Source organism: Varanus komodoensis, unplaced genomic scaffold (genome assembly GCF_004798865.1).
Source record: "Varanus komodoensis strain SLA01 unplaced genomic scaffold, ASM479886v1 scaffold72, whole genome shotgun sequence".
NCBI classification, from domain to species: Eukaryota; Metazoa; Chordata; class Lepidosauria; order Squamata; family Varanidae; genus Varanus; species Varanus komodoensis.
In genome coordinates, this window is record NW_025336374.1 from 2,146,150 (window position 1) to 2,218,238 (window position 72,089).

Sequence of the window (72,089 nt, forward strand, 5' to 3'; positions counted from 1 at the left end):
TTGTTCATTGGAGGGGTAATGTCATCTAAATGTTACATATATTTCACTTTCCCTGTAAAAATAGTGCACAATAATGTCAGAATTTAATATGATAGTAATAAAGACATAAATACCCATTTTGACCAGACTATATCATCAATATTTTAAATAAATGTAATCTAGCCAAATTCTGGCTATTAACTACCCACCTGACTGAAAGTGTGGGATTGGTTCAAGTCAAGGAGAGAAGGCACCCTTACCCCTTTGGCACTAAAATATCTTTGACAGCTTTGACTAACCATTTAGTCTGCAACCCTATATCCACTTGCCTGGAAATTTGTCTCAACCATTACATAACCTATGAACTCCTGTAATGTTAGTACAACATTACACCCTTATAGGTGCTGAATTATATGGACTGGGGGAGTTTTCCTTCCAATAGCTGAGCTATGTAAGAGGTTATATTCATAGCTGTAGAAATCTTGCATGAGTTACACAAGCATAGAATCAACAGTACTCCAACAAAAAATCTCAGATTACAGTATTCCGTTGAGACTAATGGTGGGGGGGGGGGGTCCACTAATGATTCATATGAAAACCAACAATGAAAATACTGAGGCAAAGTCCATATTGATAGAAGAAGAATAAAACAACTTCAGATTTAATGAACTGTATCTCTCTCACACACACTTCTAACATTTCAGCACAAGAAAGTGAATCTTAAAATGATCTACAACTGACTTTTCTGCAGGCTATGCAAAAACAGCATATAACACCAACACATTTGGAATTCTACTAGAATTAAAACAGTCCAGTAAGAATTGCAACTAAGAGGACCTAACACCTCCCTACGTGCATTCAGAAGTAGCAGTAGGGAAGGTAACATATCCATCCAAATCCACAGAAAGGGTAGATCAGGTGGTTGCATTGCCAACTGGGATTCATTCATTCATTGCATCTCTACACTGCCCAAAAAAAAAGCTCTCTGGCTGACCTTCAGTTTAAAACCATAAAAATAAAATAATGTCATAATATAAAACCATTAACATACAGAATTTGAACAGTTACTAGACGTACCAAAACCTTATCATATGCTGTCAAATGCCAGGAAGTAGAGGAAAGTCTTGACCTAGTGCTGAATATATGACCCTGTTGGTCTCAGGAGGACCTCAAGGGAGAATATGTTCCATTATCAGGGAGGAGCCACAACAAAAAAAGCCCTTTGACATGTTACCATTTTGCAAACCACCCTCAGAGGAGATACTTGCAGCAGGACCTCAGATGAGTATCCAAGTCTATGGGAAGGTTCATTTCAAAGCGGGAAGCCAAACTGCTGTACAGAGCTCTTCTGGATGAGGCCTTGGCTGGCCAGACTCCTGCCTTATGTGGTGGAGCTTTGCATGTATAGGCTGGTATATTGTCTGAATGTGCAGATGGCAAGGAAGTGCTTCTGTTGCGGCTGTAGGCAGCTGGTCGTGTGTCTTACCTACATGGTGCTGGATTCCCTGTTTACATCCTTTTGATACATGGCAGGACTTAGTGAACCTCCTTCATGATTGCCACTTCCATGGCGCAAGCCAGGACAAACCACACTGGAGAATTAAAGCACAGCAACCGCCATGGAAGCCTTCCTCTTCTGAGGCAGCAGAGGCCTCTATGCCTCTCCAAGGTCCCGTTTTGAACAACAGCCACAAAAAAGAGCTAATTCCTCAGCCATTCTCATCAAAGCCGCCCTCCAGCGGCCTGCTCTTGCCAAGGCCTCATAGGCCAAAGCAGAAAAAGTCCCCTTTGCAGCTTGGTAGCAGCGTGCTGGGGCCTATCAGGGGAATTGTCTGGATGGTGAGCAGAGACAAACAAGGACTGCAGCCAGCTGGTTTCTAGGCATATTCTTGGAACTGTTTCCAGTCAGGGTTCTGTGCTTCCAGGAATAAACCAGATCAGGGACAACTCTGCCATTAGGCAATGCTCATGCTACTGCAGTTTCATATTACACATTTTGTCTCAGGGGGTGGGAAGTAGGTGGAAAACAAGCAGACCTCATTCCGCAGCAACTGGGTAGTTTACGGACCCCTCCTGGGCTGGAAGTTAACATACAACTCTTGGAGCCAGGCTGATGAGGGATCACCAGTATTATTCAGGATTTGGCAGGCTGGGTTGTGGCCCTGTGACAGCAGAGTAGTCCAGAGACTGACCCTCAGGCATGTCCTTCACAATTAAATGCTATATCCGGGTGACCCAGATTTGTGGCTATTAGCCATGCTGGGCAGGGCTAATGGGAACTGTAGTTCAAAACATCTGGAGGGAACTCTGTTGGGAAATGAGGTACAAGATGATGATGTATGAAGGGAATTAATGCAGAAGCAAAGGAGCATCCAGTTCTGACAAGCCTAAAGCCAGTGACTTACCTCTTTTGTCCATCATGAACTTGGATTTGCTAAGGTTTAAAATATTCACACATTAGTGCAAACACAGGCAAGTTTTTTTTGTCTGGCTAAGCAGTTGTTGACACTTTACTCGAACACATTGCCATTTATTGAGACACATGTAGGGTCTTTGCTTACTCGCCTTGGGCTGCAGATCAAAAATTAAATTAGATTTCACTTTCAGCATTTTGACCCCCAAAATTAATAATCTTCTGGCACAGTTCATCCTTCCCCATGCCAGACTTTGCTGATGCTTTCCTATTTCTTGTCTCCTTGCTAGCTATCAGCTACTCATGACTGCGCCCAGTGTAGTAAGGCTATATTTGGAAGTTGCTTGTCTCCCTGCCACCATGCCTATGTGCCCCAGTTACTAGGAAGTGTGTGTGGCGGGATGCTGTTGCACTCCAAGCTTGGGATTCTTATGTGCAGCTAGTTGGCCACTGTGTGAACAGAATGGTGGACTGGATGGGCCCTGTGCTGATCTAGCTGGGCTCCTCCCATGTTCTTAGACAATCTGCCCAGCCATTCCCTGGAATTGGAGGTCCTTCAGATGTTCTTGCAGAAGGATCGGTTGCTTCTCCTTTGGCATGGGTAAGGATTGTAAGGGTCTACTGCTGTGAGGAAGAGGAAGCTGCCCTAGTGGCTTTGGAGAGGTACAGGCACGTGACATCCTTTCAAGCTGGTGCATTGTGTTATCTTTCTTAATAGCTGGGAGCACTGCAATGTGCCTGACACACTGTGCACCTCTGGTCCAAGGACAGGGGGCAAGCAGATGGGGCACAGAAGAGAAGGTTCCATAATCGCCCATGGGATCAGCTTGCCCCACAACTCACTACAGAGTTGCACTACAGAGTTGGGGAGAGATTTATTTCCATAAAATACTAACATACAAACATGACTTCTGATAGCAAAGCAATTCTAGGTTAAGAACACATGGAAAATCCTTCAGATCATTTCCTTATGTTCTCAGCCAACAAAGTTCCCATTTGAATGGTACACTAACCGGCTATAGATGAAACACTTTGGCACAAGCATGTGCATGTGCAGAGAGAGAGAGAGAGAGAGAGAGAGAGAGAGAGAGAGAGAGAGAGGGAGAGCGCAAACAGAAGGATATGTACTCACATCCCAGTGTATCACACTCTAGCGTTGTGTGCCTAAATGAAAGCCTCTCCCGTGCCTTCCCTAAAGTCCCTGCTCTTTGGCCCTCTGCTGTCAGCTGGATGGATGCATCCGATATGCCTCCTGACAGGTGCAAGAAAACCTTGGTGAATTGTCTCTTGCACATGATACATAAACAAGAGTGATGGGGCAGAGATGCACATCTGTTTCCTATCTAACTGCCTCAAGATTACTGCCATGTAGTAATCTAGAGCACTCTTTCCTCTACAACATCCAACATGACACTTTATCTGCCAGACACAGTGCAGTGCGATACTATGTATGCCTACTCAGAAGTAAGTCCAGTCAGAGTCAACAGAAGTCTTCCCTTAGAAAGTATATATTAGGATTGCAGACTAATAGGTGGAAAGGTTAAGCTAGGGTTGCAGTCTTATATGCACATATCTGGAAGTAAGCAACATGTGGAAGACACTGTAGGTTTTATATCTGTTGTTGCTGTTATGTGCTGTCAAGTCATCTCTGATTTATGATGACCTTGTGGATGAAAGCTCTCCAGAATGTCCTGTTCACAGAAGCCCTACTTAGCTGTTGTAAATTCAAGGCTGTGGCTTCCTTTGAGGAGTCAATCCACTTCTTATTTGCTCTTCTTTCTCTTCTTCTTTCTCTTCTTCTGTCTTTGACTTTTCCCTAACATGATTGTCTTCTTCAGGGAGACTTGCCTTCTCACAATTTATGCAGAGTATGACAGCCTCAGGTGTGTCATTCTTGCTTCTACAGAAAGCTCTGGCTTGATTTGATCTAGGACCTACTTCTTTGTCTTTCTGTCAGTCCACGATATTCACAAAACTCTCCTGCAGCACCATGTTCTGAATGCATCAATTTTCTTCTCGTCATCTTTCTTCACTGTCCAGTTTTCATGCCTAGTGATCACAAATACAGTGATATGAATGATCTTGGCCTTGGTCTCCAATGAAACATCTTTACATTTACCTTTTCTAGTTCCTTCATTGCCCTTCCAAGCCTCAGTCTTCTTTGAAATTGGCTGTAGTCTCCCTTTGACTGAGCCAAAGTATGCAAAACCTTTCACAATTTTGATTTCTTCATTGCTGAAAGTAAAGTTATGTAATTCTTTTATAGTCATGATTTTGGCTTTACTAAATTGTGAGTCCTTCTCCTGCTCTGTTTCTTACTCCTAGGCTAAATTTTCCTACAAATTTTGATTCTGCTTTGTTTTTGATTTTTTGCATTCCAGTCACCGAGGATTATCAGGATGTCTTGTTTTGGTATGCTATTAATTTTCTCTTGGACAACTGCATAAAAGTTTTTTAAAAATATATACATGAAATATACCTTAACAATGTCTTCAGCAGAAACCGCTCACTGTTTCTTAAATAGGAATGGATCCAGACTTGCTTTATAAAAAGTAGATCTACTGAAATCAGTGGGACTTAATTTAGTTATGATTAACTTGAGTCCCACAGATATAATCTCAGTATGACTAAGTCTTGTTCTAACTTATAATCATGAAGGTACATTCATGCTTCAATAAAAATAAAAAGTTAGATTTACATTAATGTAAGGCATAATTACATTCACGTACCTCTTCAAATATTAGAGTTCTCTAAATGTTAGTGCTGAGAAGCACCATGCATTAAGACACAACTATGCAACCATCACTGAATATTTACTGGGATAGAATTTAATATCTTATTACTAGTGTATAAAGTACAAAACAACTTGGGAACAGGATATTTGAGAGGGTGGCTTCTCTCTTACCAGGCTGCCTGGTCACTGAGGTCATAAGATGAGGCACTCCTATTGGGTCTGCATTTGAGCCAGCTCAAAAGAGTTGAACTTTATGGTACTGGCTGACTCTCTGTGGAGCTCCTAGGTGTCTGGCAGGAACCATTTCTTTTCAGCCACTGCTGAAATCATTTTTATTTAAACATCCCTTCCCTGATTGACCAGCAAAAGTTTTATTGACATAGTCAGATTTTTAAGGGCTTTTCTACACAAAGCTTTTGGCATGACATTTTACCAAGACTTCTACTTCCAGATTCTTTGCCGGATTAAGACTGGCTCCTTGAAATGTGTTTTCCTTCCTTGTTGTTCTTTTTCCTTTTCCTTCCTGGTTTTCTAGACATTCCATTATACAACCACAAGATGGTGCTGTGGTTAAGTGGAATTGCAAATATACATGAGATTCTTGTTGCCTGGGTTCACATGTCACGGCAAGCCACCCTAAATGGTTACCATGGTTTGTGGGGTTTCTACTGCTGTGTGTCTGACAGATGTTCAGGCTCATGGTGGTAAGTCTCCTTCCTCCCTCGGCCTCCTTCTCTTTCACTCCTCTAAGAAGTATTCACTCCTCTAAGAAGGCACTGCAGGGAGAATGAGGCTCTGCTCATTCACAACCACAATTGCGAGCCTAGTTTGGCTCACCACAGATCCATTACGGTATGGAGAAACCACAGAATGGAACAGATGGAACAGAAGATGATTTCATGATTTCTAAAGACCAAACGTACCAACTGAAACACCACGATGGTGTTCAGATGACACAATGGATAGACCAACAAACCACCATGGCTTGTCATGTGCAAGCCTTCTCATTGTGCTCATTTTTAGATAACACTGCGTTTTCCTTGCCCTATAAAAATGCTGCCAAAATGCCTGAAACATGAAAGACCCTAGAAGATGGCCACAGCATATAAAACACCCACAAACTACCACGTGTGAGGAATCATGAGCACACAATAAATTCCTCATGCAGAGAAACTCAACATATATTATGCATTTTGATTCTTTTCTCTTTTTATTGTTCTTTGCTTGGGAATCTCATTACATACAGAGCAATACATACATCCTGTATATAAACAAGCAAACACCTCTGCTCAAAGAAGCTGCTGCAACTACTGCTTAGACGTAGTATGTCTCATGTGCATCCTTTGTTATGATTGCCTTTCCCCCTTCCTATGTCCCCTCTCCATTGTTACAACTTAGTCCATAGGCTCCTTTGGGCAGGGAGCTGCTCATCCATTTCCTTCTTTATGCTGGGAAATGTCAGGTGCAGGCCTGATGCAGCAATGATAAAAACACAGGAGGGCGGTAAACACAGAAATGCACACAATGCAATGTTTGCAATGGCACGAGGACCCAGAGCTGTCCCCCTCCAAGTGTGAGCACCTCTCAGAATTTTTCCTAATGGAAAACAATGAAAAGTGAACATTCATATTCCCAACTGCATAAATACTTCATTTCTGCTGCACATTTCTTACAACTTCACAAAATGTATCCAGCTACACAACAGAATGAACCACACAAAGGTGGTTGTCAAGCATCAGACAGCCTAACAAGCGGTACTAAGACACCTCGGTCAGCACTACATCATGAAATGCCTACACAGGGTTTTTCGATGCAATCTATATTTCAATCTATACACCTCCTGTATCAAATCAATTATATGTTAAAATCCGGCATCCTTTGTCCTTTGTGTCAGTCGCTTTGCATTGCTTTCAGCACTTTTGATGGAAAAGATTTTTATTGTTTATTGAAGACTGCCATTCCCTAATAATTTTGAAAAGAACTGGCAAACTTCTCCTGGTGTTCCTTGAGAGGCACCCCCAGGGTGCAGCTCATACTGGCAGCTTGAAAAGAATAATTTTCATCATACAGTAATACAATCAAACTGCACCCAGTTCAGCCACAGCCAGAACCTTTGGAAACATCAGTGGGGGAAAGCTCAAAATGAAATGATGAGCAAGCATGTCATTTCATTTATTGCATTTCTACACACCCCACAACTGAAGCTCTCTTAGCAGTATACAGCAACACATAAAAATGCATAATCAGGGAGCAGAAGTCAAGCTCTCCCACCCCCCAGGTTGGATCAGTGACCTCAGGTGCAGAGCAAAACCCAAAGGGACACCAGTTTATATGCAGGTAAGGTCAAAGGAACACATATAAAACAACAACAAGAAGCAGGGTTTATAGTCTAGAAGTTCCTAAAGCTTTTTCTCCTCATATGCTATTTCTACTCAGTGATGAAAGGTGGTTACTCCCCGTTTTATCTTTAATATCCTTTAATATTCAAGACAAGTTCTGGAGATAAGCCTTGGTGAGCTTTGATTCTTGGGTCATATGGAGGGAGCAATTTTGTTGTAGATTAATGATAATATCTTCCCTCGATTTTCTTCACCACTGTGCAAAGAAAACCAGCCATGGAAGAGATAGATGATCAGGTCTGAAGTTAAACTTACCACTTAAGAATAAAGAAATAAAAGGATAATTATCTTCCAGCTGCACAGCTTTTAAAATGCATGGGCCCAGATCTTTTTCCCTGTGTGGAGAAAAATACACTCAGGGGATTTCTTGGGGGGATAACACTTTGATTTGCATGGTAAAAAAGCTTGGCTACTCATATCTGCCTTTTGCTCAAGACTGCATCCTCTGTGGGAGCATAAAAGGGGTGAATCTCACTCCCCAGCATTGCATGTCATTTGGCCCTATGTGTTCCTCAAGTAGCTGTTTGCAGCTGTCTCACATGGTAGCTGAAACCCCCACATGCAGGAATTCGCATCCATCTCCAAACCTCCAGGCCAACTCAGCTGATGCTCTCTTGTCATCCCCACCTCCTGGTGTCTTAGCCGCCAAGAACGTAAGCTGAGTCTAAGAAGCCCAAACGCACAGAGAGCCCTTCTTTACAGTCTTATGAAATGTGGGATTGATTGCCCTTTAAATATGAGACCAAAGTGTCAATATTTTAATGTCTCGTATACTTTGCAATTTATAACCCTCGTGCCATATCCATTTCAGCTTTGTATATTTTCATTGGCTTCTTTTCAGAGGTATTACCCATTCCACAGCTGCACCCCACAGTGAAATGAGGTTATGATAATAAGATAAGCCAAACAGAGAATGCCAGAAGGGTCCACTTATTATTATTACTGTGTTTCATAAGACTCATATGATGCTAGTGCTCTGCCGATGCTGAGGTCAAAGGGAATATCACATCTATGAGGCCAAATCTGACCAACGCAGTTTTGAGTGAGAGGATTCAAAGCAGCTGCAGGGGGACCCTGCATTACAACGCCACCATTCACTCCCATGGATTGTCCAGTTTGCAGTAGCAATTGCAGGCATTTCAGACACCACACGTGTGAAAACCTGGTGCTGTGACCGAGCGTAATCTTATCAATTGTATACTTTAAAAGTGTACACTCTTATGCCATATCCTGGTTTTCAGCGGGCCAAACTAGCCATACAAATAGTCCTGCAATTGGCCTTGGGATTATTTTGTTGGTACGTAGCATCCATATCTCAGGGCTCTCAACAGAGACCACAATGCAGTCAGAGGATGGACTCCTTCTCCACACAGTCGGCATGACATTCCAATTCAGGGCTGGCCATGAGGCAAGGTGAGCAAAATCAGGGAATTTTCCACCTCAGGAAATAGAGTGCGCTGTCACGATAAGGAAAGAAATATTTACTTCGTTGTTCTTGTACATGTGCTGCCAGCGATAGTCCTGTACTTTTTTCTGTTTCATAAGCCAAAATAACATGAGTGACTTTGGGCTTATGCACCCAGACCTGGGTGTGGGAAGGTGCTCTTTGCTGCTCTGCTCTGAGATCTTTCTATCCCATGGGTTCAGCAACAAAAATGACTAATTCATATAAATGCCAGCTTACATGTTATTGTTGTTATTTCCAAATACATGGCTTTGTTATCTAATTAGATTTGTAGTTTTACACTTCAAAGATCTTTGCTGAATGTGTGAACCAGCCCTAATAGAGAATACTAGGAATTAAAACTTAACATGGGCTATGATACTATCTGTACAGACACAAATGGTAACTTTGCTTTGAAATCCTAACCAGGGGTCAAACTACATGGTCTGTTAATTGCACTAAAGCAAATCACACTAAAGTAAATTACATGTGAGCCAGCTACGCCCACATGTTGATTAATAAATAGGATTAATAAATAGCTTCCATGGGGTGGAAGAAGAATCAGGATCATAGAATGCTAAATGGATGGGTTTAAACCTCCTTCCCCAGTATGGGGCTGCCACAACCACTGTGGTGCAATCCTGCTCTCAGCCCAGGAGCTAGTAGTATCAGAAGATACACTCACCTTTTGGAAAAGCTGAACTGTGATGCAAAATTTGCCACTCTGTATGCCAGGCCAGTAATTATCTTTTATTTTCTCAGTGCTACTTGTAGATATTGCACAAACAAAAGAGAAAGACGGCAGCAATTCCAGAATCTATTCGGAATCTATTCCAGAATCTATTCGGAATATTCAGAATAAAATGAGAATAATATTCAGAATAAAATGAGAGTATCATGAAGATGTGACATACTGCAGGACTTCCAGAGGGTCTGCTTTTAACTCCTGTCTCATGGGCAGCACAGCAAAGAGCCGTGTAAAGCCTCGTTAGACTAGTTAGATTCCCACTTGTTACAGTGACAGTACTATTCCCTCAAACTCTGTGCTTGTGTTCAAATGAACTGCTGGGATGTTTCAGGCCTAAGAGAGCTAAAGAAATCACTTTGGAGCCAGTGCAGGGTCATGGTTAGAGTCTTGGACACAGGCCTGAGAGATCAGGGTTCTAGTTCCCACTTGGCCATGGAGCTCACTGGGTCATTTAGAGCCAGTCACTGACTCTCAGGCTGCCTTACAGGATTGTTGTACAGATAAAATGAAGAGGAAGAGGACCGTGTAAGCTGCTTTGAGTTATTTGCAAGTGTCATGTGTTTGGCTCTTCTCTTCTTACCCTTAGGCTCCAAAACACCATACAGTCTTTTTGCGATGCAGATCTTCATTGGCACTTCACAGCTGCAAGACAAAGTAACTCTAAAAACCCTCTAGTAAGCTGACGGAGAAGCCTATTCTCATGTACAGAAACTGGGTACCCTTCCCTTTCAGTAATGCAAGGGCCCGCCAGCACGACCTACGCAAGCCCTCTACTGAATAGCTTGTCTCTCCCCATGCTTTGTCATGGGGTCAGGGACCAAGCAAAGGCAATGGCTCTCCTTCCTTCCCTTCCTGGAGCCCTCCTATCTCTTCTAAAACTTCTCTGCACTCCTGGTCAGCCTAGGAACCTGTGGGCAGCGACCTTGAGGGGGCTTCAAAGGCCTCTGCTTCTTCCTGAGTTTCCAAAACCAAGAATTTGGTCTAGTTCACTCAAAGCAGCAAGAATAAACAGCAGGACATTAACAGAACAATAACAAGAAAGCAAGAGATATAAGAATGGGACTGAACTAGACCAGGACATTTCAGAGAAGGGAACAATGGGTTCTCTGGAAGGAGGAGGAGGAGGAGAAGACAGAGTGAGGAATGGCCCAAGAAGATGGATTCTCAGGCCAATCTTGAAGGTGCACAGACAATGTCAGCTTTATGAGTGAATCAGCAAGAACTGAGAGCATTGCTCATTGGCGAATGCATATGAACAAGAGGAGAAGCAAAGGAAGGACAGAGATAGAAGTCTGTGAAGAAACTGAGAGTGCTTGTGCCTTTTGTTCTATCTAGTGTGAGGGCACGGCTGTCCCCGGTGGATGTCATCTTTCAGCTCTCTCGTCTTCTGCGCAATGGTTATATCTGAAATATGACCTCCACCATTAATTAGTTAATGAGAGGAGAGAGGGTACAATGACTCATTGAAAGATAGCATGGGAAGTCTGCTGCTGAGACGTGCTCACTGATCGGAGAGCTCCAAGGCATTTCATTAACATGGCAAGTGGACTTTATTCTTTCTTGATTGAAGTGCTTCATTCATTTCCTTTTAGCAATAATATTCTTCTCTGTCCTTTGGTTTCCAGGAAAATGCTTTTCAGTTATATTTGGAAGCTCTGAAATCCCTTTCTGTTTGGCCCATTTTAGAAGCATGGGATGGGTGCTTTTAAGATAAAAGCAGATTAGGATCTTACTGTTCATACTGATTTTTGCTCATTAACTTTGGAATATAGCTAATTTTAAGATGATGTTTTATACTGCTTCAGAATCGCTCATGGTTCACTCAGTTACACCACTGACAAGAAACAGCCCTATCATCAAACAAAATTAAAAGCACAAGGGATTTCTTCAGGGTTTCTACCAGAAGACTATTTTATATGGGTCAACACACTCTTGGACAAAATATGTAGTTTTCTCCCCTTCTACAATACAGTGAACAGGCAGCCCCAACTTTTTGGGAGGGTGGGCACATCTGGAATTTCAAGAAGCTCTTGTGAGTGTTCTTGGGAGTATTCTCACAAGAGGTCGGCCATATTGGCGGCCATGATGGGCACAGCTGTGCACCAAGCAATCCATCCTCAGAAGGCCAACCAGTGAGACTAAAAGAAAAGTAGTTTGCCTCTGGATCTAAGAATTAGGATAGAGGTAGTCTATTTGTAGCATGTCAACACCCCACCAATTTTGAAAAGTTAATTTAAAAAATCCTAGAGGAAGTGAAATAAAAATTTAGAGGGGCAAGCAGCCTGGCAGATGCTGAGAAAGGCAGCTGTGGGCAGCACAGAAACAGGTCCAGGCCTTTCTAGACATAGCTTTTGCATGCAAACTGGGTTAGGGGGTAGGTGTTCAAAGTATGCCATCAATGCACTCCACGGGGGGCTCTAAGATATTCCCTTGTTGTAGCAGCTGATATTCAGGTAGGACACGGGGGTGCAGTTCCCTTAATTCATGCATGTGTTGGCCTGGCATTAATAACTGCTACGGAATGTGCTGGTTTGGTGCTGGGGAACCAAGGGACTAAGCCACCTTCCGCCTTCCGTCCAAGCTTGGGGTGGGGAAGGGGAAAGAGTCATTGCCCAGCTACCAGCTCTGTAGCTCCAGGAAGGGTTGTCCTCCTTAGCCATCTTCTCACATGGCATCCCATAGCTTGGTCCCTAGCAATTTCCCACTATTCTCTGAAAGACTATATCTTATGGTGAGGCATGTTTATGGCCTGAGCTGTATGCTCCCCTTCCTGTTTCCTTTTTCTGGACACTTCCTTCCCTTTCTGTCATGCATTAACGCAGGATGGCAGTGCTTGAATCTGGAGGGGGAACTCCTCTGCTTAGCATTTGTAATAAAATGGTAGCCTGCACTGTTTTTAATGCATTCTTCCACACTAGGTCTCCAATGAGACACACACATACAAGGAATGCAGGCCCCTGAGGAATGCTATTTTTATATGAAGAATCTATATTCAGCAGAGAAGGAGATAACAAGCCATCCTCCTCCCTGGGCTGTGAAGACTGTGCAGGTGACACCAAGAACACTAGTTTAAAACACACCAGTTTAAACGCAAGACAAGCAAAGCTTGTGTATTATAGAAGCTGAGACTATGAGATGTGAACTAAGAACACCCAGATTAAAGTATTGTTTGAGCCCAGGAATAGAGCTTCTCCTGATTTTTCTTAAATAGCTATAGGCAGAGGGAGAGATTTGGGGTTTCATACTGCAGGGAGAGGGAAGGATTATATCTGTGCTTCCCAGCCACACCTGCCACATGCAGCTAGGAGACAGGTGTGGCAACACCAGGAGGCCTGGGGACCGTTTTTGCCCACAAAACCCACCCATGGACACACTGGAGGGCAGCAGCAGCTACTGCGTTTCCCCAAAAATAAGACCTATCCTGAAAATAAGACCTAGTACTATTTTTGGTACTTGCTGAAATATAAGACCTAAACCGAAAATAAGACCTTGCTGTGTTTATTCCCAGGGCCAGTGGGGCACATAAAGACCCTTTTTAAACTTTATTTTTTAATTTAACTTTAACTTAATGCACTTAATGCACTCCACTCCCTGCAGAGGGAGCAGAGCCGCATAAGCCGATGCTTCCTCTATAGCGCCGGCTCCTGTCACAGGCGGAGTGATACCAAAGTACATGTATTCATGCTGTTGTACATGAATAAGTGTGGATTGTTGTACACATTAAAAAAAAGACCTACCCCAAAAATAAGACCTAGTGTGTTTTTGTGAGCCAAAAAAAGAAAAAGACAGTGTCTTATTTTCAGGGAAACATGGTAACAGAATGTGTGTTATGCACCCCTGTTTTAGAATATTATTATTGGTACCAATGTCAATTAAAAACACAAGGCTCCTAGACACATGCTGGGGGGCGGGGTGGCTAAAAAGGATACACCCCTTCATCTTGTGTTCTCCCCCAAAATCATGTCCTCACACTTGTAATTACTTAAACAATAAAAATCAGAAGGAAAAGTGGGATGCTATGCTTTCAGTGTAATGCCCTGAAGGGCAAATTCAAGCATCACTTTAAATATATATCTAGCAGCTTTGCCTTGCCTTGGCCTGGCCTGGCCTGATTGCTTGCTTTTCCTTTTTCTTTCTTTTTTGTTTTTATTTGTTTTTATTCTGGACTGGATGCCAAGAGCACAATCTGCCTCAATCTAGTGTTGGCCAGTTACCATCCGGATTGACCTCCTGGTGTCTATTCCAAGACAGTTAAAGAAAAAAAAAATGTCACTGCTGAATACAGATTTAAAGTATCAGCCCTGAGTTATGAACAGACTAGGCAGAGCAACTCATTCAAGTGCTGAAGGAATTAGCTTTATACAGAGGCTATTTGTCCATCTACCATCTACCGTCAGCAGCTTCTTGAGCCTCACAGTTATCTGCCACCTTCTCTGTCTGCCAGCAATGCCAGGGCTTGTACCTGGGACCTTCTGCAGGTAAATCCCACCACTGAGGAAGGCAATAGACTCTCCCTCATACACCTTCTCAGGCAAACTGTTGGGGAAGTTCAAAGCAAGCTAAAAGAGTTTCAGTGAGGCCAATGAGATTTTTCTGCTGGGAGCGGACCCATTCCCACATATTCCTACCACCAGCCTGACTGGTGGATAGAAATGGGGAGCTCCAGGCTCACATCACAAGCAGACAACTCTGTCAACCCAAAACCCGTGCCAATCACATTTCTGGTTTCCAGACTGGTTTATTAATCCCTTGCAAAGTGCAGACCCTGGGCAGCTTATTTTTTCAGGGCTACTTCATAAATGTAGGTGACTTGGTGCCTTCCACAGGTTACAGGCTGCAGTTCCTATAATTCCTTACCACTGATCTTATTAGTTGGCACTAAGGGCAGTGAGAGTCCAAAACATCTGGAGGGCACCAAGCTGACTACCCTTGCAATTTTTCTGGAAATTGGATAGACTTGTGAGAAGGGAAACATACTGGTATTTAATAGTGGATGATGAAGTGATAGACTTGGATTGAAGAAACCCAGGTTATTTTTGTAGCTGGATTTCAATTCCTTCATCCCTAACCAACATAGGCCAATGATCAGAGAGGATGGGACTTGCACTACAACATCTAGAGGACCACACATTCCTTATCCCAGTTATGGAGGATGGGTGGGATAAAATTTTAATAATAATCATAATAATACCCCAGTTTTATTTATTTATTTATTTATTTTTATTTAAAACTTTTGTATACTGTCCCATCACTGACATCTCGGGATGGTTTACAAGAACACCAATAAAATAGGATACAGAGATAAAAGTAATACAGCATCCAACAATGTTTTCCAGAACATTCCTTTTTGGAAAACAATATTGGACTAAATCAGAAAAGGGGAACTTGTGGCCCTCCAGTATTTTGCCCTTAGGTTCTTCATCAGATGTAGCTGCTACAGCCAGTGGTGATGTAAAATGGGAGTTGTAGTCCAACAATATCTGCAGGGCCAAAAGATGTCCACACCTAAAAGGGCTAGATGGATCCTTATCTTCTCCTGAGCTCCCTTTAAGGAGAAGCTGGGCTAGTAAAATTCCATCCACCCCATCCATCTGTTGCATGCACTTATAAATATTTAAGGCTGCAAACTGATGTAAGTGCAAACACAAGAAAGGCCTACAACTCACCGCATTCCTATTTTCTGTCTAAACTTGCACAGGACCATGCCAATAATTGCTTGAGCTTGCAATCCTATGGCTCCCAACATTGTTTTGAAGGCCATAGGATTCTTCAGAGTCCTATCCTACAATGTCAAAGCTGGGATTCTGAAGGTCAAAGCCCTGCCTAGCACCGTTGCAGCTGGTGTGGGAAGAACCTTATTGGCAGGGCATGCTGGGGCAGTGAGGGGAGGGGGCTGGAGGTATGCCATTACCAGCTGAAGCCCCAGCCTCCCCTCCCCAGCACTAAATCTGGATAGCTGACAATTGGATGTTCAGATAATATGTGGAGCATTTTACAAAGCATGGCGAGGAGAAGATAACCACTGCCACGTGGCATTGGATGTTTTTTAAGGCACCAGGTTAAGAGCCTCATAAGCATTTGTTGTGTGGATGATAAGACTGCATCCTAAACATCATTTTAGTACTTCGGTACATTTCTTTCTCAGGCACAAGGTGGGGACTTTGTAATCTACTGACCATCAAGAGAATTTCCATGCTTAGATTTACAAGTCCAAGAAGACCTAGTCCAAGACTAAGAGGGACTTTCTTGGGAGCAAATTTTGAAATTCATGTTGACCAGGCACACTGTCCATAAAACCCAAGTCATGCCAGAGAATGGTAGTCATAGCAATCTGTTTCATTGGCTGTTGCACAGAACTATCATATTCCCCAACTGCTTACCTGTTTCTTTACACAAAATGTAGTATTTGTTGGAAGTGCCAAAATTAAGCAAGACTCCACTTTGCCATGGTTGTGACAGGAAAGTTATTAGTTTCTTCTGCAGCTGTAGTAGCCTGCCAGTACAAATAATCCATTTCACAGTGCCATTGCTCTCTGCTCTCTGTTGTATGATGCCAGTCACAAAGAATTACCATGATTCTTGGAGAGAATCATAACTCCACTGTATGTCCAAGCCAATGGAACTTTGCAGCTTTCTCCCTGCTCTGATTTATTAACATTTTGCCTTTCCTTAACTCCCTGGGCCTAGAAAATTCCACACCCAGCTTGTGGATGACACAATGGCTCATAAATCACTGCAGGAATCTCATTTTGGATCTATCTTCCAGACACTGGCTCAGAAAATGGAAGTCAGAGTCTCACTAAAGACCCTGCTGGTGATAAATAGGTGTGTTTTTCTCTTATATTCTTGCCTGTGAGGCAGTAGCCTTGTTTCTCCATCTTGTTACACAGACTCAGGCTTAGAATCATCCAGTTGGACCTTAGCATGCTGTCAACTTCTTCTTCCTCCTGTCCATGAATCAACGCAATTGTCTTTGCTCCAATCACATTCACTCCCTTTCTTTTGGCTGATGGTTCACAGATCCTTTGTCTGACGTCGAGATCCTCCCATATACCAGGTTGTCCTATCCTTGATGGGCAGGTTAAGTATTGTATTAGTGTACCTTTCACTTGCCTGGGCAATAGCGTCCTTTCTGTCTGAATGTGCTTTAAACGCTGGTAGCTGGAACTCTTCGGAGACTGGTGAGCAGGACTTTCTGTCACCGCCACTCTCAGCATTTCCCTTTTGTTGCTCCTGCCAGATACCTTGGAGAAAAGCAGGGGGAACCAGCTGAGAAGCATTGATATAGTAAGAATCCCCATTCTCTGAACTGCATTTAGGTAAAATTATTTCAGTCCCTAGCACTAATAGCGAGAGTTGGCCTGTGGACCTAATCTGGGTTGCCCATCTGGTCCATGGAGCCTTGGCCTTCCTCTTTGGCCCATTCCCTTCCCCAGGCCCAGTATTACTAGGGCTTTTGGTGGAGGTGGTGAGGACAACAGGGGACATGAACATCAGGCACTATGTTCTTATCTCTTTAAGAACATTACAGAGTTCTTTGGTGAGATGTATCATGTTACATACTGATAAACTAATTGGTAGAGAATTGCTTGGAACTGTTGCTATGTTTAATTGCACACCACAATGGTGATATAGCAGGATTTATGAGCAAGATTTTATTATGCAAAAGGCGCATACAAATAAACTGATGGTGATTATGATGATGGCGATGGTGACAACAGAGGTAGAGTTCATGGTTGGTGTAGAAAAGGTCCTAGGTTCAGTTCCTGGCCTATCCAGAAAAGAATTCTGCCTAAACTGCTGGAGAGTTTGGAAAGTCAGTGTTGACGAAACGGGACTAGGATGGACCAGTGCACTGGCACAGGATAAGGTAGCGTCCAGTATTGCTGGCCTAAGGTTGGCCAAGGGTAGCACCTTATGCAAGTTTCATCAGAAAAAGACCTATAACTGCCAGCATACCCCAGCCAGATGTCCACATCTGCATAGGATTGTGGCTTAAATCTTGCTCCGACCTGAAGTTAAGAGATGCGTCCTGAATCATTGTTTCTGTCTTATTTGAATTAATATTTTCTTAACTTGGGATGTGTGTGGAACTCATTCTGTGTGGAAAATCCACCGGATTTCCTGGTTTCAGCCTCCTGAGTTCCAGAACACTCTGCAGCAGTGAGAGTTCAGGTTCCTGTTGAATGTGCCCAGTGCTCATGGGACACTCATCAGGAATCAAACCCATGAGCCACATGCGTAGTGCCTTTCTTCTGGGCCTGCCACTGCTGGGAAGTGAGCAAGGAAGAAGGTTGACCACAGGGGATGGTGCTTGTAGCTCCCCGCTTGCCTCCAGCAGCCATCGCATGGCAAGGCAGATGGTTGCACAGTTGCAGGTGTTTGCGGACTTCCTTTGGCTCAGCTCGCTTTGCAGGACCGAGCCAAGCATGAGAGGGAGTCCACCGTTTCTGGAGGGACAGATTCCCAAAGGGTTCATCTCAACCCTATTCTTAGCACATTGTGTGTGTTTTCAAATATGATAGCGTATTTTAATAATGTTGATGCTTATTCCAAGCCACTTTGGGCTGTGGACAAACTGCATATTAAGAAAAGAATAAACTATTGGTTCATGGAGATTTCCATAAAAACATTGAGGGAAGAAGGTCAGATTTCAGTCCACCCCAAAGTGGATGGGGAGTTTTTAAAAATCACTGTGAAAGAAGAGTTTCTGAGAAATTAGAAAATGCTAATTATTAATACACAGTGATATGCAGGGGTGATCTACACGAGGAATTGCAATGCCTGACTCATTGGTGTATCTCATGATGCTCATCCCAGACTGTCCTCTTTGCACTATTTCTGCTATCCCAGATTTCTTTAGGCCATTTTTATTTCAACTTTTTCATATGTTGTGCCCTTTCTCTCTGTGTCACTCTGTCTCTGTCAGTATCCCAGTGAACTGGAGAGCAAATGCAGCGCTACTTCCCCACTCCTTCTGAATCTTTTGGGGAAAAAAATGAAATGTCTTCTCAGTGTCTTTTCATATATTAAAACCTTCTTGCCTAAAGGAACAACTAGCTAGAAACTAAGGTGTATTCAGAAGTAAGTCACTTTATCATAGGTGGCCCTATGGGAAGTAATCTGTATTGACTGTAATGGGGCTTACTCATGGGACAGTCAGCACGGGAGAGAGGCTGCACTTGCTTTTGGGATTGCTTTTGAGTAGAAGGGATAGCGATAGGGATGTGGAGGACTCTGTATGGGGGCTGAGAATCGGATGGATCCCCTGGGCTCAATGCCTTGGGGACTCTGGCCCACTTGCCACCACCCTCAGTTGCATTTGTGGGGTGCCTGCCGAGAATCGAGCTGTACTGCTCACGCAGTGCCCCTCTTCTACAGCCATCGGTGCTGACGCAGCGGACATGGAAGAACGATGCTGCCGGGACAGCGGCTGTGTGGGGCGTGGCAGGAGTGGAGCTCTGTCCTTCCGCTGCCGGACCAGCATCCCTCTGCTGTGCCTAGTGCAGAAGGAGGCTGTTTGCCTGGGATCCACCAGGAATGGAGCCCTGCGTGACTGCTGTGCTTCCACACCACCTGGCGGGGCCATTTGTGGGGATATACCTGATGCAGAGGAAGGTTGCCAGCTGCACAAGCCTTGTCCCATGAGCGTTTGCTACCTTCCTCTTAGCTTGGCTTGCTTTGCAAGACCGAGCCGAGCATGAGAGGAAGCCCATGAATGCTAGGAGGAGAGATCCCCGAGTTTCATCCCTAGTTACTGATCCTGTTGGCTTCTCCCCACGGTAGGTGAGAGGATGGGGGCAACCAGCAGTGGAGCCTCCCTCTCTTTTCTCCCCACACCTTCTCTGTCACTGTTTGTGAGGGGCCAGGGGGAGCTGTCAGCTACTTCTGTTCTTCAAAAAATCTCTGATCGTTTGTTCCAACATAGCTAATGAAGCTTAACAACCAAACCAAGAGAAAAACAAATACACCTTAAAAGGCCATCATCCCCTTTCTTCTTCCTCCCACTTCTCCTGCAATCTCATTGTGCATATATAAGATCTTGTTTTCAGGACAGTGAAAACTGTGCTGTATTTACCAGCATGGGCTCCAGCTGATAATATGTTTTCCATACATACCAGGACAGAGCTCCCTAATTAACAGAAGAGGTACTTGTGTAGATCCAGCCCTGGTTGTGCAAAAACGGCCACAACCAAAAGTTCCCGCTGTGTTTGTATAGACTCATTTCGTCCTCTAGGACATTTAATGGTTAATTTCCTGAGGAGAACCACCATGATGGAAATTCAACATACATTGAGCCAAACAATAATCATACTGTAAATGACAGAAGGAAAAATCCACACGCTGTAAAGTGATGCAACAGAAGCTATATGGGCGTGCTGTCATGGGACAAAGCCCAACACAAATGAAAGTGAAATGATTGTTTCAGAATTACCATAGTAACCAACAGGCAGGGATGGAAAGGAAACCTGGGAACTGAGTATCAATTAGAGTTGGGCAAAAAAAAGAAAAAAAAGTACTTTTAAAAGGCCCACATAAAGTTCTAAGACCAAAATAATAGCATATATTACACTACTTCTACGTTAATTACCTGAGTGCCAGTCTATTTCTTGGCTCAAACTGACATACTGGTGGTAAGCAGGTCCAGGACCAGTCACGGATTTAAAGGCTATCTGAAAAACCACTGGTGCTCTTACGAAACCACGAGAGCCCTAAGAGAGGCAAGAGAGTAGGGTTTTGGAAGCTCATTGACTGTGAAAATGAGGTTGGTTGGTAGCAGAATGGGGCCTTTTTTGTGGTGGCCCAACTCTTTTGGAACACCCCTTTCAAGGACCTGCAACAAACCCCATCTCTTTCCATTTCTAGAGAAATGCTGAAGACCAAAAAAAAGTCTTACAGCTTTTTCAGAATGTTTTATGATGATTTCTCTATCGTTTTACTGATGTGGTTTTAATATTGGTTGTTGAAATTTTATTTTATTGAAGTGGCCCAGGAGTGTCCCTTTAGAGCAGCGGCCCTCAAACTTTTTCAATATGGGGCCAGTTGAAAGGCTGTGATCTCCCAGTAAGTCCAAAACCATCTCAGAGTAAGCAAGCTACCACTTCCCCGCCTGCGCAGCAAGTGCACGTGCGGGCGGTGAACAGCGGCGCGGGCCGGATGGATGGCCATGGTGGGCCGGATCCATCCCGCGGGCCGTAGTTTGAGGACCCATGCTTTAGAGAAAAGGAGAAGAAGAATGAGAAGAAGATGGAAGGAAAGACAAAAGTTCTATCCTCATAAGCTGCAAAATCCTACTGCTTATTAAAATGACATCTGTTGAGCTAAGGGCATGAGCCATGGTGTGACAGGGGGCAATTGCACAACATTTCAAATTTTGATCTGATACAAATTGCCACTATCATTAGCTAAGTATTTATAATGCCATTGATCAGGTAGAGAAACTTGCAAGAAAGCAAACTTAAATAAGCTTGGCTTGCTGACACTCTAACAAGACATTGCCTTTAAAGGAAACAAGGAGCTTAAAGAAAAAAACCTGTTGGCTTAAGACCAAGGTTGAGGCTATTTCATGCTGACTCATGCTCTACAAGGGTAGGAAATGGGAAGCTAAGGCGAATACTTCAGTTGAAATGTCCTGGAATTGTGATGATGTAGTAGAATGCCCAATGGTGGTTTCCCAGCTTTTGTGATCTTCCCCACCCTCCAACATATACATATACACATACATATAAGTAAAGGTAAAGGTTTCCCCTTGACATTAAGTCCAGTCATGCCTGACTCTAGGGGGCGGTGCTCATCTCCATTTCCTGGCCGAAGGAGCCAGAGTTTGTCTGCAGACAGTCTCCGTGGTCATGTGGCCAGCATGACTAAACACCGAAGTGCACGGAATGCTGTTACCTTCCCACTGAAGGGGTACCTTTTCATCTACTTGCATTTGCATGCTTTCGAACTGCAAGGTTGGCAGGAGCTGGGACGGAGCAATGGGAACTCACCCCGTTGTGCAGATTTGAACCGGCGACCTTTCGATCAACCAGCCCAGCAGCACAGCGGTTTAAACCACTGCGCCACCTGCCGTCCCACACATACATATACACATATACATATTTCTAAAAGTTTGAACTTTCTCTGCAAAAGCTTATTTCCTAGTATCTATTTATTTATTTTAAAACTTTCTATGCCATCCATTACTAAAAAAGTCTCTGGGCAGCTTACAGGGAAGGAAACCAAGAACAAAAACATAACGACACACAGTATCTAAAATAGTAATAAAAACAGGATAAAACCAGTTAATTGTTAATATATTGGCAAGAGCTTTAAACTAAAGTACACTGGTATACTGCCACTGCCCCTTTGCCTTTGGTCATGTCTACTGGTGCATTGCAGCTTCAAGTCCATCTTCAAAAAAAATTGACCCTTGGACTTAAAGAAGGTCAACACTCTTTGTTGAGTCCTTTTCTCTGGCGTTGCTCTCCCAGTCTGCAAACATCTCTCTTCACTTACGCGCAGGAGTGCAGGAGTGGTGAGTGAGTTACAGTGGTTGTTTTGCAGAAAAAGGGCCTGAAGTGCCAGTGAAAAGCACTTGAACATGCCCCGAATGTCTCTTTGGCTGAACTGGACAGATGGAGATCACTTGCGCCGTTCCATCAATGTCATCCCCCAGTGCTGAAGCTAACAGCAAGCATGGCTGTCCAATTCAGTAGATGCATGCGCCTAATTTCTAAACCCCCTTTCCCAATACAGTTTATGGCTCTGGGCATCTTCCAAAAGGGAAATGAATATGAAAGCGCACAACATCTCTGAAGGGCAAATATGTTATATCTAAGGAACTCTTTCAATTCTGCAAGCCCTTTCCTTCACCATACTTCGAAAGCCCTTGATACTGGAGATGAATTTATAGCATTTTTATGAACTTGCCAAGCCCTATAAATCACTCTGCATCTGATATCAGGGGAAACCTGCCAAGAGAGAAAATGCATGGCATGCTTCAGTGCTGGACAAGCAAGTCCTCTAATTATTTCTTCAGCCTATTCTCCCCTGCCTTTACTTCTTTTCACACATTTAATTAGTTACCTGTTTCACTCATCTTGTTCACAGTCTGAAGACTTAGTTTCTAATTACTAACTTCCGCATTTCCTCAGCATACTCCTCCATGACCATTCCTGTAAGAGCAAGTATTTTTAGCTGCAGCACTAATTTTTACTGATAATATAGGTACATGACCAACATTTTAGATTTCAGGGCAGGGAAGCAAAGAAACTTTAGCAAGGGAAAGTCCCAAAATCCACTCTGGAGATGTTCAAGGTAAAAATGTCAGAAATAATGCAAGCATATAGTTTATTCCTTTTTATTTCTTTTTAAAGATGCCATTCTATAAACTAGAGCGGTGTTGCCAATACAAATCAAACTGCTGTTTTGTTGCTTTCATTGCTATGAATTAGGGGAGGTCCTTTAGTTCCTAGTGTTCTATATGGGGTTTTGCTCCCCATGAAACAGCAGATTCATAGCTTGGGGGTGCTCTTTGATATATCTTTGCCCCTTGAGGCTCTGGTGGCCTTGGTGACTTGGAGTACCTTCTACTAACTTTGGCTGGTGGCTCAGCTACATCCCTATCTGGACAGGGATAGCCTGGCTTAGGTAATCTATGTTCTGGTCATCTGTGGTTTAGATTACTGCAATGCATCCTTGGCGTGACTGCCTTAAAAAGGGTTCAGAAGCTGCAGCTGGTGCAGAATCTGGAAGCCAGATTAATAAATGGGACCCATGGATCTGAACACAGAAGACCAGTTCTGGCCCACTTGCATTGGCCACCTGTATGGCTCCAGTCCCAATTCAAGTTGCTGGTTTTAACCTGCAAAACTTTACAAGGTTTAGAACCGCAATATGTGTTGAGGTGCCTCTCCCAGCCATGATCTACTTGAGCAGTGTGCTTAACCCCAGGGGGCTTCCTCTGAGGGCCAACTCTGAGGCAAACATGGAGAGTGGCAACAAGAGGGAGGGCTTTCTCTGTGGTGCCCTACCGTATGTGGAACAATCTCTCCACTGTGACTTGGCAGGCACCAAATTTGTCATCCTGTCTGTTTTTGTGGACTGTTATAAACCACCCAGAGAGCTTGAGTTGTGGGGCGGTATAAAAAGGAAACAAATAAATACAAAGAACATTAAAAGTAACTGACTGAGCATAAAGCTTTTTATTTCCAACAGCAGCTGAAGGACCCTTGCCATCAAACAGGACCTTCATTCCCATTGTTGGTCCTTACCATCTTGGGGACCCCAACCAAAGATACCCTAACGAGTCTTTTACTCTAAATTGAACTCCTTTACTTGAAAGCATAGGTGCAGAAATTTGGGCTCAGGAGCTCAATCCAGTTCTCTTGGATTCTGCAGATGCCCACAACAATCCTTTCTATTCCCCCCACCCATTGCTTTCCATGACCTCTTTTGTGCCCCTTCATTCCCCCATGCTCAAAATTCCAGAAAGTCAAAATATCACTCCCAAGGCTAATTTACTTGCAGTAAAAACTTTAAACTCTGGTATGCTAGCATTTTGTTCCTGCCCCTTCTGTTTTTGTCCGGCACACTACTGGAATGCAACCCGTTTTTCAAAATAGAATTTGTCCTTCACCCTGAAATATATTTAACACTCCACCTATAAAGGAATTTCCCCTTTGCAAAACTTTGTAAGGCTATTTCAAATGCTTGCAGAACACCACCAGGGGTTGTATCCAATCTGAGTCTACCAATACGTGGCTCACTTATTTGAATAGGTCTGCTTTTAAATAGGACTAAAATTAGACTAACAGGTGCACATATACTCTGCAGAGAAGTTGCAGCCCATTCTGACTCATTGATAAAATGTGTGGAAAAACCCTTATTAAGGTATTTGGCTGGGCAGTAGTTTGAGAAGAAAGAAATATTACTATGATAAATCTGACAAGAATTCTCTTTATTCATGAGGAACAGATTGTAATCCCTTTCTCCTTCTGAAATAGATCAAAGGAGAATAACTCTCATTCAGAAACTTCTGTTTGGAATATTTTCATATAAATTGTGTTTTCACATATATATATATATTTCTCTGATGTGCCAGGTGCCCCAAAAATGTGTAGGGAAATAGCATCACATATAATTGGACAGTGCTAACATAGCCTGTGACAGGAAATTTTTGATAAGCAATAGTTCTTATGGTTTAATTTCTTTAAAGTGGAGTTGGTAAGCCAGGCTTTCAAAGAGAGGACTGTCTTCTGTGAAAGAGGACATCTGGCCATGCAATGAGTTCCATCAGCCCTGGCTAGCATAGCCAAGTGGTGAAGATTGATGGGACTTGTAGTCCAAATCTTTTGGAATGACCACGAATGCCCCTCCTGCAAAGTAAGCACTGAGTGAGAAGTATAATGGGGGGAAGAGTCCAAGAAAAAGTCTGTCAAGTGATGTTCAGCATGCGTGATTTCTAGAGACTAATAATTAGTCCGAGACACAGTGCAAAAGGACGCACAGCAAGTTGCTTGCTCCGATGCCGCAGGAGTTATGCCATGTGTTGCTTTGAAGTGCTGTTTGAAAGTCCCGTTTGTGAGATTCTGCAGACCCCACTTGGCATCTGGAGGAAAGGAAACGGCATCCAGCGTGCTATTTAGGAAAGGCCCACCGCCGTTTCCTGCCTGTTTCTCATTCTCTTTTTAGAACAGAAGTATCAGTAGTATTTCACTCATGTTCCACTTAAGAATTTTTACTCCCCTTTTTAGTTTTTGGCTGTGCTGGCCTTCCACTCCCACCCCATGTTCAAATATCCCCACCAGTTCTGGAACCATCGTCATGCAGAAGGCTGGCAAGATGAGCCTAATCATCAGCACCACAGTGTATCCCTTTCCATCATGCAGCCTTTTGGGAAATGAAGCACAATGGTTTTACGTGTTGTTGAGCAGAGTTGCCCAACTCTAGATGGCAGCCTTCCCCTTGAAGCACCTCCCGGCCCCAGGCTGACTCCACCTGGCTGGTCTTTGGGTCATTCTGGCAGGAAGGAGTCTCAAGGGCTTCCTGGGCCAACCAAGGCTTGCTCAAGAAACATTGCGGTGTGCCTGAACTGAGGCACACTCTGGTATCCTGGGTTGTTTTTCTGGTCCTGGCCTGGTTTGCTCTTCAGTCCTGTAGTTACTCTCCCAATTCTGATTTGCCATTTAGTCATGACTTTGGCCTCATCTTCAGTTTCCTGTCATCCCTTTGGTTCTGGCTACTGGCTTGTTCCACAGCTCCTGTTTCCTGCCTCCCCTCTTTGGCTCCTGCTTTTCGGCTGTCTACAGCCCACCTCCAACCATGCTAGCAGCGTTCACACTGGAAACACTAATTTTGGCTCTTTTGGTGGCAGCCCTTTCTCCATTTCTGCCTGTCTGGACTGATCCTTCATGTTAGGAAATTCAGCAGGCAAAGTTCTTCTTACCATTGGATCTGTAGGCTGGAAAAAATCAGCGTTCACCAAATTGCTCCTTGCCATGTGTTTGTCAGAGCCATATGATTTCTACTACATACAAGCTTGTCTTTTCTTTTTAAGAATGGGGTTATGTGTACCCCCCACAGTCGCTGACATTCAGGCGATAGCATTGCCAGTAAAGTACCTTCTGTCCCTGCAGTGCCTCCATTCACCCAGGCTGATCACTGGATCCTTTGAGACTTTGTTCCATCGAGTTTCTTGCCTCCAGCAATGGTTGGATTAAGTTTGGATTTTCAGACTTAAATGCACGGATGGTGTGAACACTGGAAACATTTGCTAGTGTAGAAACAGCCCCAAGGTGCTTGGACAAGCTTGTGCAACCAATTTCATATTGGATCCTTAATCTTCTTGGCTTGTAAGTAAGGAAGAAAACCCAACTGGGGCAAGAAGGTGATTAATGATGTAAGTAATGATTGTAAGCCGTCCTGAGATGCCATGCATAAGGGACGGAATCTAAAAGTTTTAAATAAATGAATAAATATGGGGCACCATCGTTATTTGTTTTTCGGCGCCAGGCAAAGACCTTTTTATTTAAGCAGTATTTTAAATGTTAATATTATTGAATTTTATTTGGCCAGGGCGGCTTGTTTTATAGTGTATGTTTTATATTATATATTTGTATTTTATTGTATATATTTTAAAATGTTATTTTAATTTTTTGTTGTAAGCCGCCCCGAGGCTTCGGCGAATGGGGCGGCATAAAAATTATTATTATTATTATTTTTATTATTATTATTATTATTATTATTATAACATTTCTATGCCGCCCCTTGCCGAAACCTCGGGGCGGCTTACAACATGATAAAATACATTGAAATACAATAGTACATAATAAATTACCATTAAATATAACAATAAAAAAAATACATTGATTTACAAATACAAAATTAAAATTATCAGTATAAAATAAAAATATAGGAGGAGAAAGAGAAGGAAGAAGAAGTTGCCCAGGCCAGATCATATGTTTTAACAATTGAAATGATGTTTAAATAAAAAGGTCTTTACCTGGCGCCGAAAAACCAGTAACGACGGTGCCAGGCGGACCTCTTTGGGGAGTGAATTCCATAGGTTGGGCGCCACCGCAGAGAAAGCCCTCCTCCGGGTACTTACTCTCCTAATTTCTTTCATGGAGGGTTCCCGGAGAAGGGACTCTCCCGCAGATCTCAAAGGGCGGTCGGGCATATACGGACGTAAGCGCTCGTTCAGGTAGCCAGGACCCAAGCCGTTTAGGGCTTTGTAGGTCATAATCAACACCTTGAATTGGGTCCGGGCTTCAATGGGAAGCCAGTGAAGCTGATGGAGGACTGGAGTCATGTGAGCATAACGCCCCGTCCCCGTCAGCAACCTGGCAGCTCTATTTTGCACCAATTGAAGTGTTCGGACTGTCTTCAGGGGAAGCCCCACGTAAAGCGCGTTACAGAAGTCTAGGCAGGAAGTCACCAGCGCGTGTGTCACCGTCGCCAGGCAGTCGTATTCCAGGTAGGGGCGCAGCTGATTAATCAGCCGAAGCTGAAGGAAGGCGTTCCTCGCTACCGCTGTCACCTGAGCTTCCAAAGAAAGCTCCGGGTCGAGGAGTACACCTAAGCTGCGGACCTTATCCCTAAGAGGGAGTGTTGCACCATTCAGGACCAGGTCAAATACACCCTCTCCGAAACCTGATCCGCCAACCAACAGGACCTCCGTCTTGTCTGGGTTGAGTTTCAGTTTATTGGCCCTCATCCATTCCCTTACCTCGGCCAAGCACCGGTTCAGCACAGCCACTGCCTCATCTGGATTAGTGGAGAATGAGAGGTAAAGCTGGGTATCATCAGCGTATTGATGATTCCGCAGCCCACACCTCCTGATGACCTCTCCCAGCGGTTTCATATAGATGTTAAATAGCAGAGGGGATAGAATGGAGCCCTGTGGTACCCCATGGCATAGCTGCCATGACGTAGAAACATGGTCCCCCAGCACTACCTTCTGGAATCGACCGTCGAGATAGGAGCGGAACCACTGCAAAGCAGTGCCTCCAACCCCCAATCCCGCAAGTCTATCCAGAAGGATACCATGGTCGATGGTATCGAAAGCCGCCGAGAGGTCCAGAAGAACCAACAGGGATGTACTCCCCCTGTCCTTCTCCCTGCACAGGTCGTCGTACAGGGCGACCAAGGCAGATTCAGTACTGTACCCGGGTCTGAAGCCGGACTGAAAAGGATCCAGATAATCAGTTTCCTCCAAGAGTGCTTGGAGTTGTCCCGCCACCACTCGCTCCAGCACCTTGCCCAGAAACGGGATGTTGGCCACAGGTCTATAGTTAGTGGCCATCTCTGGATCCAGTGACGCTTTCTTCAGGACCGGTCGTATTACCGCCTCCTTTAAAGGGGCAGGCACTCGACCCTCCCTCAGAGAAGCGTTAACCACTTCCAAAATCCAGGTCCCAATCCCGTGCTTGGAGTTATTTATTAACCAAGACGGGCAAGGATCCAATAGGCACGTGGTGGGACGTACTCTTCCAAGCACCTTGTCCACATCATTGGGCCGCAATAATTGAAATTCCTCCAGTAATTTTGGACCAGACGGTGGCATTGGCGACTCCTCAGAGACCTCTGATTCATTAGTGGAGTCCAGCTCGTGACGAATCTGAGCGATTTTCTCCCTGAAGTGCCTGGCAAAGTCGTCACAGCGGGCCTTTGAGGGTGGCATCGGATCTTCCTTAGGACCCAGGCGAACCAGGCCTTGCACCACTCGAAAAAGCTCCGCTGGACGGCATTGTGAGGAGGCAATGGAAGCAGAAAAAAACTTCTTTTTCGCCGCCTTCACCGCCACAGCATAGGCCCGATAGTGGGCTCTCAAGTGTGTTCGGTCAGATTCATCCCGTGATTTCCTCCACCTACGCTCTAGCCGTCTCCCAACTCGCTTCATCGCCCGTAATTCAGGTGTATACCAAGGGGAAGAGCGGACTCTGCCCGGTGGGAGAGGACGCTTAGGAGCGATCGTGTCCACAGCCCTGGTCATCTCTCCGTTCCACAGTTCGACCAGAGCCTCGACAGGAGCACCAGTCTTGTCAGCCGGAAATTCCCCCAGGGCCCCCAGGAATCCATCCGGATCCATCCGGCTCCGGGGGCGGGCCCATACAATCGGGTCCGCACTCTTATAGAGGGAGAGGCCGCTCTCGAGCACAAACCTCACCAGGAGGTGATCTGACCATGACAGGGGAGTCAAACATAAGTTCTTCACCCTCAGGTCATCCTCTACCTGCCCCGTCGTGAATACCAGGTCCAGAGTGTGTCCACGTTCATGGGTAGGGCCAGTGACGTGTTGAGACAGGCCCATGGCCGTCATAGAGGCCATGAAGTCCTGAGCCGCCCCAGTCAGTCCAGACTCGGCATGGAGATTGAAGTCCCCCAGGACCAACATCCTGGGGGTCCTCAACACCAGATCCGAGACGGTCTCTGTCAGCTCAGATAGGGAGACTGCTGGGCAGAAAGGTGCACGGTACACCAATAGAATCCCCAATCTGTCTCGTTCGCCCAACACCAAGTAGAGGCACTCCAGCCCTGGTCTCAAAGGGACCGGAAGACCCGTGAGAGAGATGGAGGCTCTGTAAACCAACGCGACTCCCCCTCCCCTCCCTTCTGGGCGTGAACAGTGTTGAACCAGTTAAAACAGTGTTGAACCAGTGTTGAACCAGTGTTGAACCATTAAAAATGTTTTAATAAATAATAAATAAATAAATAAATAATGCCTGCTTGAGAGACGGAGTCATCCCAAGCCACCTGAAGGAGATGGTAGTGAGACCAATAAACCATCTCTGGATCTGGATGTTCCCAGCAACTTGGCTGGTGGCAAAAGTTCTTTTCCTGGGCAAGGTCTTCAGCAGTTGTTGGTCAACCGGCTCCAGTGGCTACTAGATGAGATTGATTAAGTGAAACCTCAAGTATCAGTTGGGGGTCAGGCCTAGTTTTGGCATAGAAAAGGCCTTGGTCACCCTGTGTGATGACCAATTTTATGTGTTTATGTATTTTAAAATTTATATGCCACATAATAGTCCAGCAGGACTCTCTAAGTGGTGTACAACAGTTAAAACTGGAATAAAATTAAAATGTTACAATGACTAAAATCAATAAAAACTAACCAGATAAAAATATATAACAACAAGCTAACAATGGTCTTATCATATTAAGGTGAGTAAAGGACAACCATTAATGGATCATAGGTTAATAAAATCTTTCTTAAAATCAATTGTTAAAATGTCTGGAGAATGGGGTGATTTTTGCCTGGCACTGGACCAAAACCAAGGATGGTGCCAGGCAAGTTTCTCTGGGGAGCCTATTCCATAGATGAAGGCCAGCCACTGAGAGGGTCCTTCTTCTATTTACCATCCCGCTTGCTTTTTTGAGGGATGGCTCTTTCAGAAGGACTTCTTGCCTAGCCCTTAATGGGTGGATTGGTATATATGGGAGCAAACCTATGTTACAGCTATTTGATTATATGCCACCCGATTAGCTATAGGCTTTCTGGGTGGCTTACATACAATCAAAAGAATAAAATACAACAATACAATAACATAGTAATATCAATAAAATTAATAAAAACGGATGATAAAAAGAAATAATACACACACACACACAATAAATAACTAAATGATAAATTAATAAAGCAATAACCCAATAATACATCATAATTCACAACCAAAATGGCAACACTAAAAATTTTGCTGCTTAAGACTACCCTCCACTCCCAGGCATGTAATGGTGTATGATGGGGCATGATGTCACCTGTATTTTATTGAAGTCGTTTAGCCATTCAAAATGTTTTAAATTTTATATGTCAAAAATGGTATGCTGTGTTTTAGTATCTTGTATTTTATGGTTTGTAATTTTTGTGAACTGCCCAGAAACCTTCAGCTCTTGATGATGATGATGATGATGATGATGATGATGATGAATACTCTGATCTTGAGTGTGTAAAGTCACATATTTTGGCAATACGAACATAATCAATTAGAAAGCTACCAATAAATAAGGAGGCAGCCAACATGAGATAACTGAAATGCAATTGTGTTCATTGTACAGTAATTTAAACACACACACACACACACACACGTACGTTGTGGTGCTACAGACCAGGGTCTGATAAACTGGGCTCCATTCTGTGGAAGCTTAGGCCATAATAAACCAGTTTAGGCTTTAAGGTGTACAAAACTCTGCTACCATGTCGGTGACTTGTATGTTTGCACAACGGGGTTCATGTGGATCCGTACAAGAGATTGGTCACAAAGTGCACGCAGAAAGACTCGCTTGCCTACCAGCTCTCTTCCACTCTTTCGCACAGGTACACACACACAGAGGGATACATTTCACTTCACGATTCTGCTTTTAGTGTGCAGCAAGAGTGACATCTGGTGGCCTGTAGAAAAAGCCCAATTTTATTTACCTTCCGGTTAGATAGCTGGGCATCCGTGCCATATGTTACCCTAGTGATATTCTGCATTGCAAAAACAAGAGAACATCAAACCATTTGGCAGCACTTCCTAAAGCAGATGTGGAATAAAAGACTAATCCAACAACAACTGACTCCTACCACATCATACACGCTTATGAACATCTCCTGCTCCATCTCTTCCTGCTTTTTTTTCTCTTTCTCCCCTTCTGTCCTGTTGTCTCCTGACCCTTCCTCCCTTCCCTGTAAGAATCAAACTATAACAAGCCATGTGCACCAAGTGAAAACACAGACCTGCAAAACACAGGGGATATGTGGGAATAATGGATGGAGGAGAAAAGAGGGAAATCATAGCTAAATTTGCAAAAGCAACCCTGAAAAGTCAGAAATAAACCTGCAATAACAACAAATGCCAAAGTTTCACTGGACACAGAAAAATGAGCTCCTAACCACTGAAGGATATTGGTCACAAGGCACAAATAAACCTCAGGTAGGCAGACTACATTTGCTCTCTGATTGGGGTCTCAGTGCAATTCAAACCATTGCATCTGATTTAAGGCTCATTAATATAATTGGCTATCTAACCTGTTTGAATCCAGAGAGGTGTGGGGTTGCTGGCCCAAGATGGGTATTCCCTCAGGCTCCATCCTGGGATCTGCCCCCCCCCACCCCCACCCCACGGTCCACCAGATGAAGCCAAACTGTTGCTTCCAGCCACAGATCACTATTACCTAGCGGGGACAGAGTACTCCGTAGTATTTAGCCATGCTTAAGAGTCTGGGAGTGCTCTGCAGGCCTGCATACACATGATCTGAGCTGTTCTTTTTCCAGACTAGCCGGGATGTTGTTCTACATCTGCTCTGATATTAAAGCTCACAATGGATGGCATTAAGTCAGAGCTTAATGAAAATCTTCTGCTGCAAGCTAATTGTGCCTCGCAACAGCACTGCTGCACTTACAGTGCTGTGTGGTTAATGCGGAAAAGGGACAGGAGCGTGGCAAGAGTGACACAGACTGCCAGCCCCCTGTACGGGCCATGCAAGTGCAGTGTGGGAGCGCAGTGTGGGCTGTTAAGCCGCAAACAGTCTGTGCAAAGACTGAGGACTTACATTCTGGCTGACCCAGATTCACCAGCTGCAGCTGCTTTCGCAGGGCTACAGCTAGGTGAGCAGATGAAAAACATCTTCTAGTGACGAGGTGGGTGCGTGCCTGGTGACAGCTCTGAACATCCCCGCTGGCCTGTCCCTCCTGGCATTCCAGGCAGCCAAGGGGTGTTGGCAACAGGCCCTCGGGCAATGCGTCCCACACCAGGGCTTCTCGGGTTGCCACAAGTCTCCTGTGGGAAGGAAGTATATCGACGGATCAAAATCCTCCACATCTGGGAGGCAAGGATTGGCCAAGATCCCAACACCCACAGACCTTGCAGCGGGCCAATCCTAAAAAAAGGAAAGCTACAAAAAATTTTCCAGAGGCAAGAAATTAATTTGTGGACTCCATTGCCCATTCTCATTCGGGTGCATGGGCTGGGCTGGCTTAGATAGAATGCCCTCCCTGTTTTGCCACATTTTGCTCCAAAACACCCCTGCATAAAAGGATTATGGAAATAATCACAATATCACTCTTCTAAACAAACTTACAGCATGAACTTACAGTGTGTATTCAGAAGTGATTGAATGAGGAATTGATGAAGGTGAATAAAGCAAGGGTAGGCAGACTGCACCGTCCAGATGTTTGGGGCAAAAACTCCCATAAGTCAGCATGGCAATAGTCAAGGATTACAAGAGTCACCCTTCAAACCATCTGGAAGGCAAGTAGGATGCATGGGACACATGCAGACAATTGCAGCCTGAGGCTGAAGGAGGTTTGCCCACAATAAATCCAGTGGCAGCCTTTAGGCAACAAAATGGGCAAGCCCTGCTTACTTTGCCTTGGGCAACAAGCCTGTTCTGCAGGCCCCACTTCACATTAGGAAAGAGACTAAGGACACAGTCCTCTGCCTGTTTACACAGAAAAAACACTGCAGCACCCAGTGTGTGTGTCTTATGCATAAGACTGAGCCCCAAGGAACCAAAAATACATTTGCAAATGCCAATAAGCATTGTCTTTTCTCATACATACCTGCTTGGACCCTAGCAGCATCTTCAGTGACCCTTCTTCAGGAGTTCCTGCAAAAAGAAGTGAGGTTGGTGGCTACCAAGAGGGCCTTTTCTGCTGTGGCACCTTGGCTGTGGAATGAGCTTGCATTCTGTATTCACTGTGCTCTTTTCCTTGCCAGGGTGAAATCCTTTTTATTTACCTAGGCATATTCATCTCTCATTTTCTGTTTTAAAATGGTTGATATATTTTAAAGCTGATAGGGCACAATCCTATGGCCTGAGTGGCCACAGGATTTTTTTTTAATCATTCCAGGTCCAAGGTCCTGGGGCTTTGGACCTGTGAAGGCTGAGCCCCTGTCTCCTGGTGCAAAAAAGCACTCTGGCTGTGTCCCTGAGGTTGCAACTGGGTCTTGGAGAAGAGCAAAGTGGCTTGACAAGGGCAGGGAAGAGAGAACACCGGCCCTCATCTCATGCTGATTCTTACTGTGCTCCAGCCTCCTTCCCTCCCCTTCCCAGCACTTAATGACTGGCTAGATCAAATAGATGAGGCAAGGTGTGGTGGTGGTAGAAATTCCTGCCACTGCATCTCACTCCATGTGCTGGATGCATGTGAACTGCTGAGCAGAGGATGACACGGCTGCTGCATTTTAAATCTCTGCATTGCTGCTAGGTCCAATTTGGCTACTGCTTGTGTTTTTTTGTACTGTAGCTTCCAACTCTGACATGCATATTGTATCGTCTTGTGTTTTATGGCTTGAATTGTTTTGAGCTGCCCAGAGAGCTTCAGTACTGGGTAATATAAAATGCAATAAATGAATAAATGGTGGTGGTGACTTGAATCAAGACTGACACCAGGTCATTTGTGCTGTAGGTCAAACTTTCTTGTCTCTGCCTTGTCACAGCTGCCCCTCCAACCCCCTGAAACCGCCACAGAGGTTCAGGTGCCATGCCAAATGAACCGCTGGGTATGGGTAATGGGGGATCCACCACAATTCAGCAGAAGGGCTTTCCATGAGCAGAAGCCTGGCTGCCATGAAAGATCCCTTCTAGCAGATCCTAGAACCAAGCTGTTAATGATGATAATGATAGTGGGGGAGATTATTTTGTTTCTGCACCTCCCAATTGCTGAAACTCTCTGGATAGTTTACCCCACTTTTTTTCCTGTGGTGAAGAGCCCAAAGCAGCATCTCCATTTTAACTTCACAACAACCCTGTGAGGTATGATAGGTTGAGCACCTGTGTCCATACTTGCCCTCCCACCCCCTAAGATCGGTGGCAGAGGCTCTTCTCCGGGAACCCTCCATGAAAGACATTAGGAGGGTGGGTACCCGGAGGAGGGCCTTCTCTGCGGTGGCGCCCCACTTATGGAATGCGCTCCCCAGAGAAGTCCACCTGGCACCGTCGTTATTTGTTTTTCGGCGCCAGGCCAAGACCTTTTTATTTAATTGTTATTTTAATTAATTGTTAATTTATTGATTGATTTTAACTTATTGCCTGGATGTTTCCAGTTTTAGATATTTTTATATATTTGTATTGTTATTTATTTGCTGGAAGCCGCCCCGAGGCTTATACGAATGGGGCGGCATACAAGATTCCCAAATAAATAAATAAATAAATAAATAAATTGTAGGTCTCATGGCCGAGTGAGGACTAGAATCCAGAGCTCCCGAGACCCAGTCCAACATTCTAATCACTACACTGCACGACTCTAGTGTGACAGACTGTGTTGCGCACTGGCATAGAGTAATTAATATTGCAATAACTAAAGCAAGTACTACATTTATTTAATGTGCTTTTAAATCAGGCTTCCATTGAATCAGTACTTGAAGTGCTTTATAAAAAGAAAACAGCAATAAAATTGATAGCCAGTGTGATATGATGGTTAAAAGTGCAGGTCTGCGACTCAGGTGACCTGAGTTCTAGGCCCCGCTCAGCCACAGAGCCAACCTGGTGACTTTGGGCCAGTCACAGACTCTCAGCCCAACCTACCTCACAGTTCTTGTTTTTTTCCTTTTTTTTTTTTCTTTTCCCCGTTTTTCTTTTATTTTTTAATACCAACCCCCGCCCCCAAAACAAAACCCCATACAGACACACTACATAGAATGGGAACACTGATAAAACTGAGGAGCAATGTTAGTTTAAAAGCAGCTCTGTAGAACAGTATTGTTTTTATCACCTGTCTAAAGGCCAGCTGAACTTCCCCTCATGAGGAAAGACATTCCACCATCAAGAGGATGTGTAGCGATGTGTCCAATTTTACATATAGCAGTCCTCTACTTGAATCAACAGTAATTTGTCAGAAGGGATGCTCTATTTAAAAGTCTCTCCAGTTGGAACTGAAAGCCAAAAAAGCAGTACAGACCGAATGAAACTATTTCATTTGTCAACACCTATTAACAAATATTGCAAATATTGCTTAGATAACTAAGCAAATAAACAAGCGAATAAAGGTCTGAATGCTATTATAGATACTTCTTCCTTTTGAACTGGGTGCTGATAAATACAGAAAGGGCCTTTCATCCCCTGACAATTCTTTTTAACATGCACATTTTAGCTGAATAGACAGACTTGGGACTTGCCAAAATTATTTGGTTCCAGACCCATCAAGACTCACCAAAAGGGCAACTCCTATAATCAAGGGGGTGGAGCAACCCCTTACTGAGGAAGAGTTACAGGATCTGGGCCTTTTCCACTTGTGGCAGAAGTCATGGAAGAGATATATAAAATTAGGTATGAGGAGTATAATGTAGATAGAGGAACTTTTTTTTTTCTTTTTCACATATTAGAATCCAGGGTCATCTGATGAAGCTGCAAGATGGGAGCCTCAGGAATTGCTTACTTACTTTACCCAGTACATTATTAAACTATAGGATTCTCTATCATGATGGCCATCAACTTGAATGACTTTTAAAAAATCCTGGCAGGTATATCTGTCAATGACTGCTAACCACAATGACTGCATCATATCTGTAGTATCAGGTATGCTGCATTGTAATGGATGCATTTTAATATCTGTTGTGGGGTACCACAAGTGGAGATAGCACTCATCTCCTATGAGTGAGTGTCCAGATGTCCGCTGTTGGAAGAGAACCTTGGCTGAGATAATGTTCGATGTTGAACCATCTTGCTTCTGAATTCTAGGGTTTTTTCCCTTCTGAACCTGCAAACATGCACCTACTTGCTTGCCAGCTTCATTTCTGTTAACTATTTATTTATTTTATTTCTTTATTAAAACATTTCTATGCCGCCCCTTGCCAAAGCCTCGGGGCGGCTCACAGCACAAAATAAAATACAATAAAATACAAAAATAACAATATAAAATTAACAATATAAAAGAAATAACAATATAAAAGAAATCGCCCTGGCCAGATAAATAAGCAAATATTGTTAACAATTAAAATGGCGCTTAAATAAAAGGGTCTTTGCCTGGCACCGAAAACCAAATAACGACAGTGCCAGGCGGACCTCTCTGGGGAGCGCATTCCATAGATTGGGTGCCACCGCAGAGAAAGCCCTCCTCCGAGTACCTACCCTCCTAATTTTTTTCACGGAGGGTTCCCGGAGAAGGGCCTCTCCCGCAGATCTCAAGGGGCGGCCGGGCATATATGGATGCAAGCGCTCCTTCAGGTAACCAGGACTATCTCCCTTCTCAACTTCTTGATTCATCAGAAAGCCCAAGAAGGCCCGTGCTCATGTAGTGTTCAGCATTGTTTTATTTTAAAAGTTGGCAACCTATCCAAAAATGTTTTGCATCATTTCTGCATATTGAGCTGCTGTTAAAGACAGAGGAAGGAGTCCAGTGAGTAAACTCTCTCTATTTTGTTTTCAGCTACTGCTGAGAAGTGTCTGAAGTAATGCAACACTTGGACCCTAAGAATGATTCAGAGGCTGAAGTGAGTTTAGTGCTAGGTATGATATGCCGCACATCATGAGAAAGGCGCACATCATGAGAAGAGCATATCATGAGAAAGGTGGGGCTAGATGAATCTCAGGTTGAAATTAAGATTGCAAGTTCTTAAAGAGATGGGAGTACCAGAGTTATTTGTCTCTTGAGAAACCTGTATGCAGGTCAAGAAGCAACAGTGAGAACTGGACATGGAACCATTGATTGGTTCAAAATTGAGAAAGGAGTGTGGCAAGGCTGTGTACTGTCGCTCTGCCTATTTAACTTTTATGCAGAGCACATCACGAGAAAGGCGGGGCTAGATGAATCACCAGTTGGAATGAAGATTGCCAGGAGAAATATCAACAACCTCAGATATGCAGATGATACCACTCGAATGGCAGAAAGTGAAGAGGAAGTAAAGAGCCTCTTGTTGCGGGTGAAAGAGGAGAGTGCAAAAGTTGGCTTGAAACTCAACATTAAGAAAACTAAGATCATGGCATCCGGTCCTATCACTTCCTGGCAAATAAATGGGGAAGAAATGGAGGTAGTGACAGATTTTATTGTCCTGGGCTCCAAGATCACCACAGATGGGGACTGCAGCCAAGAAATTAAAAGACGCTTGCTCCTGGGGAGGAAAACTATGGCAAATCTAGACAGCATACTAAAAAGCAGAGACATCACCCTGCCAACAAAAGTGCGTATAGTCAAGGCTATGGTTTTCCCAGTTGCAATGTATGGCTGTGAAAGCTGAACCATAAGGAAGGCTGAGCGCAGAAGGATTGAGGCCTTGGAATTGTGGTGCTGGAGGAGACTCCTTTGAGTCCCTTGGATTGCAAGGTGATCAAACCAATCAGTTCTAGAGATCAAGCTTGACTGCGCTTTAGAAGGCCAGATACTGAAGATGAAACTCAAATACTTTGGCCACCTAACGAGAAGGAAGAACTCCCTGGAGAAGAGCCTAATGTTGGGAACAATTGGTGGGAAAAGAAGGGGACGGCAGAGAATGAGGTTGCTAGATGGAGTCACTGAAGCAGTTGGCGTGAGCTTAGGTGGACTCCGGGGGATGGTGGAGGACAGGAAGGCCTGGAGGAATGTTGTCCATGGGGCTGGACATGAATGAAACAACAACGAATGAAATGCCGCTGGTACCTCCAGGTGTATAAAAGTTCTCAGATAACTGTATTTGCTCACAGGCATATAAAATTGAAATAAAATAAAATTCTCACACACCAGACATGCAGTAGATGGCAGTAAAGAGTAGTCTTCGAAAGCATTGTCAAGGATTGATCTATTAATAGAAGACATACAATTGTAAACCATTTTTAGCTCCTGGGGAAGCTATCCAGAAAATCTGCTGCTAAAATTACTTTGATTCCCTTTAATAGCCTCTTCTTCTGGTGGCATGGCTGATAAAGCTATGTCAGCTTGCCTCCAATCAGAACAGTTTTTCAAGAACCCAGATATCTGGATATACAGACAAGCCGCCACTCTGACTGGTTCCCAAATGGCATTAAATTGAACACACATGTTTATACAAGAATGGGCGTTTGCGCATCATCTTCACCTCTCCAGTCGAAGTACATATGTCTCCTTGCTCTCAATGTGAGTTACTGCACAACAACAGAGTATTCACAGATCTGTACTGCTTGAAAATGCCTATGAACCAGACATAAGCTTTTGAGAAATGCATGCAAGCACACTTTAATCCAAAAAAGGAAGCATTTATTTAAAAACCAAGCAAACAAACAACGCTACAGATAATTTATGCACACTCTGGGCAAAAAACATGAAAATACACATGCATTTTTCTTCAAAAGCCAAAACAAAACTCACAATCTGAGATGGACATGAACCTGAATAAGCTTCATGGTAGGATTCAGAGAGTAACTTGGCAAGCTTGAGTTGTGCTGATTTGCACATTTAGTGATGTATGACACTGGGAAGTCCATTTCATTTGAACCTGGCTGACGTCCGCAGCATTTCTGATCTGACAATTGGAAATGGACTGTGTCAGATTTTTTTTCTTGGGCTTTAGAAATGGCCATGGAATAATCACGGAGAACTGAGATCTGCATGTTTGTTGTGCCCTTTGCACAAATGGTGGTTTGTGCAAATCGGGTGTCTTGTGGAAATGGGTTTTCAGCTTTATAGTATTTTATTGCATTTGCAAGTCCATTATATAACCCTGGGTGAATCATATTCCCTCAGGAAATCTTTTTGTCAGCTTCGCCTTCTCCCATTCACTTTAGCTTATCTCTGCTTCACAAAGAACTTGTCATAGTCAATTTTGCCTACTTTGGGGCTGGCAGTACATTTTTCCACTAGGACATATCAATTAGACCCAATTTGAATTATTATTCTTGGTTATTATTTTTCAGGCACAATTATTTGTGCAAACAGGGTTCTGTTTTTTAGCCTCTTCCTGCAACTCCTCATGACTCCCACCAATATTATGCATAACAATATCTGAAGTCTTTATCTTCTAAAACAGACTATTGTTTGTGCAAGTTTTTTTAGTCTGAAAAAAATTGCACAAATCACAGTGCCCAAACTTTACGCAAAATCCAGAACTCCAGATTTATTTAAATTTCATGATCTTCTATTTGTCCAAATACTGGACTCTATATGCTATCTCAGCTCCCATCAAATGAATTGGCACCAGTGTGGGGGAAATGGAATGGAATATGGAGGACCGAGTTGGGAAAATCCATCAGATCCACATGAACATCCCTGTACTCGCCACCTTTTCACATTTTACATATCAACAACAACAACAACAACAAAAATTCCCACTGAAAGTGTCTTCAGCAGGAAATAGGAGCCAGTCCTGGCCCTTAACAAACACAGTGCTGCATAGGTACTTTTCATCTGTCTGCCTCTCTATCATTTATCTATCTCCTTTCCAATTGCTCTGTTCGGGCAAGAATGAGGATGTGAGGAAGCTCTTAAATCTGCCTCCTGAAATTAAAAACAAAATAGAGAAAAGATTTCACTGGATTGGGGGACACTCCCTTTCAGCCAATACATTTTCTGGGGCCATGTGCCAATGACCTTTCAAAATTCCACACACTATTTATTATTTATTTATTATTTATTAAAACATGTCTATGCCGCCCCGTTCGCCGAAGCCTCGGGGCGGCTCACAACATAAAGTTAAAATACAAAAAATAACAATATGAAATAACTTGTGGACAAAGAAGGAGCATGTCACTGAATTTCACTGGGTGAAGGAGACATTCCCAAACAGGTAAGGCTCACAGTAGCAGGAGTTCTAGTTCGGCTTTCCCCCTCTTTTGTATGGTACTTTCTTTTTTTTTCCTTTTTTTTTTGCGGGGGGGGGGGGGCTGCTACTCCAGGTCATTTCAGCAGCGGCTATGCTGGCAGCCTGGCCCCCATCTTACATTCTCTGCAATGCCCCTACCCAGCTTCATTCCTGGGATCGTGGGGGAAGTCCAGAAAGGCTTCCACCATAGAAAATAAACTGAAGGGGGTTGCAGGACTGTGCCAGAGAGGTGATCCCTCAAGGAAAGGCAGGGCTTTCTGTCATACATATTGCTTGGCCACCCAATAGTAAGATAAGCACAAGAGAGCGCAAGTGCATGGTCCAATATGTATGGTCACTGAAACCATGCAAGAGTAACTGAAACGTAGAAGCAATGCCCTTTTTAAACTTGCCTGGCTTAGATGCCACTCTCAGTCGATCCTTTTAGGTTCAGAGAATGCAGAAATGGATATTCTTTCTCAAATTTTATCTTTGCATTTTCAGTGCCAGATCATGTTGCTATATGACAAGCCCCTTACAATCAAAGCATCGACTTTGAACAAACAACTTATATTGATATAGTCATTCCATTCTGGAGACTGAAGTGGTTTGTAGGCTAATAAGTTTAGCAACACAGAATCCAATTAGCTAATGACCACTCATGCATATTTGACTTCTTTTGGTCTTGTAAGGAAAATATACAATCTGTTTGTTTAGCAAGACATTTCTACTACAGAAAGTAGGGGAACTTGAGGAATTTGTTCTTTAAGAATTCCAATACAAATATATGTGGCCAAAGCCGGGCACTAGTGTGTGATTAAAACTCACTTCATCCACCACTTTTTAGCCTTTGCGAATGTTCCAACATAGTTCGAAGTTAAAAACACATAATCAAAATATGCTTACAATATGTATTTTGACAGAAAATATATTTCAAAATGTGTATATAAATGCACATTTCATGCATTTTTTTAAAAAAATCACAGGATAGACTTATAGGTGTACATATGCAAAAAATACAGATCTGAAATAGAGACGAGGGATTGTTATCCCATTGGAAGGTAACTATTGTGACAGTGGCTGGATTCACATGACATGGCAAACAACCCGGCTTTGTTTCCATGGTGCATTGAACTTCCCAGTCAGATGATTATGTGGTTTCCATGCTCCCCACTACCTCCTCCTGGCCTCACTATACATTTTGGCAGCCCCAGCAAACAAAATCTTCCCCGTTCTTGCCTATGGGCTGCAGCAGACTCCTCCTGACTCATTCCAATTGCTTCAGCCCCCATGGCAATTTGTATTAAACAAAAAAACAGTTTGGCTGCAATTGCACCCTTCCCCCTTCATGTATATTTGTGCTGGCTCCCCATCGCTACAAGTAAACAGGAAGTCAGACACATTGCTCAGCCAAGGGGAATTAAGTAAGCAATGATGCACCTGCTCTTCAGGAACTAAGGGCAGTAGAAACTGAAGACTAGAAGCAGCCACTCTTGCAAGGGGATTCTATGGTGTTTCCACACCAACAGTGCTAACCTGGCAATCCTCAGGTTGGATTGGGATTAGGGACTGGAGAAGCCATGCTGAAGTGTGGACATGTTAGAACACTCTGTTCATCTTCATGAGTTCAGAAAACTAACCACATGGAAATTCTGGAGGTGGGTCAACATGACAACAGATCTGCACCGATAAGATTTCACCATGGATTCATGTGTCATGGAACCTACCCAAACTTTTAAAGAGGCAAAAACACAAACAAAATGTTTGATGTTGATAAGTTTGGGTACCAATACAATCCTATATATATCTACTCAGAAGCAAGGCCCATTGAGCACTGCATTCTCATATAAATGATTTGCAGTTAAAAGTCATCAATACAAGCGTTGCTGAAATTACTGGTTTGTGAGAATTTCTTCTCATTTACTTGCTTTCCCACTTAATAATTCTAAAGGTTTAATTAAATAACCCCCACATTATGGACCATTTGGTTCAAATTCCTTTAGTTCAACTTCCTTCAACTTTTGTTGAAGTTTCTGTATTATAATTGCACACTGAAGTAAGCAGAGGCTTAAGTCTGAGCCTCTGTGAAACTTTCCCCAACATTAACTTTGAAGAACATTGGGGAGGTTCCATCTTTTGTTGAACATCTGAGGAATTTAAAGGAAAATGAAAACACGTTTTGATAAATTAAGAAAAATTGATATTGGGAAGGTTTGTTAAGTGCCTATTCAAAGCATTTTCTAGCTCTGCTTTGAACCTTCTGTATTGCTCCTCTTTCCTGTAGGAAAAAAGTGTGGGTTTTGTTCCAAGTAATATCTTTGACAAGAAACTGGTGCTCCAGCATGAAATGTGAAAAATACCAATGCACAATCCTATATTTATTTATTTATAAAATTTGTATGCTGTCCAAATTCAATATTAAAACATTAAAATATTGATTAAATAAAAAGGTCTTGACCTGGCACTGAAAAACATATAGTGACGGTGCCAGGCGGACCTCTCTGGGGAGCACATTCCATAGTTGGGGCGCCACCACAGAGAAGGCCCTCCTCCGGGTACTCTGTCTCCTAACGTCTTTCACAGAGGGTTCCCGGAGGAGGGCTTCTGTTGCCAATCTCAGGGGGCGAGAGAGTAAATAGGAAAAAAGGCGTTCCTTTAGGTATCCTGGTCCCAACTGTAAAAACCAGCACCTTGAATTGAGTCCGGACTTCAATTGGAAGCCAATGGAGCTGATAGAGGACTGGGGTTATATGAGAATAACACCCAGTTCCCGACAGCATCCTGGCAGCTCTATTTTGAACCATCTGAAGTATCCGGACTGTCTTCAAGGGCAGCCCCATGTAAAGCACATTACAGAAATCCAACCGGGAAGTAACCAATGCATGTGTTACTGCTGCTAGGCAATCCTCCTCAAGGTAGGGATGCAGCTGATAGATTAGCCAAGGCTGGAGGAAAGCACTCCTCACCACCGCTATCACTTGGGCTTCCAAGGACAGCTCTGGGTCGAGGAGCACTCCCAAGCTGTGGGCCCTATCCTTTAGAGGGAGTGCAACCCCATCCAGGGCAAGGCCCAAGTCACCTACCCAGGAGCTTGAATCACCCACCAACAGAACCTCCATCTTATCTGGATTGAGCTTCAGTTTATTGGCCCTCATCCAGCCCATTACCTCAGCCAGGCACCGGTTCAGGACAGCCACTTCCTCACCTGGATTAGTTGAAAAAGAAAGGCAGGGCTGGGTGTCATCAGCATACTGATGACTCCACAGCCCAAATCTCCTGATGATCTCTCCCAACGGTTTCATGTAGATGTTAAATAGCAAGGGGGACAGAATGGACCCCTGTGGTACTCCATGGCAGAGTTGCCATGGCGCAGAGCCAAAGTCCCCCAGCACCACCTTCTGGAATCGACTGTCAAGGCAGGAGTGGAACCACAGCCAAGCAGTGCCTCCTACTCCCATCCTGCCAGCCTATCCAGGAAGATACCACGGTCGATGGTATCGAAAGCCTCTGAGAGGTCCAGGAGAACCAACAGGGACGCATTCCTCCTATCTCTCTCCCTGCACATTTTTTTGTCTACTCAAAAACAAATCCCATTTAAACAGAAATTACTCTCATAAAAGTACATGTAGGATTCCAACTTAAATGAACCAAGCTTGGTTCATCAGCAACCTCAAACTGACTGATTAATTCTACTTCTTATACGGTGAAATTCAACTATTTGAGAAGGGGACCATAAATCACCATTTGTGATTTCCATTCTGATGAGGGGGGCACTGGAGGGTTATTCCAATTGGGGGATTCTATTTAAGATGAATGGGCACTGCTGCTCTCTTACCATGTGAGGTAATGGCAGTCCTTACTGGATCCTTGTCTCAGAACGATATGCCTCTACCATTCCCAGCTATACAATTGGCCAGTTTTGCTCAGCCCCTCTGGGCTGAAACATTCCATTACTTTGCCATGGGATTACTATTACTGAGCACCCTTGCGCACAGCTGATATCTCTTTGGATTGTTCATCAAAGGCTTCATCATGCATTCAAGTCAGTCCTTGAAATAGCTCCCGTATTGACTATCTTTCTGCTCAAAGGCTATCAGCTGCCTGACCATGGAAGCACAGATGAATTGGAAAGCTGGACCGCCAAGGTCATCACGTTTTATACTCTACTTGAGGCTCGTCTGCATGAACAGCCATGCGTTTGGGTCTCTCCCTTTGCATGGCAGGTCATAAATTCATATTGATTCTCATTGTCTCTGCATATGGCGAAGGAGAAGCTTCATATGAGCCATTTCACAGTGCCTAAATGCTTGCTTTTCAGGGTAATAATGTTTTCTGCCTCCTCTGGAAATGTGTCCTGCCAATCTTATAAAAGAGGCTATGCTACTCATACGTCATCCACTGGCAGAACTGACTAAGAAGGCCTGGAAAATGACATTTCCAGGTTGCCTGTTGTCTGTGCCATGTTTGAGAGGTCTGGATAGCAGTTATGTAGCCTTCCTGGGCTCTCTGGCATCTGCGATGCTACTAAAGCAACTTTGCAGGTGCTGGTGCAATATTCCGAAGACAGCTTTCAACAGGAGGAGTTGGATACAGGTGTGCCTGGCAGAGAAGATTCCTTTGCTGGTTTGGATTATAACCCAGACCCGATTATCACTCCTCTGGTTCAGAATAAGGCATGAAACAGCAGCACACCAAATTCTTCCCTCTCTCGGGATATTTCCAGGTTTTGGCAGCCTCGAGAATTGTGTTTGTTCCAGATGATGCTACCTCAAGAGTGGCTTAGAGCAAGGAGATACATAGCCTCATGGAGCTTTTGGAGCTCAGGAGGATGAAAATAACCCTGATCATCCCATCTCTTGAAGAACTGGGACATCTACAAAGGATCATGCTTCTTCCTCCTAGTCAGATCCATGCTGGCCATTGCAGAACAAGTGGGGAGGGAGGGGGGGATGGGAGAGAAATGCATTCCATCCACATTTTGCCTAATTTGCACTTCCTGAACCCAAATGCAGTTTCACAATATTCACACTTTTCTGAAATTCACCATGCAATTCTCCAAGCAAGAGATGCATGCAGACATGTCTATAAATGTGCATGGAAATAAATACACATTCCTTCAAACTCGAATAGTTTTGTAGAAGGTGCAGAGGGATCATCTGCTACAAGCTAAAAGAAATCTGACTTATTTTCTGCACTTGGTGCCTTTGGGTTAGCTGTTTGCCGGTTATTTTGTTTGTTAATACCTTGATGTATTTGAAAGGTCAGGTTTATTTGGCTCCAGCCTACACATCAGTGATGAATAATAATTGAGGTTGTATTGCTATATGGGTATTTCCTACTGTAGAATTCCATTGAAATATTATGCTATTCATATAAAGGAAATGAATTGACTGGGTTGTTTATTACTGTAGTGCTGTACTAACCCAAATGTTGTACTGATATGCATTCTTATTTTCATACGGTACTGTATGTGTTCTCATGTTTGTGCCATTTGGGGCACATTTTAGCAGAAAGAAACATTTAGATTAAATGAGAATGAGAAGGATGACGATGCAAAGTGCAAATGAATGCTGAAAGTAGCCAAAATAAACACAAGGTTGAACAACAGGTTATGCTAATTGTGTTGCATGTAGCCAAACATTAACGTTGTATTTATTCTAGATTAAGAATGCATGGACACAATTCGGATTGATACCCACCATGCCCAGGAAGGGGAGAAGCACCCCCTCTGGTTCTCACCTAATCCCCTTGATGGGAGGATTTCATGTCCAAAAAGCGTAGTGGAAGAAAGGTTAGTCTTCCGCTGCTGGTGCATGGTGGACCCAATCCAAGTCTGGTTGCAGCCCCATTGCTGGGCACCCTCTGGATCTTGTTTTCTGTGATAGGCAAGTTGATAGTGATCTGAGAGTGGAACAGCTCTCTGTAGTTCTACTGCTGTGGGCAGATCACTATCTGCTCAGGTTTGGATTCACTGGCACTCAGAACCTCTGCAGGGATGGAAGCCGATTCAGATGGTCCACCTCCAGTGGCTGATGGATCCAAGTAGCTCCTGGGGGTTTTCCTGTTGCCTCTGCAAGGGACTCTGTCAAAGCTCCATCTGACTTCTGGAATGGAGAGAGAACCAGAGCAGGGGACATGATTGCTCCAAGCATCTTCTCTCATGAAGTGGAGCCACCCCACCACCCTGCGTTTCTAGAAAGGTGGCAGCATTGGAATGAGTGATCTAGCTGCTGCAGGGATGCTGGCAGAAGACTTGGAATGGATGCAGGCAAACACAGGCCTTGGAAGGGCTACTCGGTGGCAAGGCAAGCAGCCAAGCGGAGTGTCTTCTCTGCTGCCATTGTGTCTGTGAAGAGCAGTTCCAAGGAGCTGATTCGGGTGGTCAGGGGTCTTTTATGCACTGACCCACAGGAGCTACTGACAGTCAGACTTCTCAGCAACACACCGCAAACCATTTGCTCAGCACTATGCAAAATTAGGCCTGGATGTTGAGATAGGACTGAGGAACCTGTTTTGGGGTCCAAGAGATTCCCTGGGCTTGGCTCCCTGGACTTGGGCCCACTTCCTCATAGCCATGAGCCTGCCTTCCTGGCAAGCACGGTGAGTATTGGTGTGATGCTCACCTGGAACTGAGTCCCATGTGACTGCTGTGCAAGCTGCATCCCTCTTCCATCCACGTGATTTGCAACCTTGGTTTGTGCTGCATGTGTTGTAGAAGAAGGTTGCTGGGGCCTCGCAAGTGATAGCAGATTTTCTCTCAGCTCAGTCCATGTTCCAGGATAGGGCCAAGCATGAGAGGGAGTCCACAGACCAACGAGGAATGATGCTGTGGTGCTTTGTTGCAACACTACTTGCAATCAATACAGTCCCACTGGGTTCAAATTTGGCTCTTGTCCATCCAGTGTTCTTGGATAGTTTTTCATCGTTGCAGCCTGAGGATACAGACAGGATTCTGAGCTACTGCATGTATTCTGGATCCTTGCCCTTCCTGGCTCATAAATGTAGTCAGGGGAACTGGCCCAGTGGGTATACAGTGGGGCCAATGCCTCCTTTAGAAAAGGCCAAGTCCCAGCCTTTTCAGACAGAGGAGAGATCCATGCTGTAAAATCCCTCCCTGATTCCCACAGTATTAGATCATGATTGACTAGTCTCCAATATTCCATTTTAGGGCAAGGTACCAGGGAACATGGTAGCCTCCCAACTCCAGGAGAAGAGATCTGGATATATTTCAATCTGGCTTCAGAGCTGGCTATGGGATAGACACAGCTTTGGTTGCCTTGGTAGATGCCCTAGACTGGGAATTGGATGGGGAAGTGTGCCCTTGTTGATTCTGCTGGACCTTACAGTAGCTTTGGATGGAATGGAACCCCAGTACTGGGTATAGGTGGAATAGAATATTTATTTATTTATTAGCTTTCTATCCTTCCTTTTTTCCTTTTTAAAGAATTCAAAGCAGCTTACATCACTCTCAGCTGGGAGTCTGTGCCTGGCCCAAAGTTACCCAGCTGGTTCTATGGCTGAACGGGGGCTAGAACAGAGATTGCCTGAGTCCCATTCCCATGCTCTTAACCAGTACACCACACTGGCTCTCTAAATAAATGAAGTCAGGGCTGTGACGTGTGCATGAGAACCAATATTAAGCAAAGCTTCAGTTAGACTCTATACGATTCACATAATTTGCACTCTTGTTTTAAGAGCAACCAAAATGGACAGTTCTATCCACTCCCAGAGGGGAGGGACTACATGGGAAAAAAGTCACCAAGTAGGGGGTTATTAAGCCCTTTTCCTCCTCTCCTTCCTTTTCTCCCCTGCAGCTCACAGACTCACCTATCATTTTGCAGCCCTGTATCTCAAATAACTAATTTGAAGGAAAAGAAGGGTGAAAGCAGATGTGACACAAAAAAGCTCACAAAATAACACAGCCGAAGGGGACTTGAGCCCAGCTTTACAACTGAAATGATGGACAAGCACGCCAGCAAATTGAATGTTGGCTCAGCTGTGCCGCTGCTCCCATACCTACTTCAGGAAAGCTTTATGCCTTTCGGTTTCCATAAGCATCACATGAACATCCATGCATATATATATGATCATTTGTCGCCTTAATTTTAAAGCGTCTTCCCCCCTCCCCCCCCCTCTTTTAAAGTGCAAACTGCTTCAGGGAAGAAGGGAACATTTCTTGCTGATTTTCTAGGGAAGGCAGGTGATCACATTTGCCTTCCGCCTTTCATTTAGACAGTGCCTTTGCTTCCCATCTCTGCAAGGCTGCTAAGACGGTCAGCAGAGATCCAGGTAGCTTACCCTACATCGTCATCTGCTTCTTTCAAGAGAAAGCAACACGTAGACGTGAGCTGTAGAACTGATTGTTTTGCAAGCAGACTACAAAAGCTTCCACCAGCAATAATTGGACATGTTGGATATGAGTTAGAAGGAAGGTTGCTCCGTGCTGCTATTTCTGTTACACGCCCCAGTGGAGTTCCTGGTTACTGGGATGCAACAGAGTTTTAACACCTCAGAGTGATTGGATTGCAGGCAAACTGATTGCTCTAAATCTCCCAGGATTAGAAGAAAATGGATCTATCTTCTACCTGCTCTGATCAAACCCATTCAGCTGAGTGAAAAGCCCGGCCTTAGCTTGCACTAGGCAGGTATGGGCAGAGCTCTGAAATGGGAACTGACTGCAACTGCCCTGCCCACATTGGTAACATATCCTACCCTCTGATGGGCAATTGACAATCCCCAGCTGTGTAGATTTCAAATTCTCAGGGGGTGCTCCTTCTAACATACCACCAGCACCTTCTGTTGGACCCCCACCCCCGGCATACACTCAGGTGAAGAACAGAAAGGGGAAACCACAGTCAGCCATGGTTTCCCACCATTTGCTTTCGCATGGTGATGGACCCAACATACAGAGGAGAGCATCAGTGTATGCTTCTGTCAGCGCAAAAACAGTACCTATATATATATATGCAATATGAGAGCCAGAGCACTGAGAGTTGCCTTCGCAGCCCTTTTAATAGGGCTGCATATTGGATCAGGTGAGCTGAAAAGATACAGGGTCTTTTCAGTAGTGCCCCTTCCCTGTGACCTGGAGCACTCTGCCGGCTGGGGTAGGCATGGCCTCACCTTCGAATAAAAAGAGCTTTAAAAACCAAATCCTCCCTCCTATTTGCTGAAGAATGGCCTGCCCTAATATTTGTTTTGATGTAGAAAGGCTAGATTGATTTCTCTCTTAAAATATTCATTAATTGCTGCATAGCTAGACAGATTCCAGAGCAGCAAGCAAGAATTTCCTATTCAGCAGCCTTGCTTACCATGCAGCCCTTAATAAGAAGTGTGCTTAAAAATGCTCCATCTCTTGTAACTGTTACATTTTTTGTGACTGTAGGTAATATGCATTATCCGATCTTTGCCCTGGGCTTGCAGGACCCATTGTCAGTGCAGTGGGAAGTTAGCTGTTCTGGAAGCAGCCAGAAAGAAGGGAAATTTGCCTTTCTGAAGAGGACAGGTGAATGGAGGTTGCAGGAGGAACAGCTGCTAACTTGCCTTTTTCTGGAAGCAAGTGTAAGACACACTTGTTCCTGCTGCACTAACAGTAAATCCCATAGGCACGATGGGGGCCAGGAAGGTGCAGCAGCAGTACCACTGGATACTGCCCATTCTTGACGGCTGTCCTTCCAGAATGGAACTGGAAAATTTATAGAACAAAAACTCACAATTCTTCTGGTTTTTCCTCATAGCCAAAGGAAAATGTCTACAGCCACTCAGACTTCTTAACATAATGGCTACCTCTCTGTGGTCACATTAATGTCCCAGGATAAATTGGGAGTTGATTGTATGTACATGAGGACAATCTTGTTGCCAACAGGGCCCCAAACTTTTCCCTTGGCTTGAGACTTTGAAAGAGGCTGGCCATATTTAATTCTGCAAGGGCCTTTCTTGAAATGCAAATGGCTGTTGAGGGCAGGCAGAGCGGCTTCTCACTAGGGAGTCCTCTGGGCTAAGGAAAGCACACACAATGGCTTCCGATTTTTGCTGCCCAAATTTTGTGTTCCGTGCCAGGTGGGTGTTTATTTAAAGGCCTGTTGTAATTCTTCCATAGAAATGCTTTATAACACCAATTGATTTCCCACAGGAAAGAGCTGAAGTGTAAGCAGAAGCCTATTTGAATTCAATACAGTGTTGTGGTCTTTGTTTACAGGCCTGACGAGCTGTTTATCTATCCCGCTTCCCATCCACAGCTCATTCTCCATTCCAATCATGCCAAAGATGCTGCTGGTTTCCAAAACTCATTTTCATCAGCAGGGAGGCAGAGAAAACACTTGAAGACGTGGGAAAAAGAAGAAAGAAAAAATAGTGGATATTAAGGGATCCCAACTGTGCCATTTTGTAACATTGTCCAACAACATATGGGGGTAGGCAGGGACCAAAGCATGGTTCAGGAGAGTCAATAGAGTCACCTGTGTGTTGTCATGAGCAGACAACAACTGATTTCAGCACCAGGCCTCAACTAGAGTGGTAATCGATGGGAAAATGCTTTCTAGTAAATTAAAATGATGACGATAATAAAACAAATTAATGGAAGCTACAGCGATTTGTGGCTTTTAGCTAAATGGAAAGTTCATATGCAGAGGCAATATGCTTGTGCAAATGGGGAATCTAGGTCTCTTTAGATGTAGTATTGCAACTCCCATCAACCATGCTCATTTATTTATTTATTTAAAACTTTTGTAGACCATCCCATCACTGAAGTCTCGGGACGGGTTAACAATACAAAATATAAGAAAAGAGAAAAAAAAACACAGTATCCTAAAATTAGCAATAATAAAATCCTAATTAAAACAGTCAGGTCTTAAAACATTGGGAAAATAAAAAGGTTTTGGTCTGGCGCCAAAAAGAATAAAGTGATGGACGGCACCAGGCAAACCTCTCTGGGTAGCAAATTCCACAATTGGGATGCCACCACAGAGAAGGCCCTTCTCTGAGTAGTCACCCTCCTAATCTCCTTCAGGGAGGGCACCTGGGGAAGGGCATCTGCCCCGGATCTTAATGAGTATGTGGGCACATATGGAAGGAGATGCTCCTTCAGGTAAGCAGACCCTAAGCTGTTTAGGGCTTTATAGGTCATCTCCAGCATCTTAAATCGGGCCCAAATTACAAAGAATGTAATTTGCCATGCTGACTGGGGTTGATGGAGTTGGAATAACGTAAGGTCATTCACAGTCTCTCCGCCTGACCCAGAGGATCTCTAGGCAATCCTTCAGCCTCCCCAAAGCCTTCCCCTCCCTGCAGTTCCCATACCAAAGATGTGCCCACCTCTGTCTTGCCAGGATGCAGACTGGCCTTCATCCAACCCCTCACTGGTCCAGATACTGGCTCAGGACACACGTGGCCTCTCTAGATTCAGAGATCAAGTGAAATGGCTGCCCCCACCAGCTTTGCATAGTCACACTGAGCATCCCACAGGATCATTGCCAAGGAGCTGAAGCCAGGAAGTAGGAGCAGAAGCACAACAGCAGAGCAGCAGGTGCCCCCGACTCACAGAGACGTTCCGCATGAATACTGAGGTCAATGTTATGGAAAGCCTCTGAAAGACCAAGCAGGAATGGCAAAGCATATACCTCTATCTCTTTCCTGGAAGAGCATCAACCATCGGCGTGACCAGAGCTGATTCTGTCCCCAAACCAGGCCTGAACCTAGACTGAAATTGGTCTAGTTGCTGTAGATTCTCCCACAGCGTTTAGGAATCGATTGGAATCTCTGAGATGTCAGTGGTGAGGGGGAGAATGCAATCTTAGTGTGGCTCCACCCCTCAGGGTAGACTGGTGCCGAAAGCCCAGACTTCAGTGGAGCGTGGACTAACCCTGTCAATGGGGTAACTTTAACTTGTCTCTACTCCTCTTTCCCCTGGTGCAGAGACAAAGACAAAGAGAGAGCATGCCCTTTCCTATGCATCAGCCCAATGACAAACAGAGACAGCCCCATGGTAATCACAGAGGCCATGAAGTCCTGAGTTGGCCCAGTCAAGGTTGTGTTGGGGTGAATGTTAAAGTCTACAAAGACCAACATCCTGGCTTTCTCCAAGACTATGGTCAAGGCCACCCACTCAGCCAGAGAAGCTGTTGTACTTTTCTGCACCCCAAATCTGTCCCACTGGTCTGACACTAGATATAAGCTGTCATAGCCTACCCTGGTTTGGAGAGGTTTCCTTGCGGACACAGTTGTATTCCTGTGGACCACAGCAACTCCACAACAACCCCTAGCCTGGCTGAAGCAGAATCAGATAGGTCCAGGTGAGCAGAGCTGCATCTGAGCCCCCCATCTCATCTCCTCAGCTTCTGGTGATATATGCCAGATCAGCTCATACACCCGTACTCAGATCAGGGATTAAGGAGGGAAAGGGCCTGGTATTGAGCAACAAAAACACCAGATTATGCTAATCAGAAATTTACTTTAGGTCAGGGAAGCTGTTATCTTTATTACATTTCCTCCAAATAGTATAAGGTATTGTAACATTTGTTTCAATCAATTGCCTGCTCAATCAATTAACTGCTCAATCATTTCAAATCAAGGCTCTTAATTGGCAGAAAAGAATGTAATTGCCTAAAACCCGTTTACTGACTTCAATAACAAAATTGCCTCATCATTGTTTCAACAAATGCCCTGCTCTGCTTTTGATTGTTGGCTTTGTTCAGATTTTTTTCACTGAGTTTCAGATCAAATTTACAAAATGATCAAGTAAAAGAGAACCCATTTCACCAACTGCTGCCTTTTATGGTTTTCTGAAAAATACAAATTAGCTATCAAGGGACTAGTCCTCCCAGTGTTTCTGTTTTCTGAGTGGCAGCTAAGATGGTTCCAAGGACATGTGAGAGCCTCTAGTTGCAGCCACCTCAATTCCCCATGAAAACCTCTGGACAGCTGGCTTGTCCCTTGTCACTCCCAGTGCCCACTCATTCTCTGGCTGCACCCGGGAAATGTTCTCATATTTCCAGATGTGCCCACAGGCCCAGGACTTTGCCTGTTCCTGAGTAGGTGAACAATTTGTCCATGAACCAAACATGGCTACCATCATCTTACAGACAATATAACACAGAACTAGGACAAAATGTTCCAACAGGGCACAATGCTAACCCGCAAGAGGTGTTATAAGGCCAGATGCTGGTGATTCAGTCATATCAGCCTCTGCTCAAGAGGTTTTGCCACAAACATCATGCCTTCCCCTATCCTTGCTAGAAACAACACTTTTTACAAGGCTTGCGACACCACTCAGATGCCTTCCTGTGCTATAGGGCTGGGCCATTGTGGCCTCCCAGATGTTTTGGCCTACGACTCCCATCAGCCTTAGCCAGCATAGCCAATGGTGAGCCATGATTGGAGTTGTAGGCCAATACGTCTAGAGGGCCCACAAGTTGCCCGCTCCTGCCTCCCTCCCTCCCTCGCTCCGGAGGCCACCTGAAGCCTTGCCGCATGCAGCCCTGAATCCTGTTGAGCAGAATTGCCCACTGGACTGGTCATTTCAACTCTTGCTCTAGCAGCAGGGATGCCCTCTGTGTAGGCATACAGCCCTGCCAACAGTTAAAAAGCAGGTGGGTGAGAAGATTACTTGCAGTTGACAAGCTTACATATGAGATCTGATCTTAAAATGAAGCTGGGCTGCCCGTGTTGATGGCAGGAAAATAGACTCCATTTACATCATCCTGGAATGTGATTTGCAATTGTATGAACACAAAGAGGAATAAATTTATGGTTTTTGTTTTTTTTAAGGAAATCAACATGCAAAAATATTACTATTAAATGAGGTGGGATGGGGAGAACAGAATGGTGTTTCGTCTTCAATGAATTTGCTGTTTGTGTATTAGAGAAAACATGACCCCTCTCTAGGCATTTACTCCCATGGGCTCCTGACACAGTCTGCAGTGCTTTGCCATTGGATGAACACAGGTCTCTGAGCACAGAGGCTTATATACATCTGCCATAGGGGCAATAGAATTCCATCCTTAATAACCTCCCCCCCCCTCTTTTTTGCCTACAGTATGCTATCCATAAGCCACCCTATGAATAGCACCTTATGAGAGGAAAGGGGGCACAGAAAAAAATGAAGAATAATTCCAGAGCAGGAACATTCACAAAACTAAATGCTATAATATAAATAAAAACTGGGTAGCTGGGTTGCTCACAGGCAAAAAATGTGGGCCTTTTGTTTTCTTTTTCCGATTTAAAATCAGTGTTGTAATTAATTTCCTGGAACGTTCATTTGCAAGTTAATTTTGAACCGGTAGATTTGATTATTTCATTTTTTCAAAACTCGTTTTGTCCTCAGTGGAAGATTTGCCTTGTTTTCACCCACCTATGACTCTGACATTTTAAATTCAAACATTACAATGTTTGCAGACATAATAATCTTCCCTCAGGGCATCCTTCCTGCTAAATTTCAGGGAGATCAGACAAACAGTTCCCTTTTGAGAGGCAATTAAAAAGGGATACCATAGAATAAATGTTACTTGCAAAATATGAGTTTCATTTTACCATCTATAACTCTGCATAAATGGTCAGAAATTTGCAGGCTCTCCAGAACCATACAGGGAAATGATAATACTTGTCAGGACTGGACAAAGCCTACCCAAGACAAAGACATGGAGGGAAATAATGCCATTTGAATTCCTCTGAATCTGAAATCCTGGGAGTTAAATCAGTGAGTTAATTAGCTGGCCTTAGCCTTTGAACGGTTCTTTGAAAGGGCACGGATGTATAACTGTGGCATTCTGCATCCAAAGCACATGGAATTCTTAGGGACTCCTGGGCATCAGACTTGCCAGGCTTTCAAAAGAATGGAGATAGGATGCTAATCTTATGGCAAAGGAAACATTTCCTTTAAAAAACACACTTTAATAGTGTGATCCTTTTCATGTGTGTTAAGAAATAAGTCCCACAAAGTTCACTGGGGCTTATTCCTGAGTAGGTGTAATGAATCCCAGTGCGACCACCACAAATGTTGTGAAAGACAAACCCCTCTTCATCTCGCAGGTGCTTGAGGGGAAAGGTAGAGGGAGCACAAGGGGTGATATGGAAAAACACAAATCTTATCATGGAAGACTTTGGGGTGCACAAGAAAAATGCACTTTGGGAGAACTTCCCTGAGTGCAAAGAGTTGTGTGCCCTTCATACCACTATTCTATCTTGATTTGGAGGTGTGATTTTTTTCAACCTGCACAGTGACATAGAGGGCATTGAACTCTTTGGTCATATGTCTTTGCTTTCATTTCTGGTCAAACCATTGCTATTTTGGTCCAGATCCACCATTACAAGGTACATATTGTTTATATTTCTCTGCCTGATTATTGCCCTTAGATTTCTTATGGAAATAATTGCTATTAGAATTTAATTATTACAAATAATGTTAAATTGTGCTTGCATTTTATTTGTTTTCATGATTGTTGTGATCATGCATCTGTTTCAAACTTGGTCTTATTTACAGCTATGTATGGAGCTTGTTAAATTCTTTTTTTTATGGAGTGTCAGATGTCTTTCATTATTTTCATCTGGAATCAGATAGAACCTGATTTTTTTAAATTGTTAAGAGATTTACAAAAAAATTGTTACTGTTTGCATACGTGCATTTGGAAACAGGTACAAAATTCATATATTTATGCAAATTATTCATAATAGTAAAAAAAAGAAACCTGCTCCACAAGTCCACATAATCTGCACAGCTTGGCAAATGCTGGTATGCTGAGGAATCTACAGATTGGATTCATAGAAACCTGAACTCAGTGGAATCCTTTGCAATTCCAGCATTTCTAGCCTTATTGTCTTTAGCTGTCTTGGGTGTCTTTTCTGGATGGAAAAAAGGAATGCAAAACATGCTCACAATAAATCTGTATGAGCAAGCCTATGTATGGGCTCTCAGTTCTTTTTCCATGACTTCTCTCTATAACAGAGGATAATGGGGTGAATTTTCTAAAATTCCCACCCATGGGCACCAACGGTTACTTAGTATTCTGTGAAATAGACCCAGGGCCATGGAGGCAAGATGGGCTCAAGCCTAGCAAGGTCATGGGCTCAAGCCTAGCAAAGTCCCTCTGGTAGGCTTGGGCCAGATCTCCTATTGATACCCATGGATCCATGAAATAGAACTAGGGCTCTGGGAGAAGCTCAGAGGTCAAGCTCCAATGGGTCCATGCCTAGCCTGCTCCCGGAGTCCTCCTCAAAGGAGGGAATCTTGTCTGGTAATGGTCTGGCTCTTATGGAAATATGAGAGCATGACATTTAATTGGTGTGTGGGGGAAATGCAGTGCTGTAATTTTCAATTTTCCAATTCAGGCACCCAAAGAAATATAGGATCTCACCACAGTTTCATAGGCAGACACTACTCCAGTGCTGCCTCCTATTATGGGTCAAAACCTCTGTATTTTCACCAGATAGTCAGTTCTTGCCTTTTCACATCCTGATAAGAGGAAGACAATTTCTTTTATAAAGGAGGGAATCTGCCTTTATTTTAAAGGTTAATATTATCACCCATTTAACACACTTTGGCATGCGTCCCCACCCTAATGCCAAAAAAGATTTTTACTACTCTACCATGACTCATTTCATGCCACCTGATGAGTAATTTCACTTTCATAGTAACTGAGCAGTAAAGCAGAAATAGTAAAGCACAATGGAATCTGTCAGTACACTTCCTTTGAGAAATCACTGCTTAAGCAATGCAAGGTGTCACAAAAGACTGTAGAATCCTCCTAAACTTTGACCTTTAGATCTGGAGTAGCCATCCCTTTCAACTCTATACATTATCAGGGGCCTAGAATGATAACTGCAGAGTAGCCCTACAATAGATCATGAGTACAAATTTTCCATTGCTACTGATTTTTTGCAAGATGTTATCTCTAAGGATTTTTCTAATAATGATCAGTGATAAACACACTTTCTTCAGTTGTGCTACTTCGGTACCAAGAAGCAGAAACTAAACAATTGTTCCCAGGATAACCACTGGGCATAACAGGTTTTGAACCAAGGGTTTTTCATTAAAGCTGGAAAACTCTTCTCGAAGCCCCAGAAGCTGATGGGCCCCAACCCATAGATCTGCATCTTTGCTTTGCTGCTGGTTATTGTCCTTCCCTGCTTGTCACCATCGTTGGCCTGCTTGAATTCTGCCCAGCCTGCTTGCTCTGTACTTCTGGAACTGTGTTCAGCTAGGCTGTATATCTGCATACGCGAGCCTAGAAGACCTTGTTCCTGTTCTCAGATCGGGTTAATGTGGTTCATGCTAATGTGAGCAAGAATGCAATTCCCAGGAATGTTTTCCAATCTCTCACATGCATTCAGAGTAGGCACTTCTTCAAGCGCACACTGTTAAAAATGGAATTATCTATATCCAAATCCCCATTTCCACCCTTTAGCTTATGGGGGTGGTGGAGTGGGGGGAATGCATTGTTTTGAACTGGGGAAAATGTGCATTTAAAAATGCACTTTTCCCAATCAAGGGAAACAGGCAGTTGTGTTTAGGAATGGGAAGGAGGGGAGCACTGAGGAGGGGTTTGGAGAATTCCATGAGCTCCAATATTAACAGGTGAAATCTACCTGGGTCTTTAACTTCTTGTGCCCCATTTTGCAGATAATATGCACATACTTTGCAGGGACACCATTTAGAGAAGGCAGAAGAAGGCCGCCTCCACCTCCTTCTCTGCTACACTTGCACATTAGGCATGGCTTGCAAAATAGGCAATAGAGGGACAGACTCCAGGGAGATTCATAGGCTCTGTGCACGTGATTTTATTATTTATTTATTTATTTATTTATTTATTTAAAGTTTTTATATGCCGTCCCCTTGCTACATAGCTACATAGTGATCAGGAACCCCACTTTCACGAACGAAGCATTTACAGGATGAAGGAAGGGCAACAGGTGAGATTCCCCTTGCCTAGCATACAGTTACTCTGCCTGTGTGAATACCTCTGTGTAGGGCTTTTTTTTGTCATAGAACGCACCGGAACGGCATTCTGGCACCTTTGTTTTTGATGGATTTTTCCAAGTGATTTTGAATCGCCCTTTTGGACGTAGCAGGTCGGCGGCAAAAATCATTAAAATAGTGCATGTGGGCTGCTTGTGTGTCTGCGCTGGTTGTGAGGGTGCTGCTCAGCTTGGGATGCTGCTTGGGTTGGGATTGGTTGTGTGGTCCCGCACTGAGTGCTTACTGCCGGCGGCAACCATTATGTTTATGTGTGTGTAGAGTGACTGGCTACGTGCAAAAGGTAAGTGAGTTCTTTATTTCAAAAAAAGTTGGTGAATTGAAAATCTTTTTTAGTGTAAAAGTGTGACCCCAAATTTAAAAATGAAAAAAAATTACTAACTACTTCTCATCCACTGGTCCTGCTAATAAAAGATTACCCTAAAAAAACCCTAAATAAAAGATTAACAAGATGTGAGTTCCGGCACCTTTTCTTTTTTACAAAAAATGCACCGCCTCTGTGCAAAGTAGCAATCAACAGCAAGGAGCGAGAGCCAAGCTGGGCGCCAAGGGCTGACCCAAGCACTGATCTGCACAGCCAAGAGGTGCTAAGGAGGATGCGGCTCAGAACAAGGTCTAGTTTGTGCTACCTGCTTGGAGAATATCATGCAAAGGTGCTGGGTGCAGATGTGTCTTCCCATAGGAGCGTTGAACCATTTTCAGCCCAAGGACCAAGTTCCATTTTGGAGTCACTTTGGGGGATCAAATTCCTGCACTGGGTAAGGCCAAAGGCAAAGCGGACTGGGCCAAAATGCAAACAACACTCGCATAGCTGATCTCAAAGCTCCTACTGCTAGTAACCAGACTTAATCACCAAAGGGGTCACAGCCATCTAGGGAATCCCAGAGGGCTGGATTGCGTCCCCAGATCTGGCTCCTCAACCCAAGGTTCTGCATCCTTGCCTGAATGGAATATTTCCTATGAATACTTATTCTTACCAGGAACAGTTTTCAATAAAGAAAAGTTTGCTCTCATATTGCCTCTGCCAATCTGTGGAGCAACTCAGTTGGGGAAGACTAAATGCACTAATGGGATTCAGCCAGTTCAAGGACATGGCCCACCTTATCAGCTGTATCCACGAAGGCAAGCTGAAGCCACACCGCCCTGTTCTGTGGGACGCATGCTTCTCCTACCAAAAGATTGATTCATTGGACTGGCCAAGCTGCAGATCTTTGATCCACCAACCATTTTCCAACCCCACAGAAATCGAATTTCCAGCTTATTGCATTCTTTTTCAGTTTGTGTAAATATGAATAAACTTTCCAAAGGCTCTGCATTCCTTTAATTATATACTAGGACATCTGTTGCAGTGAAAGGCTTTTCCAGTCATCTGAGTACCACTTGGCTACAGATAAATTATGTTGCAGCTTTTGTACAGAGTCAATTAGAAGCTGGCTGAACTGACTTGACATTAAAATGTTCAGTAGCCTCTTTGGTCTTGCAGTAACATGAAATGTAGTTACTTTGTCAACTTCCTTGAGTTTGGGCGATTAAAGGTTCCCATTGCCACCAAAACAGGCACAGTATCTCTTTTAAAAACTAACAGCCCCTGAGCTGTCTTTCACAGATTTATTAAATGTCTACCTCTCTACAGGCAATGCACTGCTTGCAATAAATGATGTATTTATTTATTATTGATTACAAGTATTTCTATCCTGCCCTTCCAAACCTTTCCATGGGCAGTTTGCAAAACATAAATTAAAAAACCCCCCAATAATACAATATAATGCTATGGAATTCAATGGCATGAAACAAACAAAAGTAAAAAGCACAGAGAATACAGCTCAGAAATGTTGGGGTTAAATAAAACTACTTTTAGGCAGAAAAGGAAAGATTCATGGCAGAGCATGAGGCAAACCTTCTATTGGCTCCATTGAAGAGTCATTCATGTGCTTAGGTCTCCCTGCTAGCTTAGCTTGAGCTAGACTGTGCTCATCAGCAGCATCAATCAGTCCATCCATCGAGTCACAGCTCATAAAGTCAGTTCATCAGAGCTGACAAGGAAAGTGCTCGCAAGAAGACCCAGGGAAGTGCACTGCTTGGTGGCTTGCTGGGACCCCATCTCAGTTTAATCCGGCTCAGGGGATGCTCCAGAACGTGATGATGGCTTACCTGCAGCAGTGAACAGGTGTGACAGACGTGTTTATATTGTCAGGCCTGGGCTGGCTATAGGTTTTAGAGGCCTTGGGCCAAGTGCCTTCTGGGGGCTCATCTTATATGGATGGCCCCTCTCAGGCAGGCTTGGTAGCAACACACCAGGGGTGGTTCAGAGCCGCCACTTTAATGCCCTGTAATGCCTGGGAGCACTTGGTCACTCTGGAACACTAGGAAATTTAGGTGGGGACTCATGGGCCCAGCTGCTGGCTGCAAAGCACCAAGGCCAGGTATCATGCATGATGGGCCCTATAATGCAGGCCTGGGCACGGTACTATTCTAGCACATTTTGGAGAAATCTCTTCAATGGATTTATCTGAACTGAATGAATTTATCTGAACTGACAATTCCGGTTCCTCTTCAGAGGCAACTAGTTGTGATGGAGGAGATAAGTTCACAGACCAGTTCATGGACCAGCATGACTGGGCCAGTGCTAAGGGCCCGTGTCCCAGGAGACCAAGGCCTCCTTTCCATCACCATTGCGCTGCTGTTCACCCGCTTCTCCCTCTGCTTCAGAGTATGGTGGTGGGAAGGCGGAGCAGCAGCTGTCACTGCTTACCTGCCCCCTGGCTCTCTGCCTGTCACTGCTAGCAGGGTTGGGGATTACATGAGTGGAACTGGCTGGAGCCTGGGGTCAAACTAGATGGCTCAGGAGGCTCCGTCCAACTCACTTTGCTTCTGTGTTTCTGTGCTTGAGGACAAGAAGTAAGAGGGGATGCTAACAAAGGGGGCTCATGGAGGGTGTCTCGTCCAAGGACCCTCCAAGCCAGGTGCCAGGACTGGCTGCCAGGGCTGCTGGTTGTACACTTTTCGACCCCTTGTGGGTAATGCAAGTGGGAGATGCTACCATGTACCTGTCCTGCTGCTCGGCTTCCTACAGGCCCTTGGTTGGCTCCTGTGTGATGAATGTTGGAAAGGCCTGTGGTCTGGTACAGCATGGCTTTCCCGAACCTCTGATGATACAAGAGTCTGACACAGACAGATTTACTAAGTCTAGCATGAGTCCAGGATGCATCGTCTCAGAGGAGAAACGCTTGATCTCACCTACAGGCCCCGAAGCACTCAGACGAACCAGATGCCAGTGGGCCTTTCAGCACAGGTGGATAGCAAGTACGTAATTGCTATGCTTGTTTGGATGGTTCGCTAGTCCAGTGGACTTGATGTTGGTGCAACCTGTCAGGACTGGGGGATGCTAAGCAATGTGCTCCCTGAATATCAGACCTGAAATCCTGCAAGGCATCATTTAGGAAAGGTGCAGGGGAGGGCATTGCTCAAAAACTGGTTCTGCACATCTGTAATATTCCTCATGGGGATCTCTGGCTGTACCCACTGGGTAACTTTGTTATTCAAAATTTCATACATGCATTCCAAAAGGCACATGTTCCTCTGGTTTAAAAATAAGGTGGGGTTTATTTGACCCAAGCTGATTAGCACTGGTAAAAGGCTTTCTAATTTTTTAAAAAGAATATATTAGCCAAAACAAATTGGGCCATGCTTATAAATATATTCCATGCGATATGTTAGCTATCGAAACCTATACAAACATAACTGCACGTTACAAATACTTTTCCTTTTGAAACTGAATACTGCACGCATCTCCAAGAACAGACCTTGGATAAGAACATTTTGATGAAATATCATTGTCTGTCACTACCTCCTCTGCTTCTCCAAGTAAAAACAAACAAGCTGGTTAGTCTGCAGAAAACCATCTTGCTCTACAACTTTCCCTACCTGTCTTTGATCCTGGGGTGAAGGGGTTGCCCGAGGTCCTTGTCCATCTACCTATTTATCTGATGCATGGCCGTTTGTGAACCACTCCAGGGCATCAGGTTGGGCCATTGCGAAGAGGAGGCATGGGTGGGTACCTGCTGAGAACCCACCCTCAGGAGGGCCCACTGACAAGCGCCCCCTGGACTTACTCCTCCTCTTCTCCATTATGCTCCGCTTGTTCACCAGCCTCTTTCTCTGGCCCAGGGAACAGCGGAGGGGAGAGGAAGGGATGGCAGATACCTTGGCCTCTTGCGTCTCTATCTCTCTGCCTGCCAAGCAGCAGCAAAGATGAGAAGCTGGAAGCAGCATGGAAGGCCATCTGGTCCAACCCCCTGCTCAGTGCAGGACTCTGGTCTCCAACCCAGATTCCAGCCAGGCCTGATCCTGCTTAGCTTCTGCACTTAGGCATGATCAGGCACTTCAGGCTAGGGGAAGCGGAGAGGGGAAGCAGGTGCGAAGGCAGCCATTGGCCATGGTGGAGAGGAGGTGGCCTCACTGAGTGAGGGGGCCCTCACAGATTGTTTTTCCTGAGGGCCTTCCAAAACCTGGACCTGGCACTGCCTCCAGGCCTCAAGAGCTTTGGGCTTCCCAGTTGGCTTCCGTCCTCCTATGCCATCACCTCCTGCCTGCTGGAATAGAGAGTCAGCCAAATGGTAGCATTTTTTTTAAGAACACAAGCCATACAATATGTAAAAACACACACACAAAACAAAAAGTTCAGGATGGATCATTCCAGAGATACCAAATTAATTTGCCTATGAATATTAATATCTCTGTGGATGAAAGAATAAGGTGGGTATCAATATCCTTCACCATTCATTCCCTCCGCCTCCCCGCTCCCATCAAATAAAGAGTTTTTTGTTCATTTCCCTTTGATCTGCTATCAAGACAAGCCTAGAAGGAAGCTCATGTAATTAAAACAAAAATGCAGTGATCGGGTTACCTCACAATAAAGCTTTTAATCACCAAGGAATGGATTTTCTGTAGACCAAAGCAACATTTTAGGTCACTTAAGCTTGTTCACACATGCATATTTCACACTCGATGACTACTTGCACACATGAACCTGCTGCCACAGATAAGAATGTTTTTAATGCCTCACGTGACTTTGAACGCAATGTTTTTCTAGGGATTAGATGCACTGATCAATGATCAAGTGTAGAGAAGCTGGCTGCCCTGGGGCTTTGACTGGGCACAGGGCTCTTTGACAGCAAAGGGGAGGAAGTCCTGGTTTCACTCATGCAGTTTCCTGCCAGTGCACTTCTCTCAGCCCAACTGGGTATGACTGATGGGGTGGAGGGGAGGTGGCTGGAAGCAGAAAGGGGGGGTGTCCCTCCAGTCCATGCTGCAGCCGTGTACCAGGAGCCGCAGCCTTGGCTTGGTTTCTCCGCCTGCCCGGACTGCCAAGGATTTGCCTGACCCACCCACCCGTTCATTGCTGTAAGCATCAGCCAGCCATCAGCTGATGGGGCTGGGAAGGAATTCTTCCTCTTTCCTGCAGCAATGCAGGTTGGTAGGAAGTGAATGGCAGTGCAGAAGCGTCACGATGCTTTAGGACGATGGCCTTGGGCTGTATCCAAATCGGGGGGGGGGGATACATGTCCCCCCTCCCCACAGGGCTGTTTCCTGGGGGTGAGACCATGAGGCTCGGGAATGGTGTGCCCTCACCACTCCCAGGGAAGCAGGGAACCATGAGTACATCCATTTTCCTTAGAGCAAATAAAACAATACGCCTATTGTATACAGCTCTGCATATCTGAGTGCCCTTATGTTTGCTGTGTTGCAAAATAAACCTCTTTGAAAGTACGCAGAATATTCTGATGAGGAGCACTGGTTTCAAAAACTGAACCTGGGGGTAAACATGGCTGGAAAAATACAGCAAGATTAGATGAAAATCAACACATCTGGAGCGGGGCAGCAGAGGAATAATCTAATTTGCTTTCAGATTCTGTTTTCCTTGCTCCAGCTTTTGTTTCCAGAGTGACAAATGCTCATACTCCCCACTTTTCCTGAAATTCTCATCACAAGGTACAGCCGTGAAGCTTCAACCAAACCCCACAGTCCATTCTTTCCCTCCAGGGGTCAGATGCAAAACAGAATTCAATCAGGCAGGATGCACATTTGATCAATTCCTGGAGCATCAAAGGAGGGTGCAGTTTAGTGTCAGGGATACAATGCTGATGAAATAATACACATTGCAGTACAAACAGCAACACTGCAGCAGTATATCCAGCTGGATCATTTATCATGGAGAAAAACTGTCTCGTGCATTGTCAAGGGCCATCTAGTTTTGAATATTGCACAATTTCTGGAATTGCTATCCACTGAACTTAGATTTCAGTAGACATGTCTAGGGTTGTTGGGCTATGATCCTGTATGGACTTACCAGGGAGTGACCCCCAAGTGAATGTATTAACTCTTACTCTAGAGTAGACATGTAAAGAATTCTATTGTTACCCTTGCTGTGAAGTGTTTCTCTGCATTCCACAACTTCTCAGCGGTGATAGCTAAAGGCAAGGGGGTGAAATAGTGTAAGTTAGCGAAACATTTCTAGAATAACTTGAAACAGGGTTTCCAGTGTTGGCAGCAATCCACTATCAAATTCAATAAATCCCCTCTCACTTTTTTGCCTTTTCTCCATTTAAAAATTGGAGATACATTTCTCTCTGGAGCCAGAAAAAAAGCGAAATAAACAATAGTTAGGTGCTGAAAAGAAACACACCTAAAATAATCCTAAGGTAAGGATATGTGAGAAATTTGGTTTGGGGGTGAGAATCCATAGGATTTCCTTAGTTTGGCTCCCCAGACTCCAGCTTACTTTCTCTCTTCCCCAGTCCTCTTCACATTGGGCATTTGTGTGAGCATCTGGCAGGAAGTGAGTTCAAGTGGCGATCTGCTTCTGTACACATGACTTGAGGGCATTGTGTACATTGTGCATATCTTGTATATCTTGTGCGAACAATTGTACATTTTGCATGCTTTGTGCAAAGAATCTGTTACTGTTCCGAAGCATTCACAAATCTGATCTCAGCTCACTTCCTTGCCAGGGGATCAGAGCATGGATTCCCAGCTCTGAGATTAGACCTCTGTTTCTGTCCTTGGATCTGGAAATCCAGATTATCCAGTGACCTGCCAAACAACATCTAGAGGCCATAGGATTGCTCTCTAAAGGTGGCTAAAAGGAACTGCCATTTGCTCACAAATTACAAGGATTTGGTTGGACCCACAAAAATTCATATGGAAATTAATGCCTTGGTTCTTTGCCCTAAATACAACCCTTTCCCTTACTTTCGTATATCATTGTATTCTAAATAGAAAGATATGGAAAGTGTTTCAAGTGTTTCACCTCCAAATAAGAAATGTCACCCAGGTTTTGGCTCAGCAGTGCTGTTCAGGAGTTTTGAACACACTGCCTCCGTGACAGATGCGCATCATTATTAAGGATTGCAATGCCATTTGGCGTAATTATTCCTTAAATGTTTCAGCAACTCTGTGATGGAGCTTCTTCAGATAAATAAAAACAACAGCTGCTCTCTTCTTGGTTACCAAAGTAAATTATTATAATAAGGTATTTCAGCCCTTCAAGGAAAATTGAAGATTATTGGCACTGATTAGATCAGTCATATCAAAATTTTGCCAGAGTCAGGTAAACACTTTACTAGACATACCCCTTGCTTGCTTGTCTGATCTGATGGTGCTAAGCAGGAGCCTGTAAACCTACCAAATTGAAACACATTTGCAAATTAATTTGAAGTAAAATTATTCTAACCTCATCACAAAGAAAATATAAACAATTTCCCTTCCACTGATGGGAGTCCAGAATACATACAGGGAGACATTTATATCCAATAGAAGTGGGACAGAATGCTTGTAGCACTTTTATATACATAAAGAAGCACTTTTCTTTTCTTTTCTTTTCTTTTCTTTTCTTTTCTTTTCTTTTCTTTTCTTTTCTTTTCTTTTCTCTTTTCTTTTCTTTTCTTTTCTTTTCTTTTCTTTTCTTTTCTTTTCACCACACAGGACAGAATGCTTGTAACACCTTTTTTAAATGTCTCAGACATGTTAGGTCTCAAAGAGAAATTTGAGAAAGATGTTCCAGCTGGTCACCTATCCAGCTGTCTTGCTTCCTGCAGCAAGCTGCACAAATACATTATTTCCCATTTCAAGAAATGCTCTTTATCAAGAAGAATTCTTTATTTCTTTGAAGCCTTTCAAATGGCTCCCTAGGACTATCTCATGGAATATCATCCCCCAGACCATATTCATTAGCATTAACATTTTATTAGATACCTTTCCTGGAAAAAGACTTCAGGTGTTCCAAAAATAATTAAAACATACAAAAATAAAATACATTTTAAACAGCTAAAAAGCAGGACCCAATCAAATTTAAATGGCTTTATCATGTGCCATCAAATGCATAGGAGGAATGTTCTAGAATAGTACGGAAAAGATACCAGTGCTGGCATGCAGCGACTTCACGCATTCTACAATTATTGAAGGTGCTTATTTCAAAAAATACCCTCTGCTTTGTTGGTGTCCTCTGAACCCCCCTCAAAAGAGGGGTTGGGAGAGGGGCCTCAGATGCTCGTCATTGAGTACAGGCGCGCTAACACTGGGAGATGTACTCCATGAGGGACTGAGGCAAGCTGAGTTTTCATAGACTAACACCAGTGCCTTAAATGTTTTGTTTTGTTTTGTTTTGTTTTGCTTTCATGTGTACCTCCCCACATTTTTGGCAGTACTGAAAATCTGCTGGTGTCCTATGCAAGCATGAATGTGATTCCATGCGCTGGTTACATGAAGGACCCAAACAGCCCCTCTGGAGGTGGGGCCTAGAAAAAGGATTGCCCTCCAAAGCACAAAGCACTTCGTCTTCATTCACTTGAATACATGTTTACAAGAAAAGATGCAATTTCTGTTGTCATATGATCTTGGTAACTGGCACAAAGAAGAGGTTTATTTGGTACAGTCAGGGGATCCTGAATTAGTAGTCTATGAGCATGTATGTTTGGATCCACAGGGAGATGTTTATGTTATGAACCTCAGCAGTTTTATTGGTGAGAATACCCAGGAAATCTCTCTGCAGAGACAAACCTGCACAAACCACACTGTAGGGTAGAGGCATGCCCACCAGCAGAACATACACAGAGTGTTTCATAGCTTTAGGGGCACGTACACAGGAGTAGGGTTGATGATGAACAAATATTGGGCGCATGATGTATTCATAGTCAAAACAATGTGAGAAATCTGCAGAGGGGACACAACACAACAGCACAGCAAATATCGGTGATTACAGGGTATTGGCATGACAATCAGAAGGCACATGATTCATTACAGGTCTTGGATGTGAGCTTGAACATGAAAGCAGCTCTGATTACAATATGACAAGAAAAACCGGTCAGAGCAGCTTTGCCAACTTTGCTGCTGCTAATAGAAGAATGAACACAATTAACTTTCCTTGGGAGCTGCATTCCACAGAGGATTAACTTTGTAACTAACTGTAATAGCCACCTCAGGCTAGCGGAGAGTCTCAGTCTCTTAAAGGGACAGCTGATAAAGCTCCAAGGAAAAAAAGCCTGGCTTGGAATTCTGGTTCTTTCTGGGCAAGAGGAGCAGGGACACTGCAGGTTTCATTTTATATCACAAAGGCACCTATAAGCAACTTTTCTCTATAAAGATGTATTTGGATCTCCCCAACAGTACCTAGGAGTACCTTCAGTCAATATAAAACATGCTGTAAGAAGCAACCAGGTCACTAGACTCTAGTAATGTATGGTTTACAAGGAGCACAAATGAGTTTCTGTTAGAATAAAGCAATTTTGCTGCGCTGCAGAACATGTATGCTGAACTCCTCTGTCGAAGCAATCATCCCTGTCAAAGGGAAAGCAATCCTACTGTGAGCCTAAAGAGTTCTTTTCCATTCTGCTGACACAGTGAGAGATGTCTAAATCCACAGCTTCGCCCCTTGTTAATACCCACTAGAATCAAATTAACAAATGCATTCAGTTAATGAGGATTATTTTAATTTCAGTCATAGTATGCTTTCTGGGTGGCCACTGCCCAGGATATAAAACTATGTGAATGGATGTGCTTACAAGGAAAAGCGCCAGTGTGATGTATTTCTGCCCTGCTTTCTCAAATGTCAGAGAATATATCTTCATTTTGACCCACAAAGCTGCTTTGCAAAGTGTTCCCAGCAATTTGCAAACTGTATGGAGTCGCAGAGGTGTGCCCTAGGAAATCTGCTCAGCAGGCAATACAGTCCTGAGTTCAGCAAATCTATTTTCCCAGTTCAGGTGGCGCATGCATTCCAAATCTGCTAAGCATATTTTGGAGTGGGATGGGGTTAATAGGTAGGCTCACCGATTTGCTAAATCCCTCAACAATTACAAAAGAAAGACAGCTAAGGGGGTTTCTTTTTTACTTCTAATAACAGAAAAGCCTCACAGGCCAGGGGAACAGGGACTGGCTTAGGTCCAATGGTAACCTTGCTTGGCAGTTCAACTCTCTCTATGCCTATTCAGAAATTGAGCCAGATAGAATTCAGTGAGGTTTAATTGGAGGTAAATTTGCAGCTGAAGTTTACAATTAACCATCACCTAGGCAGGATGCAGGAGGATGCAAGTAGTGTACCTTGCACTCAAGGAAGTCCTCAGCAGGAATATAAGTGACTTCCATTTCTGTTTGTAGAAAATGAGTCCATGCCCTGCTTGCAGACCTACAAGTGAGCGCAGCTGCTGAAAAATGGGGGGGGGGGGGATTGGGAAAGGTGTCCTCAGTGTGGCCCCTTTTCCTCTCCAAGGCATCACTGCCCCTTGGCTTGCCCATGCTGCTGTGCCCTGTGGAGATTCAGTACAGCAGATATGCAGGACAGAACATAAGACAACATCTAATGTTCTCTTTGCATTCAGACTGGTATCGCGCTATGATGCTTATCCTAGGCCATGCTCTGTCAAGCTGCAGCTGGGAGAATGCTTTATTTAATTGCTTTCTGTCTATGGGAAAGTTCTGTATGCATCAAATGAGTCAGAGGTGAGGAAGAAGGGCTCAGCCTGGCCAAATACCATTTCCTATCTCCTAATTTTTCAGTGTAGGAATCTTTTCTGAGGATGGGTAAGCAACATGCAAAGATGGAACAGCCTGGCAATGATACAATATAAATTAGTGCACAAGTTTGATCTGATTCTACTGATTCTATCAAGTCCTCTGGGCTAAATTGCTTTTATCTTCCAGGTTTAAGTGGCCTGAGGAAAAACAGCTTGTATGATTTTGCTTCAGAGTCAATAATTTAGTATTTAACTTTGTCTCTGTGCAGATGTTTGTGTGTTTTCTTCTTCTAAAGTTCATCATTTACACCAAATGATGTGGATTTATTTGTAGAACACTTCCTTTCATTTCAAAATCAATGTTTTGGTTTGTTCTGCCTCCACCATGCAGCCTTCAAATCTCCACTTTTGGTTCTTAAATTGATTCTGTTTTATCAACCACAATCAATTTACAAGCAGCAGAGGCATAATTAAAAATAATAGCCACTGCAGCTGTCTAGAGGGGTGGGGGGAATCACCCACCCCTTACAACCCATAATGACAATCTAGTTCTAATCTGAATGCAAGAAATGTATGTGTGGGGTGGGGGAAGGCTTCCCCCTACATGTGGCAAACTGGAATGTCATTTATAACTATTTTACACTGCTATGTTTTGAAAAATTGAGGCATATTTCGCTCCCCACAATCCTTTTGGAAATTGTTTCCCAAAAGTCTGGGACTGCAAAACGCAGATTTATATCTGTGACAATGTTTAGACCCCTGAGACAAAGTAATCGAAAGCTTTGAGGACACGCCTCCAGGAGTTGTGGCACAATTTTCTCAAGTGGCCTATCTAGATTTTTTTATATATGCGTTTTTACTACACACCACCCCCAAAGTCCAAGGCAAAGTTGGATTCTGGGTTTAGAGATGAAGTGGAAGCTCAAAAATTATCAGATTCACAGAGGACAAAGACTAGTTTGGGGAGTTCAGCCTGGGGACTAGGATCGTGATGCTCCTCTCAGGCTCCAGTGCTTGGACTCTCCAAGGCGGTGAGTCACGTGCCTGCGCAGCATTCACATGGGCCTGATTCCTGGTGCTGCTGCATGAATGCTCAGTGCACTTAGTGCCAAGTCTGACTCAAAGTTGCAGGCAAGCGCACCAGTGTCTGAGGAGCCAAGCTGAGGGGATCTGATGGATTCCAACTCCCAGAGTGGATCTCTCACACATCCCATTGGGGCCAGCTAAAATCTTGGAAAAGCGCCTACAAAGGACTGCACTCCAATAGTGAGTGGGACCACAGGCAAAAGTGGTATGGCCAAAATGCCAGAAGTACCAGCCTATTTTAGCTTAAAGTGGTGCCTAAGTTATGGAATGCGCTCCCCAGAGAGGTCCGCCTGGTGCCTTCGTTATTTGTTTTTCGGCGCCAGGCGAAGACCTTTTTATTCAAGCAGCATTTTAAATGTTAATATTATTGAATTTTTCTGGCCAGGGCGGCTTATTTTATATTGTATATTTGTAATTTATTTTAATGTATATATTTTAAAATGTTATTTAACTTATTTGTTGTAAGCCGCCCCGAGGCTTCGGCAAATGGGGCGGCATAAAAATGTTTTAATAAATAAACAAACAAATAAATAAATAAAGTTCCAACAGCCAATAACTAAGCCTTTGGAGAGGCATTTCAGTCTTTTAGAATGGGGAAGAGGCTATGTGAGTGGTTGGCAGCCACCGAGCAATGGGAGGTCAGGGGAAAGGGACATAGCATCTAGGGAATGTCTGAGGAACAGGCTGGGCTCTCAGGCAGGCTGGACTTGGCCTCCAGCCTGAGATTCTGCATTTTTGCACTATTGTTCTGAAGTGAAAAATCTTGCAAGCTGAATTCAGATTATCAAAGGGACTGAGTAACTCTTATATGAATTTAAGAGTTTCGTACAAAATTAAAATTCACTGGCCTTGAAGGCACTAAAATTTAGCAATTTTATCTCACTGTAGTTTTAATATATTTTGTTTTAATAAATCTATTTAAATTGAGTTTAGGAGTATTTAGAAATATTCATTTGGGCCAGCTATTTACAAATACCCCAAGGCCTGCTAGTCTTTAATATATCCTTGTTAAGTGATGTGTCATTTAAAATTAGAGTCATACCAAGCTACAAGAATATTTTGACATCAGAGGTGGCACAAGTGAATCATGCTTCACTGAGCAAGAGGTTAGTAAAGCTTTCATCGGGGAGTGAATTACTGCTTATGATTCTTATAAAAGTAAAA